The 53,361-nt window shown below is 54.1% G+C and overlaps 2 protein-coding genes across 2 annotated transcripts; one reads left to right on the top strand and one right to left on the bottom strand.

The window, feature by feature from the left end:
- Positions 1-9,268: 9,268 nt before the first annotated feature.
- Positions 9,269-10,201, top strand: LOC311166155 (olfactory receptor 14A16-like; the record flags this gene model as incomplete). Its single annotated transcript, XM_084227625.1, has 1 exon — positions 9,269-10,201. The coding sequence occupies one exon, from the start codon at positions 9,269-9,271 to the stop codon at positions 10,199-10,201; it is 933 nt and encodes a 310-aa protein (XP_084083751.1).
- Positions 10,202-36,904: 26,703 nt separating this feature from the next.
- LOC311166156 (serine/threonine-protein kinase pim-1-like) lies at positions 36,905-45,453 on the bottom strand (the record flags this gene model as incomplete). The annotated part of the gene is made up of 7 exons (XM_084227626.1): positions 36,905-37,021; positions 37,202-37,257; positions 38,324-38,500; positions 39,109-39,475; positions 39,681-39,731; positions 39,845-40,220; positions 45,446-45,453. The coding sequence occupies 7 exons, from the start codon at positions 45,451-45,453 to the stop codon at positions 36,905-36,907; spliced, it is 1,152 nt and encodes a 383-aa protein (XP_084083752.1).
- Positions 45,454-53,361: the final 7,908 nt, after the last annotated feature.

Below are 53,361 nucleotides of genomic sequence, written 5' to 3' on the forward strand. Positions count from 1 at the left end.
TGAGGATGGCACCAGCAGCTTCCATCTGCAACAGAGATCCTGGGAAAGAACTGGGTCAGAGAATTCAGTTGCAAGACTCAGAGAATTCTGCTTCCAGAGATCATTTCTGCTCACACTGTCCCTTGCAGAAAGATCACACCATTCCAGGCAGCCTGGACTGAGCAAGTGGTTCCTGAGTGGGGTTTGTTGTTCAGAAAACCTGTTCAGGCTTTTCCATTCTTTCCTTCCCAACAGGAAAACTTCTCCTGGGCCTGTGTGCAGGCAGAACCCTGACGAGAGCAGGTGAGACATGGTGCAATGGCTGGGACATGGAGCTGCAGAGCTAAGGGGACAAGGTTCTGCTGCAGGGCACAGGGATGTCAGTCCCAGGTGGGCCATGTCAGATATGGTGAGGCTGGGGGTGAGGAGCAGCTTGTCCAAACAGGGTCAGCCCTCAAGGAGCTCATTCTTCTACATGCCCAGACCTCCTAAGGAGACATTCAGCATCAAGATCACCTGGCGAATGCTTCTGTCAGCTATTCTCTCAGCTGGTAAATAAAAAATACTCACTTGATTAAAGGAAAAAAGTCATGAGGCGCACTTTGAAATTGCTCCTTAACAGAACTCCAAACTCACTCCCATCAGCTGCAAAAGCATTGGAGAACTGAAGAAAATTTCAGGAAGAGAAAGAACCCCTGAGGGCTTTCTGTATTTTGTTGATCCCCACAGTGGATTTGGGGCTGAGTCCAGGCACTGAGAGAAAGCTGAAGAAGCTACTCAAAGAGTCAGAAGCAAAACTCCAAGTCCCTTGGAGCATCACTGGGCCCCACTGAGGGCAGGGAGTGCCAAAGGCTCCCCAAGGGCTGGTGAGAGCAGATCCTTGAGGCCAGGATTGAGGGGAGCCAAAAGCTCTGAGCAGGGAACTGCTGAGCAAGGCCTGGGCTGGGTGGGGGAAGCAGAAAGGCCAAGCCCTGAGCCCAGCCTGGGACAGCAGGGCCTGTCCCTCACGGGGGGCTCGGGGCTGTTTGTGGGGCAGGGGGATGTGAGGGGCAGCAAGGACAAATGTCACAAACGTGTGTGACACTCCAGATCCTCATGGAACCAAGGGGCCAGTGTGTCACCGTGGGAAGTTGTGGGACCAAGGGGATCATTGTGGCACTGTTGGGGCCATGGAACCAAGGGGCCAGTGTGACACTGTCGCACCTCATGGAAACAAGAGGCCATTGTGAGCCTGCAGGGCTGTAACACCTGAGAACACTGAAATGCTGGGGGTAACCAAAGGTTCCTATACTAGAGTTTGGTGCACAGGAGAAACAGCAAGCAAGTAGTCTCAACATGGGCGGATGCAAAGAATATTTTTGGTTGGAAGGGACCCACAAGGATCATCAAGTCCAACTCTTAAGTGAATGGCCCACAGAGGGATTGAACCCACAACCTTGGGGATACCAGCACCATGCTCTGACCTACTGAGTTAAGAGATCAAAATACCACAACATTTTTCTGGCAAAACATAGACAACCAAGGAACTCTGGCAATGGTGTTTAATGCAACATCCACTTCAACATAAAACTCGTACTATAGAATTAACTTCATTCACTTAGTCTACTTAACCTAAGAACTTTCAACCCTTAAGATGTGAAGTTACCCAAAAATGTTCCAGGTAAGTAGGATTAGAAGGAAAGGAAATAGAGAACAACAGAAAGGTAGAAGACCTATAGAAAGACACTCACATAGGTACCATCTGCCTAGGTTCTACCATCAAAAACAGATGAACCCAGGAGAAGACAAGACCCAGACCTGGGTTGGCCTCGTGCTTGGGCTTTTAACCCCCTGGGCCTTCATGGGCCCGCCCCTGGGGTGGGACTGCCACTTGCTTGTCCAATCAGAGTCAGGGCTGCTAGTGTGTGATTGATTGACAGTTGGACCAATCAGAGCTGGATTAACATTGCCCCTGCTATGTCATTGACAGCTCTGCCAGGCCAGGGCTGGGGGCGGGGCTCTGTCCCACCACAAACCAAGGCCTGACCCGGCCCTGGCCCTACACGGGCATTCCGAGCATCCCAAGGTGTCTCGGGACATCGATCTCATCCAGCCTCTGACAGCAACCATGGTGACACTACAGAACCTCATGGAGCCATGGGTCAGTTGTGACAATGCGGGTCCAAGGACACCACACTGACACTACGGAGCCTCATGGAACCAAGGGGCCACTGTGACACTGTGGTGCCTCATGGAATCAAGGAGACCATTGTGAAACTCGGGGGCCCCAGTGAACCAAGGGTCCATGGTGACCTTATGCAGCCCAGAGTGTCACGGAGGAGCCCCTGTGACACAGTGAGGGTGCATGTAGCCGAGAGGCCATGGTGACACATCAGGGCTTTGTGGAACCACGAAGCCATTGTGACATTGCAAGGCTTTATGGAAACATGGGGCCATTGTGACACTACAGAAGCAAGGGGAACATTGTGACACTCCAGGGCCTCACGGAACCAAGGAGACTTTTGTGACACTGTGGGGTTCCATGAAACCAAGGGAACATGGAACAGCTCTGGCTCATTGGGCCTCCTGGGGACACCTGACAGGTCCAGCTGACCTTGGCATGTCAAGGGCATCTTCTCATCTGCACTGGAGCACTGGGGTTCTGGCCTTTCCTTCCTATGGGAGAGAACTGTTCTTCTCCTCCAGGGGCCCATGGAAAAAATTGGGATTCCTCCTCCAAATTTCCTTATATGCAAAGATTTTTCCCAGATGAAATCTGCCAGGACAGACAGATCTGGCTGCCTTGGCCACCCAGGGGCCCCCTCTCATCTGCCTTTGAAACACTGGGACCATTTTCTTTCTTATGGGAAAAAACCATCCATGTCAACCAGGCACCCATGGCTAAAATTGAGCATTAGTCTCCAGAGTTCTCTATATCCAAGGATAGCTCCCAGACAAAAGCTGCCAGGACTGACAAGTCTGGCTGGCCTTGGCTTCCTGAGGGCTGGCACTCATCTGCCTCTGAAACATCGGGGCTCTGTGCTTTCCTTCCTCGTGAAAAGAATTCTACTTCCTGTCCAGGCACCCACAACCAAAATGGAGATTCCACCTCCAAAATGCCCTATGTCCAAGGACAGACCCTAGATGAAAGGTGCCAGAAGAGTCAGGTCTGGCTGGCTTGGCCTAAGGGTTGCCACCTCTCATCTTCTTCCAAAACACTTGTACTTTGCGCTTTTCTTTCCTATGGGAAAAAAACATCCATTTTGACCAGGTGCCCATGGACAAATCTGGGATTCCACGTCTGAAACTCCATACATCCAAGGATTCCTCCCAAGTGAAAGCTGCCAGGGCAGACAGGTCTGGCTGCCCTTGGCCTCTTGGGGGCTGCCTCTCACCTGCTTTTGGAACACTGGGACTCAGTGCTTTCCTTCCTAAGGAAAAGAACTGTCCTATTTCTCAGGGTGTCTGTGGTCAAAGTTGTGATTCCTCCTCCCAAATTCCATATATCCAGGGATTCCTCCATGACAAAAGCTGCCAGGACAAATAGGTCTGGCTGGCTTGGCCTCCCAGGAGCCACCTGTCTCATCTTCTGCTTTTAAAACACTTGGTCTTGACGCTTTCCTTCCTAGAGAAAAGAATCATCCTTCTTAACCTACGCAGAAATGGCCAAAATTGGTTTTCTACCTCCCAAATATCCAAGGGTTGCAGACAAAAGCTGCCAGGAGAGGTGTGGCTGGCCTAGGCCTCTGATGGCCGCCTTTCATCTGCCCCTCAAACACCGGTGTTCTGTGCTTTCTTTCCTATGGAAAAGAACCATCCTTTGCCTCCTAGTGTCCATGTCTGAAATTGAGATTCCACCTCTAAAATTCTGAATATCCAAGGCAAAATCTGCCAGTACCATCAAGTCTGGCTGGCCTTGGCCTCTGGTGGCTGCCCTGCAACACTGGGGCTGGGTTCTTTCCTTCCCATGGAGATCACTGGGACACTCTGGGGACCTCATGGAACCGAGGGGATCATTGTGGCACCACTGGAGCCCATGGAACCCAGGGGATCATTGTGGCACCACTGGAGCCCATGGCACCAAGGGGATCATTGTGGCACCACTGGAGCCCATGGAACCAAGGTGCCATGGTGACACAGCAGGGTTTCATGGCACCTAGAGACCAGTATGGCTCTATGAGCCTGATGGAACCATGGAGACCATTGTGACCCTTCAGGGCCTGGTGTCACCAGGCATTATGGCACCTCAGGGCCTCCTGGAAGCAAGGGACCTTTGGGACACTGTGGGACCCCATGGAACCCAGGGAACATGGAACAGGTCTGGCTGGCTTGGCCTCCCAGGGGCCACCTGACAGGTCTGGCTGATGTTGGGATGTCAAGGGCTGCCTCTTATCAGCTCCTGGAGCCCTGGGGCTCTGTGCTTTCCTTGCTATGGAAAAGAACCGTCTGAATTTTCTGATGCCCATTGCCAAAATTCGTACTCTCCCTAAAAAATTTTCTCTATGCAAGGGTATCTTTCAGAACAAAACCTGCCAGCTCTGGCTGGCCTTGGCCTCTTGCGGCCACCTCTCATCAGCCCCTGAAACACTGGGGCTCTGTTCCTTCATTCCTATGGAAAAGAACCAGCCTTCCTGTCCAGGGTCTATGGCCAAAATTAGAATTTGGCCTCCCAAATTCCGTATATCCAAGGACTTATTCCAGAAAAAAGTAGGCAGGACAGACAGGTCAGGCTGGCCCTGTCCTCTGGTGATTGTCTTAGACTCTGAGCTGAATGTTTTCAATTGAAAACACCTTGGAGAGGGCCCAGAGATCTCCCAAGGAGGGGTTTTGAAGTCTCGGGCACATGACCACTACATACAAAGGAGCTGTGTGCTCTGCACTGTGTGGAGGTTTTCCATCATGGAAGTGATGTTGTTAGAGAAGCTGCTAGCAGTTTCATCCATGTTGGCAAAAAAACCCAATCAGTAATTAGCTTTGAGAATTGACAATCTGTTAAACCACTAAGGAAACTCTACACACATCTGTGAAGACACGTGTTAAAGATGAGAAAGCCTGGGTCTCATTCCCTTCTGGCTGGCAAAGGCTGACTCGGCCCTGTCTCAGCCAGGGCGGGCCGGGCGGCTCCTGTCATGGGGTCGGGCCCCTTCCCAGGGACCCCGCCAGGCCCCATCGGCTGTCGGGCAGGGCAGGGGAGGCCGTGGGGCCGAGGCCGGGCCAGGCCATGGCTGCAGTTGCCAACATCTGGGCACTGCTAAGCCCTGCCCCACTGCCAGCCAGGGCAGAGCCAGGATCCGCTGGGCCCCAGGAGCAGCCCCGGGCCGGGCCAGCTCGGCCAAGGTTCTGCCACCGCTGGGGTTCACCCACAACCCCCAGGCAGGGGGAGGAGAAGCCATCGGCCCCGGCCGTGCTGCTGCTGTGTTCTGGCCTGGCTGCTGAGATCCTGGCCCTCCCCCCAGCGCGGCCCATCCTGACACAGCCACAGCGCAGCCACTGCAGAAACCTCCATCATAAAACAGCTCCAGCCGTAAGGACAGATCCCAGCCGGGGTCATGGAACCATCTGCAGGTCCCAGGGTGAGATATTAACTCTTTCAGTGCTTCCATCCTCCCTCGAGTGAGAGAAAAGGACAAAGTGCAGGCGCATAGAGGAGCAACATGAAGACACCGAGGTCTTTGAAGTGCAAGTTGAGTCCTAGATGGGAGGGATGAAGAGATGCCTTGATCTTGGGGCTGAAATCCTCTTGTAAAGCTATGGAGAAGGATGTAATTGATACATCAGACGTTCTTTTTCCCTATAACGACTTGTAAAGTATGGGGAGAGGACTTGTTCAGCAAAGGCCTCCATGCTAAAGTAAGCAAAAGCTACAGTAGCTGTGATTCTATGAGCAGTTGGAACAGAGGGAGAGAGCAGTGTGATGAGACCCTGTGCCCTCAGGGAGAGAAGAAGATTTCTGTTTTCAGAAATGAAGATGATTGCAGAAATAGATGAAGAGAATCTTTGCTCTTAAAGAGCTCATCTTGAAACTAATATCCCTTTAAGCTGAAATGGCCCATAAACACAACTGTGGAAAAAGATGTTAAAAAACAGAAGGGACTTCACGATTGCAGATTTTCTGGGTGGCTGCTATTTGTGGGAATTGAGACCCATGAGAGAACTGTTTTCTTATGGAGAAGTCTCCATAGCATGAAAGAAAGACTCCTCTCCCTAAGCGAACTGAAGAAATACTATTCTGGGGGTGGTAAACTGACTGAAAATTTTAGGTTTTGTTTCTTTACATTGTCAGTAAGTAAGAAAAGGTTTCAGGGAGAAGTGTTCTGAAAGTTTTGTTCTGATTCTTATTACCCTTTCTTTTTGTTAATATTAATAACTTTTCTTTTTACACTTCTAAAGTGTTGAGCCTACATTGCCTTTTTCCTAATCCTATCTCAAAGCAGGAAATGAATAAGGACATTCTAGGAATTAGACAATACTGAACCCACCACAATAATTGCTGCATTCTCCAAGAAATCTCAAATTGGGATACCAAAACCACTACAGAATCATTTCTGATGAGCTGCACAATAGCAGGGAGAAATCAAGGCAAAGTCATGGTTTTTCAGGACTTGCCTGATCCTAATGAGCCCTGTGGTGCATTTGGAGCTGAGCTGTTGAAACCTGGGCCAGAGAGGAGATTGCACAAACCTTTCCAAAAGTCAAAGTCACAAGAAAACCCCGAAGTGTCTCGAGGCATTACTGGGTCCCACTGAGGTCCACCCCCAACACAGGCTCCTCATGGACTCCTTGGAGGAGAGAATTGGAGGCCAGGATGGCACAAAAACGTCTCAGAGACTCAGTGTAGAAAGGAAATTCCAAAGTACCTTAAAAACCTTGAGTTACTCAAAGCATTAATGAGCCCCACTGAGTGTCAGTACAAAGCTCTCAAGAGACTTGTTATAGCAGATAATTGGAGGCCATGATTGCACAAACCTCTCAGAGACTCCAAGCCAAAAGCCAAACCCAAAGTCCTTTGAAAAACCCTGGGAGCTTCAAGGAGCCCCCAGGGCCATTCCTGAGCAAGGCTTTTCAGGAACTCCTTCCAGCATATCCCTGAAGCCACTGGGATGTGGGCTAGGGGCGGATGCTGAGGGCAGGACAAGGGGTGACAGTGCTCAGCCTGGCTGGGGCTGTGCCAGGAGGCCCCAGTGCCTCAGGACAAGGTGTCTCCTCACAGCCCTTGGTGGCACAGATGCTGCTGTGCCCCAGGGCACCAAGACTTGGCTTCTCTTTATCCCCACCTGTCATCACTGCCTCCAGTTCTCTGCTCTGCCTGGGACCTGGGGACACTTTCTCAGTCATGTCCCTCAGAGGGACCCATTAAAAGTCCAAGAAACTTTGGAGTTTGATTCTGACTTGGAGTTCTGGAGAGCTTTCTTCAGCTCCCTCTCAGGGACTGATGTTCAGGGCCTGAACACAAAGCCCCAGAGGCTCATTCAAGTCCTTGTGCTGTGTCTGTGCAGCTGAGCTGGGCTGGGCTCCTGGCACAGAGGCAGCTCCTGGTAACCAAGAAAAGCTTCAAAAGCACATTTCTCTTGATGAGCAGCTCCTGTGCACAGCCCAGCAGGGCTGTGGCACTGCCTGCAGCCAGCCTGGGAACAGCACAGAGGCACAGAGAGCTTCAATCAGTCAGGGCTGGGAAGGAGCTGAGAAGTGCCTGGGACACAATCACTGCCAGCCCTTGGCACAGGAACCTCTGGCTGCCGGACAATGCAGCTGCAGCTCCTGCAGTGATCTCCTGAAGCTGCAACATCCCAATGCCTACAGACTCTGTGAGTACAACTCTGAGTATTTCTGCTGCAGGGGAGGTGAAATGCTCATGAAACTCTGACATGCTGAGGGCTTCTGATCAGTCCTAGAATATTTCCAAGACAAGAATTTTGATAAAAATGAGGAAATTTTCAAAACCTTTCTATTCAGTTTCCTACTATTGGAGAATGTCGGGAGGGAGTGTTAAACATTAAAGGTTGTGTGAATTATAGATTTTTAATTTTGCCAAGTGCCTGAGACATCCAAACTGGTACTTTTAGTGACCAGTAGGTTCACAGGAGATCCCTAATGTGCCTTCAGCCACTCTGCCCATGGACAGCACCAGCAGCATCACCTTTGCTGGAGCCATCAGGCTCAGTCTGAGCTGTCCTTTCTCCAAGCTGCAAACAGAACCTGCCCCCTGCCAGTGCTCTGCAAACAAGCAGCTTTCTGTAGGGCCAAGGAGAGTGCACAGATATTTGGGGTCTTTGAGTGCTGGCACAGAGAGATCAGGCACAGGGAAACACCTGCAGGAGGAAAATCTCCAGGAAGCAGAGATGGGATCAGGCAATATGAGAAAACATACCCCAAAAATTCTGTGGCAGTGAGAGTTTAGAGATACCTACAGAATGCCCTCCAGTGCAGCCCCTCCCTCCTGTCCCCCCAGCCAAACCTCTGCCTTCAGGGCCGGGGCTCCAAGGTGTGCAGCCCCTCCTGTGCAGGCAGAGCTGCAGCAGAGCCGTGGGACAGCTCTGCAGCCCCAGGCCCAGTTCCCTCTGCAGAGCACAGGGCTGGGAGCAGCTGCCCAAACCTGGGGGCTCTGGCAGGGGGCACAGCTGGCTCAGGGTGACGCTGTCCCCAGTGCCCAGCTCCTTGCAATGCTGTCAGTGCAGCCAGGGAAAGGGGCTGCATCTCCCTTCATCCAATGCCATCATAAGGACACTTAGGAGTCTCCCTGAGATTTCAGTCCAAGTTGGGAGCTTCAATCCAGGGTGCAAAACTGTCCTAGAGCATCTCTGAGTTATAAGATTGATGGGGAAAGGCAGAGGTTTTTCGACACTGAAAATGCTGTTGGGTTGGTAAAATGAGCAAAGTGAGTCCTTGGCTACAAATGTGGAGCTGGGCTGTGGTGGATCCATCTGCACTCAGCAGTACCTGGAGATTTTTAAGAGAAACATAGGAGTGTAAACATCCTCCATTTTCAAAAAGTGAAAGCCAAGAAGAAACTCCAAATATAATGAAGTGTCAGACCATCTCCCCTCAGTCTCCAGTCATAATCTTAGTTCAGGGAACTCTATTCTACCAGAGGGTATAAGAAATGCTGAGGGTTTCTGATATTCATGAATATCAGTTAACATATTTGGAAGCTTAAAAAGAAAACCTAAGAAATCAAAACCACTAAACACCTTGTCTGTGCATTGCAGAGGAGGGTGTATGGGAAATGGCTTTGATTTTGGTTACAGGTATCTCCTCTAACTCTTCAATGTCCTTTTCTCCATCAACAGGTCCCCATGTGCAGCCCCAGCTAATGTCCAACAGCAGCTTTATCAGCCACTTCCTCCTGCTGGCATTGGCAGACACGCGGCAGCTGCAGCTCCTGCACTTCTGCCTCTTGCTGGGCATCTCCCTGGCTGCCCTCCTGGGCAATGGTCTCATCATCAGTGCCGTAGCCTGCAGCCACCTCCAGCACACACCCATGTTTTTCTTCCTGCTCAACCTGGCCTTCACTGACCTGGGCTCCATCTGCACCACTGTCCCCAAAGCCATGCACAATTCCCTCTGGGACACCAGGAACATCTCCTACAAAGGATGTGCTGCTCAAGTCTTTTTCTTAGTGTTCTTCATCTCAGCAGAGTTTTATCTCCTGACCATCATGTGCTACGACCGCTACGTGTCCATCTGCAAACCCCTGCACTACGGGACCCTCCTGGGCAGCAGAGCTTGTGCCCACATGGCAGCAGCTGCCTGGGCCAGTGCCTTTCTCCATGCTCTTGTGCACACGGCCAATACATTTTCCCTGCCCCTGTGCCAGGGCAATGCCGTGGGCCAGTTCTTCTGTGAAATCCCACAGATCCTCAAGCTTTCCTGCTCCAAATCCCACCTCAGGGAACTTGGGCTTCTTACAGTTAGTGTCTGTTTAGCATTTGGTTGTTTTGTGTTCATTATTTTCTCCTATGTGCAGATCTTCAGGGCCGTGCTGAGGATCCCCTCTGAGCAGGGACAGCACAAAGCCTTTTCCACCTGCTTCCCTCACCTGGCAGTGCACTCCCTGTTCCTCAGCACTGGCATATTCACCTACCTGAAGCCCTCCTCCATGTCCTCCCCATCCCTGGATCTGGCCCTGTCAGTTCTCTACTCGGTGTTGACTCCAGCCCTGAACCCCCTCATCTACAGCCTGAGGAACGGGGAGCTCAAGGCTGCAGTGTGGACACTGATCACTGGATGCTTTCAGGAACATTAAACTGCTGGCCAATTTCTGCAAACCATTTATAATAAAACTCATCTTGGATACTTCTTGTACATCTCATTTTGGAAATTTTGTTAATTTGTTTTACTTTAATAATAAAGTCCACAGAGAAACGTCATTCTTTGTGACATTTCTCATTTTGTTTCTCTCCACCTTCTCTATGGCCACAGACTGTGTCAATGAGGAGCTGCACTCTGGGTGGCTTTAAAGGAACTAAAGGATCTCCCAGCAACGTTTTCTGCAGAGATGCCCTTTTGTTGCCTTCTCTGGAGCTGCAGCAGCAATGTCTGTGAGCAGAGCTGGGGGCAGATCTGGCACAGCAACTGTTCCCAGGAGCACAGCAACTGTTCCCAGGAGCAGCAGCACTTGGTGTTGCCAGTGCTGCTCCTGTGGCCCTGCCCTGCTGCCCTGGTGGCCCTGGTGTTGCTGTAGGGCCTGAATGCTCTCAGGGCCAGGCACAGTCCTGGGGTGGCAGTGCCGGGGCTGCAGCAGGGACAGGCCATGGGCACTGCTGGGGCAGTGCTGACACCTCAGGCCAGGCCCTGGGAGCACCAGGCTCCTTGCCCGGGAACTCTCAAGAACACACCCAGACCAATGCTGAGCACAGAAAACCTTTGTGAGCAGCCCCAGGGTGGCCGTGGGCAGGCTGGGGGCAAACAGCATGGCTGGTCCTCTGCAAGGGCCCTGGGGGAGATGGGAAGGAGCAGCAGAGCAGGGGCTGATCCATCCCCAGTGCGATGGACAGCCCAGGGCAGCATCCCAGAGCGTCCTCATGGAGCTGCCAACAACATCCCCCCTCTGCAGCCCTGGCCTCTCCCCAGCTCACACAGTGCCCCATCCTTGCAGGCACAGACACAGCAGCACTGGCTTAGGAGCCCCTGTTTGCTTTGCACAGAGCAGAGGGGAGCACCCCGATGCTGTTGCTGTGGGCACATGAACCTGAGGGAGCACAAATGCCATCAGCCCCTGGTGCCAGCAAGGGCTGGGGGACAGCAGGGAAACCACTCAGCTTTGTCCTGGCCTCTGCAGTCAGCCAGAAAGTTTGCTCCCGTCAGCTGGGAGCTTCCTGTCCCACTGCAGATGCTGTTGCTCAGAGCCAGGGCTGCCTGGTAGCCACCCCCAAACTGCCCTGAGCATTTCCTTTGCTTCACCTTTGCTTTCTTCACTCTTCCCTGGCACAAATTTCTTCCTCTTGCCAAGCCCTGTTCCCTGCCCTGCAAACAGCCCATCCCTGTTTGCCCTTTCCTCTCTGGCCCCACTCCCCATTGCAGTTCCTGACTTGGCACCATGGGAACATCCCTTGGGGAGCAGGATCATCCTACAAGTGCTGCAGGAATTGTCTGCAGGCTCCTGCAGTGCCTCGCGCTGCTTCCCTGCCAGAGGCACCACAGGCCCGGGGGGCACATCTGGGCTGCTGTGTCTGCCTCTGGGGCTCCCTCTTCTGGGCAATGAGGAGGAGCTGCAGAGGCTCTGCAGGACTGAAAGGATGGGCTTTGGGCCTGGCAGGAGAAGCTGAGGGGCCTGGGCTGCTGGAGCATCTGAAGAGGAAGCCCTGAATTCATTCTGCAACTGCTGCAAGGGTGATATCAGAGAATCACAGAACCAGCAAGGCTGAAAAAGACCTTGGAGATCATCAAGTCCAACCTGTGCCCTGACACTGCCTTGTCTCCCCTGAGCCTCCTCTTCTCCAGGAGGAAGAGCTCCAGGTCCCTCAGTTGCTCCTCACAGCTCTTGTGCTCCAGACCTCTCACCAGCCTTATCGCCCTTCCCTGGACATGCTCCACCCCCTCCATGTCCTTCCTAAATTGGGGCCCCAGAACTGGAAACAGCACTCGAGGTGCTGCCCCACCAGTGCCTAGCACAGGGGAAGAATCACTGCCCCGGTACTTCTGGCCACACCATTCCTGATCCAGGCTAGGAGCCCTTGGTCTTCTTGGCCACCTGGGCACACTGCTGCCTCATGTCCAGCCTTCCGTCCATCAGTCCCTGCAGGTTCCGTTTCTGCCTGGCTGCTGTCCAGCCACTCTGTCCCCAGCCTGTAGTGCTGCAGGGCTTGTGGCCAAAGTGCAGGACCCAGCACCTGGACTTTTTAAACCTCACCTTGTTGGATTTGGTCCCTGGATCCAGGCTGTCCAGGGCCCTGTTCAGAGCCCTCCTACCCTCCAGCTGACCATAACTGCCAGCCAACTTGGTGTCACCACAGTTCCATGAGGCCCCAGAGTGTCCCAATGTTCTCCATAATTCCATGAGGCCTCCCAGTGTCACAATGTCCCTTGGTGTCACAAAGTCCATTGGATCCTTGGCCCCGGCAGTGTCACAATGTCCCTTGATCCCTCAAGGCCCTGCAGTGTCACAATGGCCTTGGTTCCATGGATCCTTGGTTCCATGAGGTCTCATAGTTCAGCAATGCTCTCCTTGCTTCCACAGTGTCACAATGGCCTCTTGGTCCTAAGGGCCGCCACGGTGTCCAACATGTTTCCTTCATTCCATCAGTCCCTGAGGAGCAGCACTGGCCCTTTGGTTCGAGGGGGCCCTGCAGTGACACAATGGCCCCATCATCACACCGGGTCCTGCTCTGTCACAATGCTCTGCATGGTTCCACAAGGCCCTGCATGGTCACAGTGGCCTCTTTGCTCCATGAGGCCTCAGAGTTCCACAATGAATTACTTGGTGCTGCAGTGTCACAATGGATCCCTGGTGACACAAGATCCTGCGGAGTCACCTGGGACCATTGATTCCATGGGCCACCACAGTGTCACAACTATTCCCTCAGTTTATGAGTCCTTGCAATGGAGCAATGGCCCCGTGATTCCATTGTCCCCAGGCTCTCCCAAGAGTTTCCTTGGTTTCACAGTGGCACAATGGCCCCTTGGTTCAACAAGGCCCTGCAGTTTCACAGTGGCCTAGGTGGTTCCACCAGGACCAAGACTGTCACAATGGACTGCTTGCTTCCATTCAGCCCCACAGTGTCACAATGGCCCCTTGGCTCTGTGCTGCCATGTCGTACACAGTGTCACCATGGTCCTCTTAGTGCCACCAGGCCCTGCAGTGTCACAATGGCCCCTTGCTTCCCCAGGGCCCTGCAGTGTCACAATCATCAGAGAATCAGCCAGGCTGGAAAAGACCTTGGAGAGCATCAAGTCCAACCTGGGACTCAATACCACCTTGTCACCCAGACCATGTCAGTGAGTGCCAAATCCAGTCTTTCCTTAAACACTTTCAGGGACAGTGTCTAACCCACCTTCCTGGACAGCCCTTGCAATGCCCAATCACGCTTTGTGGGAAGAATATTTCCTAATGTCCAGCCTAAATGTCCCCTGGTGCAGCTAAAGGCTTTGTCCTCTGTTACTGTCACTGTTCTCTGAGAAAAGGGCCCAACCCCACCGGGCTGCACCCTCCTATCAGGGAGTTGTAGAGAGTGATGAGGTCTCCACTGAGCTTCCTCTTTTCCAGGATAAACAACCTCAGCTCCCTCAGCCACTCCTCACAGGACTTGTGCTCCTGACCTCTCACCAGCCTTGTTGCCCTTCTCTGGACACACTCCAGCCCCTCCATGTCCTTCATAATTTGGGGGGCCCAGAACTGGACACAGCACTCGAGGTGCTGTCCCACTAGTGATGAGCAAAGGGTAAGAATCACTGCCCTGCTCCTGCTGGCCACACCATTCCTGATCCATAGGAGTGCCAGGCGTTGGATGAGGGAAATGGTGGAGAGAGGGTGGGGACAATGTCTGATTGATTGTTGGCCATGAAGGGTCTGGATTTTCGTATCTGTTCAGACTGCATTAGAAGGTGCTGGAGGTCAATATCAATTGGACATTGCTGATACCAAACTATAAACAGGAAAAGAAAACAAGACAAAACAGTTCTCTCTGCTTCTTTTTTCAATATAGCAGATTCACTTTGAATACACTTCTGAAATATGTCTAATTAACCACAGAAAATATGAAAACTTAGATTATTCCTTGGGGCCTTTCCTGTTCAGGTCTTTTAAACAAATGTTTATCAGCCTTTTACAGTGAATACCTGAACTGAAGAGCTCAAGAAAGAAGAGGCCTCTGGAGGAATAAAATTCATCAGCAACCTCCCAGTGGCTGAGGATCCATCCCCATCAGAGCAGCCATGAACAAAAATGGGCACAGCTCTGTGGCTGCCCCAGCTTTGGGATGGGTCCTGGACCTGGAGCAGGAGCAGCTCTGGAGGGCCCCAAGGCCGGGGCTCTTGTGCTGCCCTGGGCAGATGGGATGGCAGCAGGGGCTGCAGAGCTCTCAACACCTCAGCCAGAGGGGAGCAGGGCACCCAGGGAGCCTCCTTGTGCCTTGGGCCAAGCCCCTTCCCCCATGGCTGGGGCTGAGTCCTGTGGGAGCTGCAGCTGCTGCTGTGCCCTTGCCAGGGGCTGAGGCCGTGGGGCCAGTGCCCAGAGCAGCCTGGCCTGAGCAGAGCTGTGGGGCCAGAGCCGGCTGGGCTGGGCTGGCCAGAGGCCCTTGGTGCTGCCCAAAGCTCAGGGCATCTGGGAGAGCTTGCAGGGAGCTGGGCTGGGCTCCGAGAGCCCGGCACAGACATCATCATATCCATCTCAGCCTGGCTGAGCGTGCAGGGGCCAAGAAGAGCACCCCCAGGGTCCACAGGTTTTCTGTGTGGGAGCTGAGCTTGTGACCACCTGAGCCCTCACAAGTGCTGGGGCTGCACCTCCAGCTCAAGAGATGTGACAGATGGAAGCAGACACAAATAATTCCTGCTGGATTCTTTATTGTGCTTGCTTATATAGGTGACCTGGAGTCATATGTAGATGAGGTGTTTTGCTTCAGATAACACTGAGAGAGTGATAAGAAGAATATTTCTTAGCTGAAAATAATATTTCATGCATAATACACAATAAGAAAAAAAAAGACACATGATCAGAAGAGCATCTGAGTTTTTAAGAGTGTGAGACTTATTGATGTCCCTCTGTCAAACCTGTTCAAATACTTTCCTCAAGGCTTCCTTGAGATGAGAGATGACCACCAGAGGCCAAAGTCAGCCAGTAATCTCTGTCCTGGCAGCTTTTGTCTGGGAGAACCTTGCTAATAGGGAATTTCAGACTAAAAAGTACCAGTTTTGGCCATGGGGGCCTGAGCAGGAGGCAAGATTCTTTTCCATAGGAAGGGAAGCACAGAGCCTCAGTGTTTGAAGGCAGATGAAAGCCAACTCTCAGGAAGTCAAAGTCAGTCAGACTTGTTGGTAATGGCAGCTTTTGTCCGGGAGCCACCCCTGAATATTGGGAATTTTGGAGGAGGAATCCCATTTTGTCCATGGATGCTTGAATGAGAAGGGCAGTTCTTTTCCATTTGAATGAAAGCCCACAGCCCCAGGGTTTCAGGGGTACATGAGAAGAGACCCTCAACAAGCTGAGGGCAGTTGGCCCAGTCAGGCCAAGGCAACCAGACCTGTTACCTTTTCCCTTGTACCCATGGGGCCCTGCAGTGTCACAGTGGTAGTGTCATATTGGATCCTTGGTTCCATGTGGCCCCGATGTGTCACACTGGCCTCTTGTTTTCATGAGGGCCCAAAGTGTCACAATGGTCCCTTGCTTCCATGAGGCCTTGCAAGGTCACAGGGGTCTCCTTGGTACCACAGTGTCACAATGGACCCTTCGTTCCATGGGCACTCACAATGTCAGAAGGGTCTCCTTGGTCCCATGAGGGCCTGCAGAGCCCCTTGGCTCAACGAGGCCTCAAAGTGTCCTCATGGCCTCCAGGATTCCATGAGGCTCTGCAATGTCACCATGGACCTTTGATTCCATGGGGTCACACACTGTGTGACAACGGCCCCTTGGCCTGCTAACACTCCAGAGTGTCACAATGGTTCCTTGCTTCCATGAGGCCTTGTGGTGTCACAATGGCCCCTTGGTTCAGTTAGACTGTAGTGTCAGAATAGTCTCCATGATCCATCAGGCCTTGCAGTGTCACAACAGACCATTGGTTTCATGGAGCCCCACAGTGTCACTGTGGTCCCCTTGGCTCCACAAGGCTCTGAAGTGCCACAATGGCCCTTTGGTTTCACAAGGCCTCAAAGTGTAAAAATGACCTCCATGGTTTCATAAGCCCTGCTGTGTCACAATGGACCTTTGGTTCCATGAGGCCCCAGAGTGTCACAATGGTGTCCTTGGTTCTGTTGGACCCGTGGTCCCATGGAGACCCACAGGGATCACTGTAGCCCCCTTGATTCCTTGAAGCCTTGCCATGCTGTAATGACCCCTTGGTTTCAGTGGGTCCCAAAGTGTCAGAAGAGTCTCCATTGTTCCATGAGACCCCACAATGTCACTGTCATCCCCTTGGTTCCATAGGATCCCACAGTGGAACAATGGACTCTTGGTTCCATGAGGTTCCGAAGTCACAAAGGTCTCCTTGGATCTGCAGTGTCACAGTGGCCCCTTGGCTCCACGTGGCCACGCTGTGTCACAATAGCTCATGGTTCCATGAGGCCACACAAGAGACCCTTGGTTCCATGAGGCCTTGCTGTGTCACAATGGACTTCTCGTTCCATGAGCTTTTGTACTGCCAACAACAATCTCCTTGGTTCCATCGTGTCACCATGGTCCCTTTGTTCCATGAAAGTCTGTAGTAGAACACGGTCACCTTGGTTCCATGAGGTGTCACCATGGTCCCTTTGTTCCATGAAAGTCTGTAGTAGAACACGGTCACCTTGGTTCCATGAGGTTCCACAGTGTCACCATGGACCCATGGTTCCACAAGGCCTTGCTGTGTCACAATGGCCTCTTGCTTCCAAGAGGTTTCTCAATGTCACAATGGTCTCCTTGGAGCCACAGTATCACAATGGACCATTGGTTCAATGTGGCCCCAGTGTGCCAAAATGGATTTTGGTTCTATGGTGTTCCATGGTGTCACAATGGAGACCCTTTTTTTCCATGAGATTGCACAGTGTCACAGTTGAGTCCTTGGTTCTGTGAGGCCCCTCTGTCACCCAATCTCTGAAATATCAGAATAGGACTCCTTAACACTTATTTATTACATAAGAAGGTATTGTTTATTCAGGCCTGAGGTCTTGTGAGGGATAACTCCTGACCTTACATGGACATGTCATTCTACCAGTGGGTTGCTCATATACAGTCACTAAATGGGTATTACAATTTACCCATTACCATGAAACCCACCCCAAGTCCTCAGATTCAGTCCTTCTTTTTTCTATCACTGCACGCTTGAGAGAGATGTTTTCTTCTTGTCTTCCAACCATCCTTGCTGGGAAAGCAGCCCCTGCAGGCCTTGTTCCTGTGCTAAAAGCTCACAGGCAGGGTAAAAATGGAATTAATACTTTTGGTATCAAGGCCAAGGCTTTGTGTGGGCAGGAAGAGGCAGGCAGAGGCAGAGCTGTCAGCAAAGGAAAGGGCCAGCCAGGTGGGGCAGCCGGGGAATGCCGACAGCCTGCAGGGACAGAGGCCGGGGCAGGGACACCGTAGGACAGCCTGGGCTGCACAGGGCACAGGGATGGGCAGCAGCTGCAAGGCCCTGACAGAGCCAACTCCTGCAGCACTTTGGCCATGGCTGCTGGCCCTAGGGCCACGAGGGGACAGGTGACCCTTGCAGCCCTGGGGCCTCATTGCCTCCTTGTCCCTGCTCAGCAGCCTGGCAGGGGCCGCCCCACAGTCCTGCCCTTGGCATTGCACATTCCCACATGCCATTGCCCATCCCGGGAAGAGCCCTGAGCAATGAGGGAGGGACAGGATCTGCCTTGCCAGCGTCTGGGGCTCAGGCCTTGGCCTTTTGCATTCCTGAAACACATCCAGTTTTGCTCAGCACCAGAGACACCTTTGCCTTGCATATCCCCACCTGTCATCACTGCCTCCAGTGTTCTGCTCTACTTGGAATATGGGGACACTTTCTCAGTTTTGTCCCTGACAGGGATCTCTTCAAAGTACAAGAAATTTCAGTGTTTCAATGTAACTGAGTTCTTGTGGGTTTTGTGACATCACTGAGGGGGCAGTGACATCACAGAGTAGGATATGAAGCCATAGAGCAGAGTCTGCCTTTATTGGCTGTGGCTTTCTGGCATCACAGAGTGGGTTGTGACATCAGCTGGTGGCTGTGTAACATCATAGATCAGGCTGAGACATCACAGAACAGATTATGACATCACAGGGGGACATTGTGACATCAGTCTTTGGTGACATCATAGCACTGCTGTATGACATCAAAAGGGGAACATAGAGTTGGCTCTGTGACATCAGAGGGGCTGTATGACATCACATGGGGCTCTGTGAATTCACAGATATGGCTATGTGACATATCAGGGGGTTTGTGACATCACAGGGGCTGTGTGAGGTCACTGGGGAGGTCACTTGTCACCCTGGGTTTTTGAGATTTCTAGAAAGGCCTTCTGATATTGACATTTTTGTAAAGAACTTTCCCACACACTTTTCTGTAAACAACTTATAGTTTACATTCTTGTGAAAACGGACATTGTTGACGGACTGCTGGTTAAGCCAGTGTCTGTGGAGAGGTGGCACTGTCACCCTCCAATCCACTGTCACCTTTGTAAAACTATAAATTATGGAATCAGAGAATAAACGCCCTCTTTTCCTTCTCACCTGGAGAGCAGTGCGTGTGTGCGTTCTTTCGTGTCCTACAGCGACATCTGGTGACCGACGAGTGTACTGCAGCCCGGGCTAGGATAAGATACTGTGGTGAGGTTGTGTCTTCCCTTTCGGTGTTAGCTTACTGTTTTTTGGGGTGATGGCGACCTCTGTGCCTTCTGAGGAAGACTTCCTCGTTTTAGACCTATGGAAGTCTCTCCTGGAATGGAAACAGATTTCTGTTTCCTGGGATAGTCTTGTGAGGCTGTTTTTATGGGCCCGGGGACAAGGTTTTTTTTTCGGTCCCTACGAAGGCATTTTCCAGGCAGGAGTGGTCTTTCCTGGGGGATCGCCTTATGGAGGCCCTCCTCGATGATTGTACCACCGATGTGGCGCCGCTTTTAATACAGTGGAAAATATGCCAAACTGTTTGGCTCGGTTCTGGTTCTTGTAGTCCTTGTAGACTGCAGGGGTCCCCCTCTGTCTCAGACGTGGATGACGAGGAGTTTGAGTTTTTGCCTGAGGTGGCCCCCCCTCCCTCCCTGCCGCGGGACGGTGTCCTCGGGGATGGTGGTTGCTCCCCCGGGGTGGACTGGGCTCCTGGCCAGCTGGTCTCGGGTTTGGGGGCTTCTGGGGAGTCGGCGGTCTGTCCTCGCCCCACCCCGCCCTGCGCGGGCGGCGGGGAGGGGGGCGGGACGCCCTCTCTCTATGCCTTCCCGGCTCTCGAGAGCCAAGACTCACCCCCGCCTGGATCGGGAACGGTGACGGCTCTATGCCCTAACTGCGGTGTCTCTGTGAGGTTTTCCCCGAGCGTGATGGGGACGGGCTCTCCCGCCCCCGGATCGGACCCTTCGGAGCAGGGGGAGGTTCCCCCCGTCTCTGAGCCGGTGCAGCCTGCTGGGCATGCGCAGTCGGTGGAGATGGACGGGGGCGGAGTGTCGGAAGGTGCCTCGCCCGGCCCGGCCCCGGTGGGCGGGCAGGCTCCCCCTCTCCCGGCCGGGGGCGGGGTGTCAGTCGGCGCTCCGCCCGGCTCGGCCCCGGTGGGCGGGCTGTTCCCCTCCCTCCCGGCCAGGGGCGGAGTGTCGGTCGGCGCTCCGCCCGGCTCGGCCCCGGTGGGCGGGCAGGCTCCCCCTCTCCCGGCGGGGGGCGGAGTGTCAGTCGGCACTCCGTCCGGCTCGGCCCTGGTGGGCGGGCGGCCCGCCCCTCTCCCAGCAGGGGGCGGGACGCCGATCGGGGCTGTGCCCGGCCCCGCTCCGGGGAGCGGGCAGCCCGTCCCGCTCCGCACGGTGGGGGCGATACCCACTGTGGTCTCGGGTGGGCCGAGATGGACGCTCATAGGCGGCCTGCCTGGTTCCCTTGTGCCACCCCCCGAGGGAAATGTCTCACAGGTTGCATCATTCTCGGCGCCCCGCCCCCCTCCCGTGCCAGGGGAGGGGGGCCCCGCGCGGGGTGCATCCTGGTCAGAGACAGATGTGAGGGCTGTGCCGGCACCCGTGTGCAGCGCGGCGACTCCTACTGGGGCTGCGGCGCCACAGGGCACTGGGGTTTTTACCTTTAGTGCAACTGCTGACACGGCTGGTGGGAGGCCGGTGGGAGCCAGGAGCCGGGGTGTTTCCTCGTCGAACCTTTGGACCCTTCCTGAATGTCAGGTGACAGTTCGTCCAAGGCACGCCGAGCGGTTTTGGCGTGATACAAAAACAAAAGCCGATGAGATGAACGAACCTGCCTCTGCACGGCATTGGCAGGGTCACCCAGTGGACCCTTTTGGCTCTGCTGGTGCTGCAGGGGGCGCGGGGATGAGAGACGTTGACTTGGCTTTCGGCCGCTCGTCCTCTCTTGTCCCTGACCGGGACACAACAGGTGCAATGGCTTTGCCAGGGGCTCCCCAGGTTTTCCCTGTGCTCAGGGGTGTTGCTCAGAACACCTATGAGCCCATTTCATATAAGCTGGAGAAGGAACTCCGGGAGGCAGTTGCTAAGCATGGCTTGGGATCTGCAGAAGTTATGCAGACTCTTCGCAGGATTGTTTCAGATGTGTTGACACCTCATGATCTTCGTTGTGTGGCACATTCTCTCTTTGACCCTGTGCAGTTTGGTGTTTTCGAGACCAAGTGGGGCCGGTTGGCGGCTCAAGCAGTGGCACAGAACGCAACGCTGAGCCCACAGGACCCCAGGCACAGAGTTGAAGCTGACATGCTGATGGGAACAGGACGGTATGACAATGTTCAAGGGCAAGTTGGATACGATCCCCTTGTGTTGGATCAGTGCCGCACGCTGGGCATGGCGGCAATTGTTCAAACTATGGAAATGGCTGCTCCAAGGCAGCCATTTTCGACCATTGTCCAGGGGGACGATGAGCCTTTCATGACGTTTGCGGCAAGGCTGACTGCATCCATAGAGAGGCAGTTGCCTGATCCTGTGGTAAGGACTGCTACGATTGCAAACCTTGTCAGGTACAATTGCAATGAGGCTTGTAAGAAGGTCATAGCAGCCATGCCTGGTGATCCTACCGTTTGGGAGATGGCGGAGGCCTGTGCGAGAGTCGTTCCTCCGAGTCGGAAGCTGGCTGGCGTGGCTGCTGCTGCGCAGCCGGTTTGGGCATCGCCACAAGGCAGGCGGCCACAGCAGGGGACTGCGCAGGCTGGGAAGAAGAAGGGGAAGAAAGCGCAAAAGGCCAAATTCCCCATGTTCTTGTGCGGTCGGTGTGGTAGGCCGAATCACATGTCCAACGTGTGTAAGGCGACGGTTCATGTTAATGGCCAGGCTTTACCGGGCTCGTTAAACCCCCAGCGAAGCGCGCAGATGGGGAGGCGCGCCCAGACACAAGTTCCTCCCCAGACCCTGGAGCCGATGGAGGTCTCCTTTGCCGGCTTGCAGCCAGCACCCGCGGATCAGCAGGCGTGGATGTCTGCACCGCAGCAACAGTTGTCTTAGAGTCTTCTGAGATACACAAGGTTCCCCTAGATGCCTTTGGTCCTTTGGGTGGGGGCATGAGTGCTCTCCTTATGGGGAGGTCTAGTGCCACCCTTCAGGGCATCATTGTTCACCTGGGGCTCATTGATGCGGATTTTACAGGGCAGATTTGTGCCATGGTTTCCACACCCACCCCCCCTGTCACGATCCCGAAGGGGACACGGATTGCTCAACTTGTACCTTTTAAGTCCTCTGTTCGCAGGACGGCTGACCAGTCACGTGGAGCTGGTGGCTTTGGATCCACTGGGTCGCCTCAAGTTCACTGGACTGCTGTTCTGACCAAGGACCGTCCCGAGATGCTGTGTACCCTGTCTGTTCCTGGCGCAACGCCGTCGGAAATCCACCTCCGCGGGCTTCTTGACAGCGGTGCTGATGTCACGGTTCTCTCCCTTGCCGCATGGCCCCCGGAGTGGCCTTTGGACCCGGTGGGGACATCTGTCGCGGGCCTGGGAGGGACGGCGCAATGTTATGTGAGCCAGCGGCCGGTACTTGTCGTGAACCCGGAGGGACAGACGGCCTGGGTTAGGCCTCATGTTACTTCTACTCCTGCCAACCTTTGGGGGAGGGATGTTCTGTCTGTCTGGGGGGTGCGCATCGGGACGGATTTTTGATGGGGGCCACTGCAGTGAAGGGCGCAGGGTGTCCCACGCCTCCTATACGGTGGCTGGTGGACAAACCTATTTGGGAAAAGCAGTGGCCCCTTCCTCGAGATAAACTGGACGCCCTTCGGAATTTGGTGCAGGAGCAGTTGGACCAGGGTCATCTGGAGCCTTCTACCAGTCCCTGGAACACTCCTGTCTTTTGTATAAAAAAGAAATCTGGTAAATGGAGGTTGTTACAAGATCTCCGAAAGGTCAATGCCGTGATGGAAAGCATGGGGACGTTGCAAACAGGCATGCCGTCACCTACCATGCTTCCCGCAGACTGGCCGGTCCTTATTGTCGATGTAAAGGACTGTTTCTTTTCAATTCCTTTGCATCCTGATGACAGGCCGAAATTTGCTTTTTCAGTGCCAGCAATTAATGAGGCTGAGCCCGCACAGAGATATCAATGGACGACATTGCCTCAGGGCATGCGGAACAGCCCGGCCATATGCCAGTGGTATGTGGCTCGTGCCTTGTCTGGAGTTCGCAAGCAGTTCCCTGATGCACGTCTGTATCATTATATGGACGATATTTTGGTGGCCGCGTCCACCCAGGATGAGCTGCTGAGGATTCAGCCTCGGCTGCTCGATGCCTTACATGCTCATGGACTGCAGGTAGCTCCAGAGAAGGTTCAACAACAACCACCTTGGAAGTACTTGGGGGTCAAGATTCTGGAACGAACGATCTGTCACCAGGAGGTACAATTTGTGCATTCCGTGAAGACGCTGAATGATGCTCAGAAACTAGTAGGCGTCATCACTTGGTTGCGTCCGTACTTGGGACTGACCGATGCACAGCTGTGTCCTCTGTACGATTTGTTGAAGGGAGACTCTGATCTAAAGTCACCTCGCACATTGACCCATGAGGCGCATAAGGCGTTGGAGGTGGTTCAGCAGGCTGTTTCGGCTTGCCAGGTCTATCGCATTGATCCCTCCGTTGATATCACTGTGTTTGTCACCACTCCAGATTCGTACCCCACAGGCATTATTGGCCAATGGAGTGACGAATGGTCTGATCCCTTGCACGTTCTGGAATGGGTTTTCCTACCCCATCAGCCGCGGAAGACGGCAACTGCATTGTTTGAGCTGATTGCTCATTTGATACTCAAATGCCGGCAACGGTGTTTGCAATTGATGGGTGCGGATCCTGCAAAGATCATACTCCCGGTGTCATGGGAGGATTTTGACTGGAGCTTTGCAAACAGTGTGTCCCTGCAGAGTGCTCTGGAAAATTTTTCAGGGCAGATTTCTTATCATCTGCCCAGCCATAGGCTACTGCATATGGCAAAATGCACACAGATCTCTTTGCGGCCTAAACATAGCCAGGACCCCGTGCAAGGACCCACCGTCTTCACTGACGGTTCAGGAAGGACAGGAAAGGCCATCGTTACCTGGAGGGACGGATCTGAGTGGCAGGTGTTGGTAGGCCATGAGGAAGGGTCAGCCCAATTGGTTGAACTGAAGGCTGCTGTCATGGCATTTGAGAAATTTTCCCAGGAACCTTTCAACTTGGTCACGGATTCCGCCTATGTGGCAGATATCGCACAACGGCTGGGTCATTCGGTTTTGAAGGAGGTCAGTAATCCTGCCTTGTTTCGTTTACTGAAGACCCTGTGGTGTGCCATTCAGGCTCGGGTTCATCCATTCTATGTTCTGCATGTGAGGAGTCACACCAATTTGCCAGGCTTTATAGTGGAAGGTAACGCGAGGGCTGACAAGTTGGCTAACCCGGCGTGGGTAGCGCCTCAGCCTGACACACTCGCGCAGGCCAAGGCATCGCATGGGTTTTTCCACCAAAACACACATACTCTGCAGAAGCAGTTTCACCTGACGCCGACTGAGGCTCGTGACATTGTTGAGTCATGTGATGACTGCCATGCACTTGCTCCGCCTTTGCCAGCAGGGGTAAACCCCAGAGGCCTTAGGGCCTTGGAGCTGTGGCAGACTGATGTCACCCAGATTGCCGAGTTTGGCCGGCTCAAGTATGTGCATGTCACGGTGGACACGTTCTCCTCTGCGATGTGGGCTTCGGCTCACACTGGGGAGAAGGCCCGTGATGTCCTTGCCCACTGGAGGCAGGCCTTTGCTGTTCTGGGCATACCTTCTGCTGTGAAAACCAACAATGGTCCTGCTTATGCATCACAAAAGGTGCGGCAGTTCCTGCAGTTGTGGGGGGTCTCGCATAGGTTTGGTATCCCACATTCTCCAACTGGTCAAGCTATTGTAGAACGCGCTCATGGTACTCTGAAGCAGGTTCTACAAAAACAAAAACGGGGAATGCAGGGTGAAACCCCGCACAGTCGGTTGGCAAAAGCTTTGTGCACAATCAATCATCTCACAGTGCCGCAGAACTCAAATAATCCTGTCATTTTGAATCACCATCTCTCATTGCAGGCTGCGGACGAGGCACATCAGCCTCGGGCGAAGGTTCGGGTGCGGAATTTAGTCACCAAACAGTGGGAAGGTCCCTATGACCTGATCGCTTCGGGGCGCGGGTATGCTTGTGTATCCACAGATACTGGGGTACGCTGGGTACCTTCAAAATGTGTTCGCCCTGACCTACGACCGCAGAGACAGAATCCAGCCAATGAACAAGATGGAAACCGTGACCAACCTGAAAGGCATCAAGCGGGTGAATCATTGAGTGATGACTCTGATGCAGATGATGAGAGCGGTCACTCCGATGATTCCTCCGCAAGCGAACACTGAGCATTGTTCATTTTTCTTTTCTTTTTCTTTTAAACAAAAAAGGGTGAGATGTCACCCTGGGTTTTTGAGATTTCTAGAAAGGCCTTCTGATATTGACATTTTTGTAAAGAACTTTCCCACACACTTTTCTGTAAACAACTTGTAGTTTACATTCTTGTGAAAACGGACATTGTTGACGGACTGCTGGTTAAGCCAGTGTCTGTGGAGAGGTGGCACTGTCACCCTCCAATCCACTGTCACCTTTGTAAAACTATAAATTATGGAGTCAGAGAATAAACGCCCTCTTTTCCTTCTCACCTGGAGAGCGGTGCGTGTGTGCGTTCTTTCATGTCCTACAGCGACAGTCACTCTGCCCTGTCCCCCCTCACAGTTCCCCCCAGAGCAGTCCAACCCTGCTCATGCACAGCAGGGTCCCCTCTCGCCCCGGATCCCCCCGCCCCCAGCGCCGCAGCCTCCCCCAGAGGATGTTCCACGAGATCGACCCCAGAGCCTGACACGGGGACGGGGGGCCGGGGCCCTGGGGATGGGACAGGGGGACAGGGACCCCCCGGCAGCATCCCCATGTCCCCCAGGGCCAGAGCCTGGGCCAGGGCTCCTTCACCCTGTTACGAACGAGGGCTTGAGAGCGCTGAAAAAATCCCCAGTAAGGGATCAGCAAAAACCAGATTTAATATTAAGGGACAGCAGCACAAAGTTCCGTGGCAAGAGTCACTCTGCTCCTGGCTGGACACTTCAAGCACACCAGGGAAACAAAGCAACAACAAAACCAAACAGAATCCAGGCAATCAAACCAGAAAAGAACCGAGAACTGTCCCTGTGTGTGTGTGTGTGTGTGTGTGTGTGTGTGTGTGTGTGACACAAGGACTGTGAGGGCAAGGATAAAACAAACACAGCCCAAAAGGTTAACAGAGCTAAAACTTAGTAGGACTTAACCTTGACTGATACCTTAAAATTCACAATTTACCAAAAGAACAGCACTTAACAGTATTTAACCTAACTTAAAATCTATGACTTTGCAATTTAACAGAAGCATAACATTTAACAGTATTTAACTCCGCTTATAACATACATTAAACAACTTAGCAAAAGAACAACTCTTAGCAGCATTTAACTTCATTTAGACCTTGTGATTTAGCCTTACCTACAGACCTGACTGACTCAGCAGTCCAAGGCACTCAGACCCCTCAGAGAGCAGCATTTCTGCCACATTTCCCCAGCACAGGCACTCCTGTGTGCACACAGACACCAAGAGTCAGTGCAAGGCACCTGTGAGGAATTCCCCTGAGGGCAGGGAATGCTCACTGCTGATGCTTTGGCATCTCCCCAGTGGGTGAAGGGCTGAGCCTGGAGGAGTGGGGGGATCGGCCCAGGCTCTGTGGTTGTTTGGGATCCCCGAGTGCAGCAAACGGGAGAGTTCCCGGCTGGGAGAGGCCCCACTCAGAGGGAGTCGCTGGCCCAGCAGAGCTCCAAGGGCTCCTTTTGGAGCGCTGTTTGCAGGGCCCAACGAGAGGGGCTTCAGTCCAGGAATGGTTCATCCTGGCCACACTTGGCATCAACAGCTTTCTTTGGCAAGGTGAGAACAGGGATGTTGTGCCACGGAGGGAACAAAACCAGTTCCCAGGGCTGCTCCTAAAGGAGCCAGGAGCTGTTTGGGCAGCAGCAGTGCCTGGGGCAGACAGTGTTTGTGATGAGCTGCAGAGGAGCTGAGCCCAGGGGCTGTTGGCCAAGGCCGAAGCCCAAGGAGCATTTCTGAGCTGGCAGGGCGGCCTGAGAAGGGGAGGGGGGAATGCAGCAGCACAGGGCCATGGAACCAAGGGAGCCTTGTGACACTGTGGGACCCTGTGAGACCAAGGGAGCCTTGTGACACTGTGGGACCCTGTGAGACCAAGGGAGCCTTGTGACACTGTGGGGCCCTGTGAGACCAAGGGACCCTTGTGAAACTGTGGGGCCTCATGGAATCATGGAGAGCACTGTGACATTGCTGGGCCTCATGGAACCAAGGGGACTGTACTGACGCTGTGTGGCTCCATGGAATGTAGGAATCATTGTGACACTGAGAGGCCCCAAGGGTCCATTGTGACACCGCGGGGCCTCATGGAACTGTGAGACCATTGTGACACTTTGGGGTGTTATGGAACCAAGGGGCCATTGGGACACTGCGAGACTCCATAGAGCCAAAGGTCCATTGTGACATTGCAAGACCTCATGGAACCATGCAGAGACAATTGTGACACTTTACAGCTTCATGGAACCAAGGGGCCATTGTGACACTGAGGGGCACCATGGAAACACAGAGACCATTGAGACACTCAGGGGACTCATGGAAACATGGAGACCATTGTGACACTATGAGGCCCCATGGAAGAAGCAAAGCATTGTGACACTGGGAGGCCTCATGGAACCAGTGAGACCATTGTGACCCTGGGGGTCCCCACAGAACCAAGAGGACCATTGTGATATTGTGGGGCCTGGTGAAACCAAGAGGCCTTTGTGACACTGCAGGGCTGCATGGAACCAAAGGTCCATTGTGACACTGTGGAGCCAAAGCAGACCATTGTGACACAGCAAACCCCCAGGGTCCCATGGTCCATTGTGACATTGCAGACCTCATGGAACAGAGGAGCCACGTGACATTGTGAGGCCTGGGGAACCACGGAGACCATTGTGGCACTGCAAGGCCTCATGGAATCCTGGGGGCCATTGTGACACTGAGGGGCCTTGTGACACCTGGGGGCTACTGGGACATTGTGGGACCCCATCAAACCTAGGGGCCAGTGTGACACTGCAGGTCTTCCTGTAATCAAGGGGCCATTGTGACACTGCTGGAACCCATTGAAATCAAGTCACCCTTATGACACTGAGGGGCCCAATGAATCCAAGGCACCATTGTGACACTCTGGAGCCCCATAAAACCAAGGGAACACAGAACAGGCCTGGCTGGTTTGGCCTCCCATGGACTGCCTGACTGGTCCAGCTGACCCTGGTATGTTGAGCGTCTTCTCATCTGCTGCTGAAACACTGGGGCTCTGTGCTTTCCTTCCAAATGAAAAAGAACTGTCCTTCTGCTCCAGGCACCCAGGGCCAGAATTGGGATTTCACCTCCAAATTTCCTTATATCCAGAGATTGTTCCCATAGCAATATTGCCAGAACAAGTCTGGCTTGCAATGGTTTCATGAGGGTCACCTCTCATCTGTCCCCAAAACCCTGGGGAAGGCTCCATGTTCTCCTTCCTATGGGAAAGAACTGTCCTGCTTCTCCAGGTGCCCATGGCCAAAACTGGGTTCAGCTCCGAAATTTCCTAAATCTAAAGGCTCCTCCCAAACACAATCTTCCTTTGCTGACAAGTCTGGCTGGCATTTGGACTAGTGAGACACTCAGCTGCCTTCCAAACATTGGGGTCTGTGCTTTCCTTCCTATGGAAAAGAACTGTCCTTCTCCTCCAGATGTCCATGGCCAGAAATGGGATTTCACCTCCAACACTGCCTTACTGTGAGAGACTGGAGGAGACTTAGCTAGAAACATTTTGTGTGTGGGGGAGAGGAAGGGGCAGGTCCAGCCTTGCCCTGCCCTGGAACCCCAATCCCCCCAGAGCCTCTATCCCAGCCCAGCAGTGCCTGCCAGTCCCTGGCACAGCACAGGCAATGCTCCACAGCCACCTCTGGAGCCCCCAGCCCAGCTCCTGAGGGACCAAATGAGCCCAAGGCCCACCTGAGGCTCATTCATGCTTTGAGACACTCAAGGTGTTAAGGATACTTTAAGGATTTTCCTTTCCACACTGAGTGTCTGAGAGGTTTTTGTGCCATCCTGGCCACCAATTCTCTCCTCCAGAGAGTCCATGAGGAGCCTGTGTTGGAGAGGGACCTCAGTGGGACCCATGAATGCCTTGAGACACTTTGAGTGTTTCCACTGACTCTGACTCCTGGAAAGGTTTGTGCAATCTCCTCCCAGGCCCTGAGGTTCAAGGGCTCAGCTCCAAATGCACAGGGAGGCTCAATAGGATCAAGCAAGTCCTGACAAACCACGGCTCTGCCTTGATTTCCCTCTGCTCTAGTGCAGTTCTTTAGGAGGGTTTCCTTCGACAGTTACAAAGAAATTGTTCAAAGAGCTTCTAGGAAATATGGATTCCTATTTTAAAGGGTGTCTTTTATTGCTGTTCTTATTACACCAGAGGTGATTGCAGCATTCAGTGACTGATATTGATGCAGGGACTCTCCTAAGGAGTTCTGTCCTGCTCAGAGCAGCTGTGCCTTGAGGTCAGAGCCAGTGTGGACAACCTTGCTCCACATTCCCCAAGCCCATCGTGTCTCTCCTCACTCACCTGGGACGTGTTTGGCTTGGAGAACTGGCTGCACACAGCCAAAGAGGAATTTTCCTTCTTTGATTTTTGAAGCAATCTAAAACTCCTGAGTTTCCCCATGGCAAACAGACACCCTCCTCAAGTGTGTGCCAAGCCCAAGGTGCCCCCAAGAGCACTCCAGACCTGCCCTGGGCCAGCTGTGAGGGTTGATCATCATCCCAACCTGCAGTGGGCCATTGCTAGGGACTGTTGCCATGGACACTGCAGTGACCCCACTGCTGGCTTTGGGTGCCATGGCAACCCCCATCAGTTCAGGTTTCCTTGGAAACCAGCCCAAGGAGCCATTGCTGCAGCCAGGTTCCATGGCCACTTGCCTGCAGAGCTGTTGCTGCCCTGGGCTGCCATGGCAACCCTCAGGACAAAGCGGTGCCAGGGCTGTTCCAGGGACAATTGCAGTGACACTCCTTGGTGCCACCAGGTGCCATGGCAACGGCCACGGGACCCGTTCCTTGGTTTGGTGCCATGGCAACCAATGCCCAGACCCGTTGTGGTGGTTGGTGGCCATGGAAACCTGCCCTGGGCCCCTTGCTCAGGGCTGGTGTCAGTGCCCAGAGCCAGAGGGGATCCCTTGCTGGGGGCTCGTGCCATGGCCACCTGCCCTGTGCCGCGCTGGCCGGGCAGGCACCAGGAACCAGCAGCCAACGCCACTGCCAGGGCCAAAGGCCAGGTCAGCCAGACAGAAAGGGGCAGTGCTGGGCACTGTTTCCATGGCAACCGGCACTGGAGGTGACACCTGGGTCACCTGTGCTGGCAGTTGCCATGGAAACCCCTGGCAGGCACTGAGGGCACAGACACTGGCACTGAGACACTGCTGGGCCGGTGCTGAGCACAGGGCTGAGCACGCAGAGATGGTTTTGTTCTTGCTGAGCTGCAGCAGAGCCAAGGCCTGTCCTGCCCCTCGTCCAGCCACGCTGGGGAGGGGCTGGGGCTGCGGGGCAGCTTGGCAGGGGACACAGCCAGGACAGGTGACCCCAGCTGAGCCCGGGGATACCCCAGACCATAGGACATCATGGTCAGTGTAGGAAAGGGGGAACAAGGGGGAAGGGGGGAATTTTGGAGGGAGGGATTTGTCTTCCCAGGTAACTCTCAGGCAAGAGGGGGCCCTGTTTCACCAGTGGGCAGGAGCACTACCAAAGACACAGACACCAGCTTAAGGAATTGTGTCATTTATATCATTGCACAGATGCAAAGAATTACAGAAGGATAAGCTCAGCAAAGCACATCATCATTAGCAAAGAATTACAAAAACAGCTCAGCAATCCATCCAGTCATTACTACCAAAGATTGCCTGCAGTGATTAAAGAAAGATCCATCAGCAGTTCCCCTCAGGCTTCACCATCACCCAGACCCACACATCAGCTGGGGAAGCCAAGGACTGCAGAGCCACTCCCAGACACTGGGAATTCCTGCAGGTGCACCCACCTTTGCAGCCAAGGAGGCTCCAAGCCCGCTGGGAGAGGACACAGCTTTTACACTGTTAAACAAACAAGCTGACATCACTGCTACTGTGGGAACATCTGGTTTCATTCTCCTCACTGCTTTCTCCCAAAGCCTGGACAGGGCTCAAGGAGAAACCAAGGGAGTTGACTTTGATCCTTCAGCCCAAACAAGGCCAGATGTGGTCTGGTCTGGTTTCTAAATACAGAAAGATAAATCCATGTTTTATCAAGGAACACATACACTGATCATATTGTTAATACTGCTTCCATAAGGAGTGGATACAAATATAACATTTGGTTGGAAGGTTCATCTAGAGGTGAACTTTGCCTCAGGGCCTGTTCAGACCTGGGTGCTTTGATCCATCCTCAGACCTACAAAGAACTACAACCCTCATAACAATTCTTTCAATAACACAGTTTAGATTTACATATTAGGCATAAAGGCATCTCCTCTTGTGCTTCAATTAAGTGCTGTTTACTTTCACTACTCTGAGCTATTCACCTTCCTTTTAAAACATGCCTAAATAGTTGCTGTTATTCTCTGTTATTTATCAAATGCCTCTCTTTTCTCAAGACTGTCTCTTTTCACACAAGTCTCAATACTCCACTGCCCAGCACAAAGCATCACAACAACTCTAACATGGAATGTCAGAGTGCACACCAAGTGCACACGCTGCAGTGATGACAGGCACTGCCACAAAATGCATTTCACAGCAGCCTCCAATTTGGCAGCCATGAAGCCAATCCCACCAAGAAGAATTTTCTTCTTGCTGCCACTCTTCTACTGCTCTTTGTGCCAAGGGGATTCCTGACTGTTGGCCTTCAAACCCATCCCTGAGAGCAGTGCAACATTCTTCTCCCATGCCAGCCCAGGCTCCTCCTTGGCCAGCAAGCAGATAATCCAAGGCCATGTGGTTCTGTGGAGTCCCCATTTGTGTTTGTTGGAGCTCACAGGATGTGCTATTGCACATTTTAACAGCATCATTTGCTGCTTCTGATAATAATCCATTCAGCTGATTCATGAAAACACCACAGGATGGGGCAGCACACATGGGGCACAGGAGGAAGCAGAATCTTTTGCTTTCTGAAAACCAAGGCACTCCTTGGGGGGAAAATGTTCTCTGGGCCCCAACTCTTCCTTGTGGTTGTGGCTGAAGGACCCGAAATGGTGGCCCTGCAGCCAAGAGTGGTGTGACACTGACACCCACCAGCTCCAGCACCCCAAGTTCTACTGACACTGGCAGGGATGGGAAAGCACAGAAATCCTCTCACACTGTGGCCTCTAGAACTAGAACAGGGTTTGGTTTCTCCTGAAGGGAAATCTTAGGGAATCCTGTCACACTGATCACTGTATTCCTGTGTTTTCTTTAACTGTCCCTTCACTGACAGTGACGAGTCAGAGCCCATGGACAGAGTTCTGGCCACCCCACAGGGTGGGCCCTCCAAGGGAACCCCATTCCTCCCAACTTCAGCTGAGAACACACCCAGCAATTGCTGACATGCAGTACTTTGGCTACCCTGAGCTTTACATTTTCATAACTAATCATTCCATTTTGATCACTAACCCCTTGGTCAAACACTAGAGGTGTTTGTGGCAGACAAAGATTCTGGCTGACCATCAAGGTACAACTTACAGACATCAGCAGTACTTTAGTGACACCGTTCCTCATTCTTTTTTCTCAATCTCATTGGAGTTAGGAACAATAATTCTGTTGTCCATGGAGCTGGTGCCTTTTTAATTCCAGAATAATGCCCCCAGGCCCTTTGCTGTGCAGCTTTACCACGTTGTCTGTGCCTAACAAGGCTTGGGGGGCCCTTTCCCCTCTGGCTGGAAGGGGGCCGGGTCCCAGTCCCTGAGGGGCACCCAGGCTCCTGGATGGAATTCCTCTGCAAGTCCCTCAGGGTCACAGCAGCCTTCACATGGAGCCCCGTGGATCAGAGCATTTTCCAAAGGGGCCCTTGGGGCAAACAGGGAGATTTGGTCTGGCAGGATGTGCAAAACAATATCCTGTCAGATCTACTTGTTCTCACACAGAACACTTGGCTGCAGGGACACATTCCCATTGCTCCTGCCCAGGTTTCAGGACTCAGAGTTGTCTTTCCTAGGAGCTGTTCCTTCAGCTGCCTCGGGAGGGCCTTTTGGCCTCTGGACCCACACTCTGGCTCCATTATCAGGAATGCTGGATCCAAACCCTTTATCTCCACAAATGGTGGTGATTAGAGGGGAAGGTCCTCTTTTCACAGTCTTTCTTAAAATTGCAATATCAATAACTGTGCTGCCCTGTCATGTGGTTGAATAATCCAATCTTGTTCACTACTGTTTAACAGAATTACTGAAATTTCTCCTTGATATTCTGCATCAATTCCTCCTGCCATGACATGAACACTTTGCAAGGCCAAGCTCCAAGCCAGCAGTGTCCAAAGCAAAGTGTCCTGGAGGAATCTGAATTCCTGTTTCAGTATTGACAGCTCTCATTTGCTTTGAATTTATCCTAATTCATTCCAATGCATGAAGGCCCAGCCCTGCAGCCTCTGGGCTGGCCCTGCCAGGGGCCATCACAGCCAGAACAATTTCCCAGGCAGTCCAAGTCTCACTGCCCATGGCTGGATTTGCAAATTGGGTGCAGCTGTGCACAGCCAGGGGGTTTCCATTTCCCCAGTGGGCCATTGTTAAGGGCATGGAGCACAGCTGGGAGATGGGTTCTCCATGGGTACAGGTTCCCATCTCCTCATTCTTTCAACTGCTCTTTTAACAAACCCTTAATCCATTCAACCAGTCCTGCAGCTTGTGGATAGTCTGGGACATGAAAAACCCTGCAGGCTTCATCACTGTATTTTTCACAGGAACAGACAAAGCACTCTGCATCACAGTATCAGCAAACCCTGTAAAAAGAGCCAATTTAATCCCTTCTTCCTTTTCTCATTGTATACAACCTTACAAAGTTGACCACTGAGGGGGTCCTCGCCAGTTCTGTTCTGTAGGGTATTTACTGTTACATCCCTGAGCCGCCAAAGCTTCAAATTAGTATTGTCAGCACTATTTCTCATTATTATTTTATGTAGACAGCGATATAGAAATATAGATATAGATAGATATAAATACATAAATAAATAAATAAAATATGGAAATATACATATAGAAATGGATATTCTAAGGTCCTATTATAGTATAAATACGTATATGGTTATATTATTATTTCACTTGCAGAAATGCCTCTGAGCTCAAGATTAAAACCTTTTTCTGTTGCTCCATGTGGGAGCATTCCAACAATAATTGTTCCTTCTGAAGCTGCTGTTTCCAATGTACTCTTAACAAATTCATCTTTGTCTGCCCAAACGCACAAGTTCTTTTCCTTCTCCAGATGCAAGTTTTGGTTGCATTTGAAGACATCCAGGGGGTCAGCCTCTTTTAACCAACTGCCCCACTGCTCACACGGTGCTCCCACCTCAGCCCACTCCAGAGCCAGGGAACTCCAGGGAAGGGCTTCCCATCTGAGAATTCCTGATGGGACTGATTCCTCACATTTACACTGAACAAGTGACATTTTGTTGTCATCTGGCCAGACTGTGCCAGTTTTGTTTTACCAGTGGGCAGGGTCAGCACCAAAGGCACAGACTCCAACTGAAGGAATCAGTGTCATTTACTGCAGCTCAAAGCAGCAAAGAATCACAAAAGGAGCAGCTCAGCAATGCACCCAATCATCCCCACCAAATATTGCCTGCAGGGATTAACACAGATCCAGCAGCATTTCCCCTCAGCCTTTCCCATGCCCCAGATCTACCCAGCAGCTGGGGGAAGCTGTCACAGCCCAGGGCTGCAGAGCCACTCCTGGGCACTGGGAATTCCTGCAGGTGCCTCCAGCCACAGGTGAGGCTCCAACCCCGCTGGGAGAGGGCCCAGCTCTGACAGTGCTGAATGAACAAACTGACAGCACTTCCAGGGCGGGAACATCTGGGTTCATCCTCCTCTTGGCTCCCTCCCAAAGCCTGGCCAGAGCTCCAGGAGGAGCCAAGGCAGCTGACTTTGATCCTTCAGCCCCAAACAAGGCCAGATGTCAGATTTCGTGGCCTTGTCTGCCTTCTAAACACAGAAAGGTCAAGACATGTTTCCCTAAGCAGTGCCTACATCTATCACAGTGCTAATGACCATGCACATTCCATTAGGGAGCAGATACAAAGATAACCTTTGGCTGGAAGGTTCATCCAGAGGCACCTTTGGCTCAGGGCTGCTGTCCAGGCCTCACTCAGGGCTCTTGTCCAGCCTTGGCACTTCAGGGACGTGGTTTAGTGCTGGCCTTGGCACTGCTGGCTGACCGGCTGCACTGGCTGAGCTCAGAGCTCTTTTCCAACTGAAAGGATTCTGTGATTCCATGATTATATCCGCTGCATTCAGCTGGGTCTGTTTTAGCAGCATGACTTTGCTCACAAAGTTCCCTCTTGCCCAGCTCCTGTGGCCTGAGGCTTCAGCTCCTTCAGCTCCTGGTGCTGAGCTGCTCATGCTGAACGAGACGACTCGCAGAGACCAATACAGTCCATCCAATTCCTGCTGGGACACGGAGAGGGGAGGCTGTGCAAACAGGAGCATTGTTTGCTGTGGTCTCCTCTCTGCCCCTCACGCCTTTCAGCGCTTTGAACCAGCCAAGAGCTTTCTCCAAGAGTGCAATGGAGCAGCTGTTCCTGCTCCCGGGCCTGGCTCTCTCCAGGCTCTGACCTTGCCTGCTTCTGTCCCTCTTGCTGTGCCCTCTGTTCCCCCAGGGCTCGCTGCCTGCTGCCCAGGACTGTGGGACTGGCACAGATCCAGTGCTCCAGACCCTCCTTTCTGTGCCCTTGGAGCTGCCTGGGCACAGCAGCCTTTTCCATCTGGAAGCTCCACATGGACAGGGAGTCCCCAGCTCCGCTCCCTGCACAACCTCCAGGAGCCCAGGGCTGCCATCTCAAGTCCCTGCTGGCACTGGGGGCTCCCAGGTGCCTCAGGCTGCTGTGACACCGCTGCACACGGCAGGGAAGAGGGGCAGGGGCAGTGCTCAAAGTCAGCTCCATCTGCTGCTGCTGCTGCTGCTGCTGCTGTGGGGTCATTTGTGCAGCCCTGGCCCAGAGTCAGGGATCAGATCCAGGCCCTGCTGCTGCTCCCTCGGGATCAGCCCCACTTTGGGTGTTGCTGTCAGGGCCAGCAGAAGCCCTGGCTGGAGCAGCAGGTGCTGACAGTGCCCCAAGCCCCAGGGCTGGAGGGGTCCCTGGGCTGGGGCTGGCAGGGAGCTGCCCCTTGTTCTCCCTCTGCCCCAAGCAAAGCTGGGCCGGGCACAAGTGGGGCAGCACAGCCAACAGGGAGCCTGCCAGTCTCTTCCAGCCCTGTCTGCTCAGAGTTTGGGCCTTGGAGCCTCAGGTGGCCAAAGGCAGCTGCTGCTGGTCCCTCTGGGTGTGCCCGTGTTCAGCAGTGCTGCTCCATCAGTCTGTGCCCAGCAACGGGGAAAAGCCTCAGCCCTGCAGGGCCAGGAGCTGCCGGGCTCTGCCTGAGCAGCTCAGCCAGCAGGAAGGGAGCTGCTCCACACGGGAACCAGGAGCAAAGGACATTCCTTTGGTAGGACATGATTTCTAATAAAAAGAAAAAAAAGGGAAAAGAAAAAAAAACTATATAACATGGGAAAGATAAAAACAAAACCCAAGCATTAGTGAAAAAACGTCTGTAACTTTGCATTAGGACGTAAATGATGTTTCTAAAAAGAGAACTCCGTTATTTACATTGTAAATGTGCTGATGGCTTGGATCCATCTTAATGATATCATCAGCCATTTAAAAGATTTTGGGCTTTGTTTCCAACACTGGTATTTGAAATTGTGGTCGAAGCAAGAGGAAATTGCTTCGTACCCTTACAGCTCCAAGCAGGACTACAAATGGAAACTCTGTCAAATCCCAAATCCTTTAGAAGATGCCCTTCCTTCTCTGCCTGGTAATGAGCTGCACATTCCCTTTGAAACTGTCAGGGATTTCTTAAAGACACCAAGTCCCACTTACGGCTTTTTGCTCTGGTTTGAAGTGCAGAAGGGCAATTCTCCATCCATCAGCTCCAGCCTGCACTGCCTCAGGAACACGGCCCACTCGCCAGCTTTGGCCCACTCGTGGCACTTCTAGAGGAGGAAGAAAGTGCAACTGCACAATTCCAGCCAATAAAGAAGGAAGAATGGGACACACAAAACACCCTGTGCAGATCCAGGCATTCAGCTGGGACTGTGCAGAGTCTGGGTCCTTGCCAATTGGATGTGTGTCCCCAGCTGCAATCTCTGGGCCTGCAGCAGAGTCTCACTCACCTGCCAAAGCAGAAAGCTCAGGCGCTGTTCTCGCAAGGGGCTCGTCTGATGCCAAGCTGTCAGAGCAATGTGAGGGCAGAGCCAGCCCAGCTGGGCCCAGGGCTGAGCCCAGCAGAGCCCTGGCAGAGCCCAGAGCAGCCTCAGCACGCGCAGAGCCCGGCTGCAAGGAGAGAAAGCAGAAACTGCCCGTCAGCTGAGGGCTCCTGTCCCCTTGTGCCAAGGCCTGTGGTGCCCAGGCCATGCTGGCTGTGCCCAGAGCTGTGCCCAGAGCTGCCCATCCCTGCTGCCTTTGGCAGCAGAGCAGGAGGGCAGGACATGTGCCCAGCCTGCAGCCAGCCACGGCACATCCAGCCCTCAGCAGCTGCCCAGAGCCAAAAAGCAGCTGGGCAGACGACTGAAGAATTCATTGCATCTGCCCCAGCAAAGAGGGGAACCTTTGGTGCCCGGCCAGGCTGTGGCATGCCCAGATCTGGGAGCTCCTTCTCCTTCCCTGGGGCCAGATCAGGCTGTCAGGGCTCTGCCCAGTGCCCCAGCTGTCAGTGAACAAGACAAGCAAAATCAGAGGGGATGGTGGCCACCAATGCTTGCCACACCAGGTCTCCAGCTCAGCTCCAGCCCAAGAGCTGCGTGTTCCCTTCTGCTGACCCCTGCTCAGAGCTACAGGCATGCCAAAACCAGCCTGCTTTGCTTTGCCACTGATTGCCAAGAGATGTGTGGAGCTGGTACCTGCCAGGCTCCTGGATCCAACTGTGCACATGGATCTCTCCCATCTTCTAGGGCAGAGGAACAGCCTGCACCCAAGGATGACGGAAAAGCTCTTCTAAGGATGGCCTGTCTGAGGGTTGCATGGACAAACACCGCTTAATGACATCCTGGCATTCTGGGGAGAGAAACCAGAAATCACCAGTCAGTTGGAGAAGTTGCCCCCATGTTCCCGTGCCCAGGCCATGCTGGGTGTGCCCAGAGCTGGGCCTAAACTGCCCCATGGATGCTCTGTTTGGAGGAGGGCAGGAGAGCAGGACATGTGCCACCTCCTCAGCAGCTGCCAGAGCAGGATGCCCATGAGCCCGCTGCTGTCTCCCAGCACTGGTATTCCCCCTGTGCCCAGAGATGAGGATCCACCTTGAGAGAGCCATCGTGGGAACAAGATCCGCCCCCGGATGATCTCCTGGCCCCTCCTGAACGGGTGCTTCCCCATGACCAGGTGGCACAACAGGAGGCCCAGGGACCAGATCGTCGCTGCCTCGCCGTGGTAGCGTTGGTGCTGGATCCACTCTGGTGGGCTGTAGAACAGGGTTCCTGTGGAACACAGACACAGCTCAGCAGGGGATGCTGCAGCTCCCAGAGCCTGGCCTCAGCATCCCTGGGCATGTGGGGGCTGCCCCAGTGGCACACAGGGTGACCGCTGCCCTCTTGCCAGCACCTGGGATTTGTCTACAAACTCGAGGTGGAAAAGAAGCCACTGGTTCTGGAAGAGGGCAGCAGAAACCCTGAGAAGGCCCAACCATGACACATAAAGGAAAAACCCATTCAGTGGTGGAGAAAACCCACTCTCCTCCTCAACTGCATGGCCCCAAAAATGTTAATAAGCCAAGGCAAACAAGGCGAGTGGAGCAGTCCAAGCCCTTCCTCGCCTGCACACCAAACCATCCGAGGGGTCAGACCCCCTTCTCTGCCACCCCCATGGGGGTTTCTGTCAGGCTGGCTGCCCCAGCTCCAGCCCCAGCCCAGGCCACAGTGGCTGCTGAAGGCTGTCAGCAGGGCTGGGAGCTGGCCCCCCTCACACACCCACCCAAACCAACTTGGCTCCAGTATCAATCCCACCCTGACTGCAATAGAGGGAAGCCCCGGTGCTGCACCAAGGCCTAATCAAGAGATGCCCAGGAGCATCACCTGTGAGGACTCACCTGCAAACTGGGTGTAGGCTGTGTCTTGGAGGAAGGTGCCACAGCCAAAGTCAATGAGTTTCAGCTGCCCGCTGGCCAGGTCGAGCAGGATGTTCTCAGGCTTGATGTCCCTGTGCAGGACCCCGCAGCTGGTGCAGTGCCGCACAGCCTCCAGCACCTGGCGGAACAGCCCCCGCACCTCCTCCTCCGGCAGGAACCCCCGCTCTGCCAGGAAACCCGAGAGCTCCTGGCACCGCTCCGGACGCTCCAGCACCAGCAGAAAGCTGTCAGGGAGTTCAAGCCACTCCAGGAGCTGAACGACACCGGCACAACCACAGGACACCTTGGCCAGCAGCACGATCTCCAGGGGCGCGCTGGTGCCGTCGGGCTGCGGGAGGAGCGCGATGCCCTCAGTGGGGCTGAGGCCGTGCCGGGGCTCTGGGAGCCCTCAGCCAGCCCGGGATGCTCTGCATGCCCCGCTCAGCCCACGCCCGCTCTCCCCGCAAGGCTCCCGACGGCTCTCCCCCTGCATGGCCCCGGCTCCTCTCAGCCCCGGCACGGCCCGGCTTCTGCCGCTGGCCCCGCTCACTCACCAGCTCGCCCCAGTGCCGGATCTGATCCCGCGGCACGCGTTTGATGGCCACCTGCGAGCAAGGGAGAGCAGGGGGCTGAGCTCGCCGCCCGTCCCGCCGCGCCCCGACCTTCTCCTCCTCCTCCTCCTCCTCCTCCTCCGCCCGCCGCCGGCCCCGCCGCTCACCGGGGCGCCGTCCGAGAGCCGCGTGGCCGCGAAGACGCTGCCGAAGCCGCCGCGCCCCAGCAGCGAACCCAGCCGGTACCGCTCCTGCAGGGCCTCCTGCGCCTTCCCTGCGGGCGGGACGCGGCTGTCAGCGCTCGGCCCGGGGCCAGCAACGGCCCCCGAGCGCCCCTCACCCGCCCCGGGCCGGCCATGCCCAGGCGTTCGCTCCTTGGAACGCGGCACGGGAGGCTCGGGGCCGGCGGCCGCGCTGCCGAGCGGCGGAGCTCGAGCCGGGGAAGCCGCAGCCGAGGCGGCGGGAGCGGCCGCGCCGTCTGTGTCCTCCGCGGGCCCCGGGAGGAGCCGGGACCGGGGCCGTGATCGGGGTCGGGACTGGACCCTGCGTCGTGTCCGGGGCCGGGCTCGGGCCAGGCGGAGCCAAAGGGAGGCGATGCCGCCCCAGCCCCAGGCACTGATGCCCGCCCAGCAGCGCCACCGCCAGCACGGCCAGAGCCGGGCGGAGGCGAGACCGCGGCGGGACGCCCGGGGCCGGGCACGGGGCAGCCCCGCCCGGGGCCGGGGGCGGGCGGGGGGCATGGCCCGGCCCAGCACGGGGAGAGGGAGGCGAGGGGACGAGAGGGAGGCTGGGGAACGGAGCCCGAGAAAAGGGTGCCCGACAGAGGGAAAGGGAGAGAAAGAAACTAAAAAGGTGTGTAAATGCTTCTCTGCTTTTGGTGCTGCCGCCGCTGCTGCTGCCGCCGCCGCCGCTGCTGCTGCCGCCGCCGCCGCTGCTGCTGCAACTGAAGCACCGGGGCCGTTCGTCCCCGTGTCCGTTCCCCGCTCGCCCCACGAGCCCCACGGCCGAGCCCCGCGCGCCCCGGGGACAGCCCCTGAGTCTGTCCAAACACGGGAACTTTGCAGCGTTGAGCCCAGATGCAGAGCCCTGACTCCTGCACGCTGGCAGAGCAATCCCCTCGCCTGCTGCTGTGCATTGTCCTTGCTGAGTGAGGGTCAAACACTGTCGGGGCATCTTCCCTTGGTGTAGGATTCCTACCTGACCCCAGCACTGCACTTACATCTCCAGTGCTGCTTTCCAGTAAAAACAGGGGAAGGAAAACTGTGTGTGGCCTATGGTATTTTAGGGTGTCTAAAAGTCCCTAAGTCAGCGATCTTAGAGGTGAGGTGCATCTGGAATTACTGGGATGGAGAAGTGTGCCACATGGAAAAGGGGAGCATAGAAATAAATAGAGGAAAACATCTTTGATTCTTTTTTTCGTTTTCATTTCGCTTCTGGAAAGCTGTTTCAGTTTCCCAGGAATCTTCTCCTGTCTGCTCTTCTCAAGAACCTCTCGAGGAGAACAAGGTTGAGCTTCTGTCACAAGATTTGCCACCAGCTGCAGCTTCTCTTGGCTTTCCACACTGCACTGTGTGTGCAGCAGGACTTTTACAGCAAAGCAGGACAAATGTTTGGAAAACTTTACATGTCCTTTCTTTTCCTGGTGGGCTGGGGAGTTGTGCCACTGGTGAAGTTTTCATGGTGACTATTTGTGCTGGTTTAGGGCAAATTTGGGGAGGAAACCTCCAAAAGGGGTCAGTCTAGAAAGCAAGTTCAAGCAGCCTCTCCCCCTGCTAGTTCAGGAAAAGACTTCCCTGGAGAAAAGTTGGATAATCCAGTTTATTTAACAAGTATTCACGAGCATAAAAAATAATCTTAATAAATAAAACCTCTCACAGTGTGGAAGAGATGGCAAATTCAGAAAGTCCTTTTTGTGGGTTGTAGTTGGCTCACTCGGTGTCTTCTAATTCCCTCTGGCGCTGCAATGCAGCGTCCCAGACCTTGGTGGGGCACAGGTGTGAGCTGCTGGTGTTTTTCTGGGTTTTCAGTCCAGAGCAGGTTTAAACAGTTCCAAGAAAAAGGAAAGTCAGAGGGGCTGGACAGCAGCCAGGCAAAAAGGGACCTGCAGGGACTGGTGGACAGCAGGCTGGACATGAGCCAGCAGTGTGCCCAGGTGGCCAAGAAGGCCAATGGCTGCTGGCCTGGATCAAGAATGGTGTGGCCAGGAGGAGCAGGGCAGTGATTCTGCACCTGTGCTCAGCACTGCTTGGGCAGCACCTCGAGTGCTGTGTCCAGTTCTTGACCCCCAAATTCAGAAGGACATACACGGGCTCTGCAGGGTGCGGAGGTTCAGGGACATCATGCCATAACCCAAATGATGTGCAATGCACAGCTCCCTGCCAGCCCCAGCCCAGGGACCCCTCCAGCCCCGGGGCTTGGGGCACTGTCAGCACCTTCTGCTCCAGCCAGGGCTTCTGCTGGCCCTGACAGCAACGCCCAAAGTGGGGCTGATCCCAAGGGAGCAGCAGCAGGGCCTGGATCTGATCCCTGACTCTGGGCCAGGGCTGCACAAATGACCCCACAGCAGCAGCAGCAGCAGCAGCAGATGGAGCTGACTTTGAGCACTGCCCCTGCCCCTCTTCCCTGCCGTGTGCAGCGGTGTCACAGCAGCCTGAGGCACCTGGGAGCCCCCAGTGCCAGCAGGGACTTGAGATGGCAGCCCTGGGCTCCTGGAGGTTGTGCAGGGAGCGGAGCTGGGGACTCCCTGTCCATGTGGAGCTTCCAGATGGAAAAGGCTGCTGTGCCCAGGCAGCTCCAAGGGCACAGAAAGGAGGGTCTGGAGCACTGGATCTGTGCCAGTCCCACAGTCCTGGGCAGCAGGCAGCGAGCCCTGGGGGAACAGAGGGCACAGCAAGAGGGACAGAAGCAGGCAAGGTCAGAGCCTGGAGAGAGCCAGGCCCGGGAGCAGGAACAGCTGCTCCATTGCACTCTTGGAGAAAGCTCTTGGCTGGTTCAAAGCGCTGAAAGGCGTGAGGGGCAGAGAGGAGGCCACAGCAAACAATGCTCCTGTTTGCACAGCCTCCCCTCTCCGTGTCCCAGCAGGAATTGGATGGACTGTATTGGTCTCTGCGAGTCGTCTCGTTCAGCATGAGCAGCTCAGCACCAGGAGCTGAAGGAGCTGAAGCCTCAGGCCACAGGAGCTGGGCAAGAGGGAACTTTGTGAGCAAAGTCATGCTGCTAAAACAGACCCAGCTGAATGCAGCGGATATAATCATGGAATCACAGAATCCTTTCAGTTGGAAAAGAGCTCTGAGCTCAGCCAGTGCAGCCGGTCAGCCAGCAGTGCCAAGGCCAGCACTAAACCACGTCCCTGAAGTGCCAAGGCTGGACAAGAGCCCTGAGTGAGGCCTGGACAGCAGCCCTGAGCCAAAGGTGCCTCTGGATGAACCTTCCAGCCAAAGGTTATCTTTGTATCTGCTCCCTAATAGAATGTGCATGGTCATTAGCACTGTGATAGATGTAGGCACTGCTTAGGGAAACATGTCTTGACCTTTCTGTGTTTAGAAGGCAGACAAGGCCATGAAATCTGACATCTGGCCTTGTTTGGGGCTGAAGGATCAAAGTCAGCTGCCTTGGCTCCTCCTGGAGCCCTGGCCAGGCTTTGGGAGGGAGCCAAGAGGAGGATGAACCCAGATGTTCCCGCCCTGGAAGTGCTGTCAGTTTGTTCATTCAGCACTGTCAGAGCTGGGCCCTCTCCCAGCGGGGTTGGAGCCTCACCTGTGGCTGGAGGCACCTGCAGGAATTCCCAGTGCCCAGGAGTGGCTCTGCAGCCCTGGGCTGTGACAGCTTCCCCCAGCTGCTGGGTGGATCTGGGGCATGGGAAAGGCTGAGGGGAAATGCTGCTGGATCTGTGTTAATCCCTGCAGGCAATATTTGGTGGGGATGATTGGGTGCATTGCTGAGCTGCTCGTTTTGTGATTCTTTGCTGCTCTGAGCTGCAGTAAATGACACTGATTCCTTCAGTTGGAGTCTGTGCCTTTGGTGCTGACCCTGCCCACTGGTAAAACAAAACTGGCACAGTCTGGCCAGATGACAACAAAATGTCACTTGTTCAGTGTAAATGTGAGGAATCAGTCCCATCAGGAATTCCCAGATGGGAAGCCCTTCCCTGGAGTTCCTGGCTCTGGAGTGGGCTGAGGTGGGAGCACTGTGTGAGCAGTGGGGAAGCCAGTTAAAAGAAGCTGAACCCCTGGACGGCTTAAAATGCATCCAAAAATTGCATATGGGAAAAAGAAAAGAATTTGTGAGTTTGGGAAGATGAGGGTGAATTTTAGTAACAACACATTGGAAATAGCACCAACAGAAGGAAAAAGTGTTGTTGGAACACTCCCCCATGGAGTGACAGGAGAAGGTTTTAATCTTGAGCTCAAGTTAATTTGTGTTAGTTTAGTATTTATATAATTATTATTAATAATTATAGTAATATTAATAATATTATTTATATATCATATAAGACAATAATTTTTATATGTATCCATGTCATTAAAAATTGATCCTGTGAAATAGTGCTGACAATCATAATATGTCAGCTTTGGCTGCTGTGACACTAAATACCCTACAGAAAAGGACTGGCCAGGACCCTAATGTCAGTGGTCAACTTTGTAAGGTTGTATACAATGAGAAAAGGAGGAAGGGATGAAATTGGCTCTTTTTACAGGGTTTGCTGATACTGTGATGCAGAGTGCTTTGTCTGTTCCTGTGAAAAATACAGTGATGAAGCCTGCAGGGTTTTTCATGTCCCAGAATATCCAGAAGCTGCAGGACTGGTTGAACAGCTGAAGGGTTTGTTAAAAGAGCAGTTGAAAGAATGAGGAGATGGGAACCTGTGCCCATGGAGAACCCATCTCCCAGCTGTGCTCCATGCCCTTAACAATGGCCCACTGGGGAGATGGAAACCCCCTGGCTGTGCACAGCTGCACCCAATTTACAGTAATGAGCAAAATCAATTATCAGAAGAAATAATAAGTGATGCTGTTAAAATATCCAATAGCACATCCCAGGAGCTCCAACAAACACAAATGGGGCTGTGCAGAACTGCACGGCCTTGGATTATCTGCTTGCTGGCCAGAGAGGAACCTGGGCTATTCCAGAACAGGAATGTTGCAGGAATGTCTGTCAGTGCTGGGTTTTAGTTCCAACAATCAGGAATCACCTCAATAAAAATATCAGTAGAGGAGAGGCAGAAAAAAGAAAATTCTTCATGGTGGGATTGGCTCCCAAATTGGAGGCTGCTGTGAAATGCATTTATGCAGTTACTGCAATCATTGCAGTGTGAGCAGTTGCTGGGTTGTGATTCCTTGTTCGAGTTGCTGTGACACCTTGTGCTGGAAATGGAGTACTGAGACTTGTCTAAAATGAGACACAGTCTCAAGGAAAAAAGGGCATTTGATAAAGAACAGAGAATAGCAACTAATTAGGGCGGTTTTAAAAGGAATGTAGATTATAGCTCTGAGTAATGAACTTGAACAGCACTTAATTCAAGAACAAGAGGTGATGCCTTTTTGCCTAATACCTAAATCTAAACTGTGTTAGCCAAAGAATTGTTATGAAGGTTGCAGTTCACCTGTAGATCAAAGCACTGATGGAAGTACTGAGGCCTCACCGGGCTCTGACTGAGGCCTGAACAGCAGGACCTGAGGCAAAGCTGAGCTCCAGATGAACCTTCCAAGCAAAGGTTATATTGGTATCTGCTCATTAATGAATCACTGTCAGCAATACAATCTCTGTACGTGTTCATTGGCGAAATATGAATTTACCTTCCTGTGTTTGGAAACCAGACCAGGCCCCATCTGGCTTTGTTTGGGGCTGTAGGACCAAAGTCACCTCCCTTGGTTCCTCCTTGAGCCCTGGCCAGGCTTTGGGAGAAGCCAATCAGGAGAATGACACCAGGTGTTCCCACAGTAGCAGTGATGTCAGCTTGTTTGTTTAACAGTGTAAAAGCTGGGCCCTCTCACAATGATGTTGGAGCCTCATTGTCTGCAAAGGTGGGTGCACCTGCAGGAATTCCCAGTGTCTGGGAGTGGCTCTCCAGTCCTTGGCTGTGAAAGGGTTAAAAGCACTGTGCCTAGGCATACCTGGGCAGGAATAAGAGACACTGCACCCAATATGGAAGCTTGCAAAATTCAGCCACAAGCTCAAGACACAGGATGAAACTTGGCAAGAACTAGGGAACAAAACTGGCAGAAATGAAGGGCAAAGCTTGCTAAAACCAGTGAGGAAATTGCTGAAACAGCCAACAAGAGACTGCCCATGCCTAGAGGAGAAAGGTGAAAAGGGCACGGTGATGAAGACATCCAGCCTTCATCAGGAGACCCCCGAGGAAGACACGGAGCCTTCCTCAGTGCCAGCACCAGTGTGCACTGCGCCTGCGCCTCGCGTATGCTAATGAGAGTAATGAGCACTGAGAGATCGTTTGCATAACCACACCTTTTCTAAGGCAAACCATGAATATGCATAGAGTATAACCATCCATTGTAATCTGCTGTGTGCCCCTGTGCGCTGTTAGGAGGAGATATCCCCGCGCACCCGGTGCTGAATAAAGCAAATCCCCCTCCCTGGGCTTTGTCTCGGAAGTGTCTCTGGGCCCGTTTGGGGCCATTCACGTCCAGGGGGTTCTGTCAAGTCACAGTGGAACCTTGGTGCCACCTTGTTCCACAGCCTCACAATGCTCTCCTGCTGCCATGAGGTCCCTCCCTCTGTGACACACTGCAGCCCTGGCTCCGTGACGGTCTCTGGGGTGCCATGGTGCATGACTTTTTCCCATCTGAGCCTTGTTTCCATGAGTTCCATGGACTGACATTGGCCCTCTGCATTCCATGGGCCCAGCTAGATGACAGCAGAGCCTGGCTTTCATCAGGTTCTGATACCTGCTCTGCCAGCTGACAGGGGCGATTTAGAGAGCACAGAAACCAATGGGAAGAATGGTCTTATTTTACTGTGAGTGTTAAGGCAACACAAAAGTAAAATTCTACATTCAATACAACTACGTGCTTGGCTTTAGCAACAAGGAAAAAGAAGCAAGGTAATGCACCTAATCATTATTATGGGAGATAAAGAATAGGGATTGAGAAAGACACTTCAGCAATTGCCTAAATACTTTACCATCATCCAGAGTCTGCAGTCACTGGGGAGCCCCATTTCACAGCAAGGACCTGGAGAACTCTTCCAAGCCCTTGGGAAAATCCCACGTACTGCATCCACCTGTAGATGAGGTCTCCAAATTTGCTCCAAAAGTGGGTTCAGCTTTTATAGGCCCAATTCAGCAAGTTAAAGCGACTTCATGATATTTTTAGCACAAAAACTCCTGGGTCTCATGGCACTTTTCCTGGCCAGGAGAAGCCAGGGCTTGGCCAGAGCCCAGTCCTTGGTTTGGAGGGTTCCCCCTAAAATATCCTACAAGCCTCTATTCATGTCAGTTGGGAAAATTTCTTAGAATGATACATTTCTTGCAGGTAACTACACAAGAGTATGTGAAAGTCTCCAAAGCAGCTGGTTTGGTGTTAAACAGCTGGCAGAATCACCTTGGTCATCTATTTTTAGCTAACTAAAACTGATGGTGTTAGTCACATAATGCCCAGGGTTTGTCCTGTAAGCCAGCTCTGGCTGAGGGCTGCCACTCAGGCCTGAGTACATCAGAAGCTCAAGTGACCACGACTGGGAATGCCAAAAACTCCCCCTGGGACTGGCCCAGAGGCCCTGGGACTCCCTGGCATGGATCACCTCAGGAGGCAGTATTTCAGGGAGCCCAAAGGACTTTTGGGAGAGCTGCTGTGCAGACAGAGGGAATTGCACAGCTGAATCCCTTGCCTGGGCTCCCAGAGGACCCGTCTGCTGTGGGGCTGCTGAGGGTGGAGGAACAGCAGGTACCCATGGCCACCCCAAAACAGGGCCCCGTTGGCAACACGGCCCCGAGCGGGACTGCGGGACCCCATCCCTGGGATGGGTCAGGAGCTGCAGAGCTGGGAGTGCTCAGCCAGACCCGCTGAGCCTTCAGCAGCCCCACACGGCCAGAGCGTGAGCCCAGTGCGGAGTGGCCACTGACAGGGACTGTGGGGCCTGAACCAAGTCCCAGCCCCACTGAGAGCGGCTGTGCCGGACATGCTGCAACTCCAGGAGCAGCTGAGCCCCAGGCAGCCAAGTGGGGCCACCATGGACGTTCCTTTCTTCCCCCTCAGAAAGGACACTGGGAAGCTGGGGAAGTGTCAAGGAAAGGAGTAGGGATGGTGGGAGCTGTGGAACAGCAGTAACATGAGAAACCCAAACTCTTTTGAGAAAGGAGGGCAGAAATCCCTGGTGTCCAGCATCCTGCCAGAGAAACCCATTATTCCCAGAATTACCAACATAAAACCATTCTAAAGTTCTCTGGAACTCTGTGCTTCTCCTGACCCACTAAAACCTTCCCACCAGAGTGAAGCTCTAAAGTGGGACTGATGGAGGAAAGCTGAGCCCTGAGCCATGCCAGGGTCAGTGCCAGGAGCATCCCCTGGTGCTGTTTAACAGCGGCTCTGCAGGACCTGGGGATGCAAACAGGACAAACCTGAGCATCTCCCACCATCAGATACCTCAGAGCTCACACAGCAACACGGCCGTGGCTCTCCCAAACTGGATTTAGGAATGGCACACCTACTGCAGCCATTGGATCCAGATCTGCCCAGACCCCTTTGGGACTCCTGCTTTTGGTGTCTCTGCCTCCTCTCCCTTCCCCAAGGAGGTTCCTCTCTCCCTTCTCCCTGCCCTGACAAGAGAGTCACACAAATAAAGACGTGGGATTGCCGGGTGCTGAGGGGTTGTAGAAGGAGCCTTCTCCAGGTCTGGCCTGTTTCCAAAACCCACACAGTCTCCTGAAGCAAGGAACCTCCTTGTTCACCCTCTCCAAGGGTGTCAAGCTCAGGAAGGGATTCCTGACACCATGTCCAGTCAGGAGGGCTCCTGTGTCTCCATATCAGGGGATAAAACCAAACACAGGAACCCTGGGAGGACTGAGATTGTGGCATGGGGACATCTGCATTTATTTTCCAGTGACCAACAAAAATGTGGAATGGTGCCAGAGCTTGTTTTGATCTACATCAACCTTTGACAAACGTCCCTCCTCCTGACAGCGACTCCTCTGCAGCTGCTCTGGGAGATCTCCTGGGCCCAGCCCAGTAAGAGGAGATTGCAGTGGTGCTGAGGTGCTCGAGGGGGCCCATTCCAATGCTCTGCTGAAGTCCAAGGACATTGTGCTTCCCCAAGGAACAACGTTCCTTTCTGGCATTCACTGCCCATGAGGGACATTATTCAGTTGCCGCCCTTGGGTGAGTTCCAGCCACAGGGAGAGGGAGGAGGAGATGATCCCACCCATGGCTGCTGCTGGGTCCAGACCTTTGGTGAGATAAAGCTCAGACAGAGCTTCAGCATCTCTCCCAAAATCACAGAATGGCTTGGCTTGGAAGAGACCCTAAAATTCATGTTGTTCCACTCCCTACCATGGGCAGGGACACCTTCCACTATCCCAGCCTGCTCCAAGCCCTGTCCAACCTGGCCTTGGACACAGCCAGGGATCCAGGGGCAGCCACAGCTTCTCTGGGCAAGCTCTGATCTCTGCCCAGGTGAGCAGGGACAGGACCCGAGGGAACAGCTGGAGCTGGGCCAGGGAAGGACTGGGCTGGGGATCAGCAAAACCTTCTTCCCCCAGAGGAGGCTCAGGCACTGCCCAGGCTCCCCAGGGAATGGGCACAGCCCCGAGGCTGCTGGAGCTCCAGAGCCCTTTGGACACCACTCCCAGGGCTGCACAGGCTGGGATTGTTGGGGGGTCTGTGCAGGGCCAGGGGCTGGACTGGCTGATCCCAATGGGCCCCTGCCAGCCCAGCCTCTTCTGCATGTCTCACCCTTTAGCTCAGCCTTTGTGTCCCCTCGAGGCACTGGCAGAGCTGCTGGGGACAGGGCAGGAGCAGTGACAGCCCCAGTGTTCCCCTGTGTGTGACACCTCTACTGTGACAGCCCCAGTGTTCCCCGGTGTGTGACACCCCAGCAGTGACAGCCCCAGTGTTCCCCGGTGTGTGACACCCCAGCAGTGACAGCCCCAGCATTCCCAGTGTGTGACACCCCAGCAGTGACAGCCCCAGCGTTCCCCTGTGTGTGACACCCCAGCAGTGACAGCCCCAGCGTTCCCCTGTGTGTGACACCCCAGCAGTGACAGCCCCAGCATTCCCCTGGGTGTGACACCCCAGCGGTGACAGCCCCAGCATTCCCAGTGTGTGACACCCCAGCTGTGACAGCCCCAGCGTTCCCCTGTCTGTGACACCCCAGCGGTGACAGCCCCAGCGTTCCCTCCCTGCAGTCGCTCCAAGGGAAGCGTCCAGAGCCGTGTCCAGTCCATGGAACTGAGCGGCCACTGCCCACCCTGGCCTGGGCTGATGTGGATTCCTCTGCCCACAGCTCGGGGAAGGTCCCCCTGGCCACCTGCACAGTGCCACAGACAAGTGTCAGACACAGTGACAGGGCTCTGCCCAGAGCTGACAGGGGGAGTTATTTCAAAAAAAAAAAAAAAGAAAACTAAGAAAACCCAAACAAAAGCATGCAAAAAAAAATTTTAAAAAAAAATCATCACCTAAACAAGAAAAAAAAAAAAGAAAAAAACAAACAAAAAGACCTCAAAATCCAAAAAAAGCAAAACAAATCAAAGCAAAATAAAGAACAAAAAACCAAAACCAACCAAAAAAAAAAAAACCAAAACAAGAAAAAGAGAACTTCCCCCAGCAGACCTGTTCCATCGTTCACTTGTCAAACCTACACTCACACAAGACCTGGGGCTGCATAAAATGAGGATTCATTGGGTGTATTTGCAGGAAAAGCAGGTTTAGGGCAGGCTCTCAGCAGAGCTGTTCTCAGCTGAGCCAAAAAGGCCCCTTTGGCAGCTGCAGGGACATTGGAAATGCAGAGCCTCAGCCCAAAGGGCAGAAAAAGGCTCTGAGTTCCCCTGCCCTGACACTAAACCCTGTTCCCAGGCTGCTTCACACTCAGGATTCTTCTGGAGGGCTGTGCAAAACTGAGAGTGGGCTCTGGCTTCTCTGTGCTGCGTGTCCTAAAGGTGCCTGGGAGAAGGAATTTCGGGTCAGCTCCGTGGCACAATCCCTCCTGGCGCAGGGCACAGCGCTGGGAAGGGCTTTGCGTGCCGAGGCTTTGCTGCAGCCAAGGAAAGCTCCTGGCTCAGGGTCACCTTTGCTGCTCAGCCAGAGCCCCGAGTGCCCCAGCAGCAGCAGCAGAGAATGGCAGCATTGCCACGGGCTGGCACACGAGGGGAGATTTCCCCTGCAGAAAGGCTCCTGTTCCAGTTGTTGCATTCAGGCAGCTGCAGATCCCTCAGCTTTGGCTGCACAGCAGCTGGAAATGCAAGTCCAGGAGCTCTGTCCATGGCCAGCCCCAGCAGGTGACAGCAAGGACAGGGCCCTGGCAGCGGGACATTTGCAGGGAGCGCCTTCAGCAGGCGCTGGGGGCTGGGACTGTGCGCAGAAAACGCCCTGAGGGTCTCTGCAGCCCGGCAAAAGGAACAAAGTTTCAGTTTCAGAGCCTCCCTGCTCCAGAGCTCCAGCTGCGAGAGCGGGGCAGCTGCCGGGATCGGAGTGCCAGGGACGGGCCGCAGGTGGGGGTTCCAAGGGGCTCGGCCGGAGCAGGTTTTTGTCCCGGGGCACTGGGGGCATTGCCGCGGGATTGGGGTGCCTGGGAAGGCGCAGCAGGACAGGGTGTCAGTGGTTGGTTTGTGGATTTGTTGTTGGGATGTTTTGTTGGCGGCCCCGGACGGGCTGTGGGAGCCGGGAGCGGCCGGGCGGGCCCGGAGCCGCCCCTCGGGCCGGGAGCCTCCGGGCAGAGCTCTGTGCTCGGGGCCGAGGCCCGGGCGGCCCGGGCAGCGCTCGGCGGCCCGTGGGCCCCCGGCGCAGTCGGGTCCGTGTGGCCGGGCCGGCCCAGCCGTGTCCGCAGCGGGCTTCGAGGGGAGCGGCCCGGCCCGGCCGTGGCCGTGTGGGGCCTGCCGGGGCTTGGGGGGCCGGGCCGGGCAAAGGCTGAGCGAGAGCGGGGGAAGCGCTGGCACAGAGGCCCCGGGCTCGCCGTGCCCCCCTGGCCACGCAGCCGGGCTCGGGGGCCGCCTCGCTCGGAGCCAGCCCCGGCTGCGGGGGTCCTCGGGGCTCTCTGGGCAGGGGGCGGCGGGGGCTGCCGGAGCTCTGTGCCCGGGGCTGGGCGCGGCTGCCGAGGCAGCGGAGGATGCAGGGTCCCCCCGCGCTGGGGCTGCCTCTGCCCGGCCCAGGGGCTGCACTGTCAGCCCAGAGCCACGTGGGGATCACCCGGCACCGGCAGGGCTGGCAAGGAAACCGGCAATGGGGGGAGCAGAAACGGGCAGTACGAGAGCTGGGGGTGCTCCAGAAGCCTGGATATGTTGGCAGCATGGACAGGGGGACCCATGGATACCCCAGGATGCTGAAACAGGGACCTCGGACAGTGCTGACCCTGGGACGCCTGTGATGCCAAAGTGGTGAGCCAAGAGAAGGGGAACCTGTGGGATTGCCAGGAGCCCCAGCAGCCCAGAGAGGGGAACACCCATACAAACTTGATCCGCAGCAACCCAGATAGGGGTGTCCTCCAGGGGCCCAAAGTGGACAGACCAGAGATGGGGAACCCAGGGTTGGGTTTTTTTACTGAATCTTGGTCATTTGTGTATTTTGGTGGACTGAATCTTGGTGTTTTGTTGGTTTACATGGGCACCAGATTCCCGGTGAGTTCTAGAGTGTGGAGGTCCAGGTGCACAACATTGGGACTGTAATACCTCAGGGCAAAAGTGACCAGGGTCAAAGAGAGACACCCGTCTGAGTATACTGGTCTCAGCCATCAGCATTTCCAGGCTCATGTTAACGCAGCAGGCTTCATTGGTATCACCAGTTCAATGCTGTTTTTTCCTTATATGTACTCCCCCCTAGAATGTTCTCCCCTTTTTTGTCCCCTATTGGTCCCAGTTTACTGCAATGCTCCGCCCCTGTTACCTCATTGGTTCCCCAGTTGGTTGCCCCTCCTCTACACCACTTGTGCTCAGTTCCCATTGGCCCTGGACCCTCAGTTCTGCCCCTTTGCCCCCTTATAGAACCCTGTGTCCTCAGCCCCATTTTGTCTCTGTCTCTGGACCCTCTACATTGCACTAAACTGCATTTGGAGCTCTGCACAAAGAACAGTCTCTGGCCTTGTCCATCAGCAGGTTAAACAAGCGTGCTCTGGGCTCTGGGAGTGCAGGTTGCTCACAGAGGCTCGCTGTGGGTGTGCTGCAACACTAGAGCTGGACTTGGGCAGGAGGAACCCCCTAACCCAATGTGCTCATCCAATGTATTTTTTCCCCAAATAAGGATTTCCCATTCCCTAACGTTGACGTGATGGAGGGGGAGGCTGCGAGGAAGAGGAAGATGACCCAGGACACCCAGGCAGGTGAGGAGGAAGTCAATGCCCCTTTCCCCCTCTCTTCCTACTCCATCTCCCAGCCCAGCACAGCCCCCGGATGCAGGACAACCCTGCTGCCACTGCCGTTCTGTTGGGGATGCACTGGAGTGATTTCCTTCCCCTTCCCTCTGGCATGGAGGCAAATCCCATTGTCTCTTTGTCCTTCTTCCCCCAGACAAGGAGCTGAGGATGG

Source organism: Fringilla coelebs (genome assembly GCF_963513975.1).
Source record: "Fringilla coelebs genome assembly, contig: SCAFFOLD_64, whole genome shotgun sequence".
Taxonomy (NCBI): Eukaryota; Metazoa; Chordata; class Aves; order Passeriformes; family Fringillidae; genus Fringilla; species Fringilla coelebs.